The sequence below is a fragment of the Parasteatoda tepidariorum genome, chromosome 11 (assembly GCF_982258835.1).
Source record: "Parasteatoda tepidariorum strain Cologne lab strain chromosome 11, Ptep-v5.0, whole genome shotgun sequence".
Classification (NCBI taxonomy): domain Eukaryota; kingdom Metazoa; phylum Arthropoda; class Arachnida; order Araneae; family Theridiidae; genus Parasteatoda; species Parasteatoda tepidariorum.
The window spans coordinates 98,970,146-99,042,234 of NC_141765.1; the positions used below are offsets into that span (position 1 = coordinate 98,970,146).

The 72,089-nt window shown below is 29.4% G+C and overlaps 2 protein-coding genes across 11 annotated transcripts; one reads left to right on the plus strand and one right to left on the minus strand.

The window, feature by feature from the left end:
- Positions 1-14,979: 14,979 nt before the first annotated feature.
- Positions 14,980-34,016, minus strand: LOC147801992 (pre-mRNA 3' end processing protein WDR33-like). Of its 8 annotated transcripts, none has more exons than XR_015430121.1 (6): positions 30,532-31,604; positions 30,354-30,458; positions 28,345-28,433; positions 27,477-27,578; positions 25,131-25,213; positions 14,980-18,166 (listed from the first exon to the last, which is right to left on the minus strand). XR_015430121.1 is itself a non-coding variant. In XM_087154359.1 (6 exons), exons 3-5 carry the CDS (start codon positions 30,559-30,561, stop codon positions 28,371-28,373), a joined length of 198 nt encoding a protein of 65 aa, XP_087010485.1. In that variant the 5' UTR covers positions 30,562-30,600; positions 31,745-32,107; positions 33,837-34,016; the 3' UTR covers positions 27,477-27,578; positions 28,345-28,370. The 8 variants fall into 8 exon arrangements, 4 of the variants coding, with proteins under 4 accessions (XP_087010484.1, XP_087010487.1, XP_087010486.1 ...); XR_015430120.1 differs by lacking the exon at positions 27,477-27,578 and adding an exon at positions 21,063-21,121 and having other exon boundaries at positions 30,532-31,492; XM_087154359.1 differs by lacking the exons at positions 14,980-18,166; positions 25,131-25,213 and adding exons at positions 31,745-32,107; positions 33,837-34,016 and having other exon boundaries at positions 30,532-30,600.
- Positions 34,017-34,140: 124 nt separating this feature from the next.
- Positions 34,141-49,661, plus strand: LOC147801993 (uncharacterized). Of its 3 annotated transcripts, XM_087154355.1 has the most exons (6): positions 34,141-34,220; positions 36,389-36,538; positions 38,103-38,210; positions 39,915-39,999; positions 42,748-42,824; positions 48,898-49,661. In XM_087154355.1, the coding sequence occupies exons 4-6, from the start codon at positions 39,992-39,994 to the stop codon at positions 49,131-49,133; spliced, it is 321 nt and encodes a 106-aa protein (XP_087010481.1). In that variant the 5' UTR covers positions 34,141-34,220; positions 36,389-36,538; positions 38,103-38,210; positions 39,915-39,991; the 3' UTR covers positions 49,134-49,661. The 3 variants fall into 3 exon arrangements, 2 of the variants coding, with proteins under 2 accessions (XP_087010481.1, XP_087010482.1); XM_087154356.1 differs by lacking the exon at positions 34,141-34,220 and having other exon boundaries at positions 34,948-36,538; positions 38,103-38,192; XR_015430117.1 differs by lacking the exons at positions 34,141-34,220; positions 39,915-39,999; positions 42,748-42,824; positions 48,898-49,661 and adding an exon at positions 34,227-34,941 and having other exon boundaries at positions 38,103-39,879.
- The last annotated feature ends 22,428 nt before the right edge of the window (positions 49,662-72,089 follow it).

Genomic DNA, 72,089 nt, shown 5'->3' on the forward strand with positions numbered 1-72,089 from the left:
ATTATCCCCTTATAATAATAATTTTAAATAATTTGAATGCAATGGAGAGGAAAGCCCCCAGTCGAAGTAGACGATAGTATACTTTGAATGTATACTATACAGAAATTGTTTTTCTCCTCATATCGTATTTTAGACCATCATCGATCCTAGCGACACCTGTGCTAATTATTATAAATCGAGTGACGTGGATAGAATAAAATATTTTTAGAAAATGCTTTATACAGATTTCTTAGCATATGTATATATTTTTCGAAATTTTGACACCTCTCCTTTAATCTGGTATTAATATCAAAGTTGTCATTTGAACCTAAAAATTATAAAAAATTACTAAAGTGTCCACCAAATTATCCCCTTATAATAATAATTTTAAATAATTTGAATGCAATGGAGAGGAAAGCCCCCAGTCGAAGTAGACGATAGTATACTTTAAATGTATTCTATACAGAAATTGTTTTTCTCCTCATATCGTATTTTAGACCATCATCGATCCTAGCGACACCTGTGCTAATTATTGTAAATCGAGTGACGTGGATAGAATAAAATATTTTTAAAAAATGCTTTATAAAGATTTCGCAGCATATGTATATAGTTTTCGAAATTTTGACACCTCTCCTTTAATCTGGCATTAGTATCAAAGTTGCCATTTGAACCCAAAAATTACAAAAAATTACTAAAGTGTCCACCAAATTATCCCCTTTATAACAGGCTATTAACAATAATTTGAATGCAATGGAGAGGAAAGCCCCCAGTCGAAGTAGACGCTAGTATACTTTAAATGTATACTATACAGAAATTGTTTTTCTCCTCATATCGTATTTTAGACCATCATCGATCCTAGCGACACCTGTGCTAATTATTGTAAATCGAGTGAGATGGATAGAATAAAATATTTTTAAAAAATGCTTTATAAAGATTTCTCAGCATATGTATATATTTTTCGAAATTTTGACACCTCTCCTTCAATCTGGCATTAATATCAAAATTGCCATTTGAACCCAAAAATTATAAAAAATTACTAAAGTGTCCACCAAATTATCCCCTTATAACCGGCTATTAACAATAATTTGAATGCAATGGAGAGGAAAGCCCCCAGTCGAAGTAGACGATAGTATACTTTAAATGTATACTATACAGAAATTGTTTTTCTCCTCATATCGTATTTTAGACCATTATCAATCCTAGCGACACCTGTGCTAATTATTGTAAATCGAGTGACATGGATAGAATAAAATATTTTAAAAAAATGCTTTATAAAGATTTCTCAGCATATGTATATATTTTTCGAAATTTTGACACCTTTCCTTTAATCTGGTATTAATATCAAAGTTGTCATTTGAACCCAAAAATTATAAAAAATTACTAAAGTGTCCACCAAATTATCCCCTTATAATAGTAATTTTAAATAATTTGAATGCAATGGAGAGGAAAGCCCCCAGTCGAAGTAGACGATAGTATACTTTAAATGTATACTATACAGAAATTGTTTTTCTCCTCATATCGTATTTTAGACCATCATCGATCCTAGCGACACATGTGCTAATTATTGTAAATCGAGTGACGTGGATAGAATAAAATATTTTAAAAAAATGCTTTATAAAGATTTCTCAGCATATGTATATAGTTTTCGAAATTTTGACACCTCTCCTTTAATCTGGCATTAGTATCAAAGTTGCCATTTGAACCCAAAAATTATAAAAAATTACTAAAGTGTCCACCAAATTATCCCCTTATAACCGACTATTAACAATAATTTGAATGCAATGGAGAGAAATGCCTATAAGTGAAGTAGACGATAGTATACTTTAAATGTATTATATACAGAAATTGTTTTTCTAATCATATCGTAACTTACACCATCATCGATCTTAGCGACACCTGTGCTAACTATTATAAATTGAGTGACATGGACAGAATAAAATAATTTAAAAAAATGCTTTATGCAGATTTCTCAGCATATGTAAATATTTTTCGAAATTTTGACACCTCTTCTTTAATCTGGTATTAGTATCAAACTTGTCATTTGAACCCAAAAATTATAAAAAATTACTAAAGTGTCCACCAAATTATCCCCTTATATCCGGCTATTAACAATAATTTGAATGCAATGGAGAGGAAAGCCCCCAGTCAAAGTAGACGATAGTATACTTTAAATGTATACTTTACAGAAATTGTTTTTCTCCTCATATCGTATTTTAGACCATCATCGATCCTAGCGACACCTGTGCTAATTATTGTAAATCGAGTGACATGGATAGAATAAAATATTTTTAAAAAATGCTTTATAAAGATTATATTTTTCGAAATTTTGACACCTCTCCTTTAATCTGGTATTAGTATCAAAGTTGTCATTTGAACCCAAAAATTATAAAAAATTACTAAAGTGTCCACCAAATTATCCCCTTATAATAATAATTTTAAATAATTTGAATGCAATGGAGAGGAAAGCCCCCAGTCGAAGTAGACGATAGTATACTTTAAATGTATTCTATACAGAAATTGTTTTTCTCCTCATATCGTATTTTAGACCATCATCGATCCTAGCGACACCTGTGCTAATTATTATAAATCGAGTGACGTGGATAGAATAAAATATTTTTAGAAAATGCTTTATAAAGATTTCTTAGCATATGTATATAGTTTTCGAAATTTTGACACCTCTCCTTTAATCTGGCATTAGTATCAAAGTTGCCATTTGAACCCAAAAATTATAAAAAATTACTGAAGTGTCCACCAAATTATCCCCTTATAACCGGCTATTTACAATAATTTGAATGCAATGAAGAGGAAAGCCCCCAGTCCAAGTAGACGATAGTATACTTTTAATGTATACTATACAGAAATTGTTTTTCTCCTCATATCGTATTTTAGACCATCATCGATCCTAGTGACACCTGCGCTAATTATTATAAATCGAGTGACGTGGATAGAATAAAATATTTTTAGAAAATGCTTTATACATATTTCTCAGCATATGTATATATTTTTCGAAATTTTGACACCTTTCCCTTTAATCTGGTATTAATATCAAAGTTGTCATTTGAACCCAAAAATTATAAAATATTACTAAAGTGTCCACCAAATTATCCCCTTATAACCGGCTATTAGCAATAATTTGAATGCAATGGAGAGAAATGCCTATAAGTGAAGTAGACGATAGTATACTTTAAATGTATAATATACAGAAATTGTTTTTCTAATCATATCGTAACTTACACCATCATCGATCTTAGCGACACCTGTGCTAACTATTATAAATCGAGTGACATGGACAGAATAAAATAATTTAAAAAAATGCTTTATGCAGATTTCTCAGCATATGTATATATTTTTCGAAATTTTGACACCTCTTCTTTAATCTGGTATTAGTATCAAACTTGTCATTTGAACCCAAAAATTATAAAAAATTACTAAAGTGTCCACCAAATTATCCCCTTATAACCGGCTATTAATAATAACTTTAATGCAATGGAGAGGAATGCCCCAAGTCGAAGTAGACGATAGTATACTTTAAATGTATACTATACAGAAATTGTTTTTCTCCTCATATATCGTATTTTAGACCATCAGCGATCCTAGTGACACTTGTGCTAACTATTATAAATCGAGTGACGTGGACAGAATAAAATCTTTTTAAAAAATGTTTAATACGTATTTCTTTGCGTATGCATATGTTTTTCGGGTATGTATATGGGTGATTCTCACGAAATATGACTATTCACTGCCCCTTGCTCCAAGATCTAATACTATAATATTAAAAGAACTTTTAAAAAAAATTATAAATTGCATTGCTATTAGCATTTTAAAATGACTTAGCACTAGCATTGATTGTTTTGTATAGTTAAAAAATTTAATTGAACTTCAAAATGTCATTTTCCAGGCATGTCCCAAACAATGTTTCCAATAATAACTAGCTGCAAAACTTCCCATAACATTTTCAATATCTAATTTTTTTTACCTCATCCGATGTAAGCATTTCTAGAATATATTTGCAAAAACTTCGTTTAAAATAATTTTTTCTGTCAGTAATTTCTTTGTCCTAAGAAAATCTGTCTTTTTTCTGGCTACTCTTATTTAGTGGTTTACAACCAAAATAAATAGAGTCAGCAATCAATATCTTAAGTTAATAGATTTATTAGATACCCTCCTATATGAACATGTCTTGTTGCAGGAATAAAGAATCAATTTTCTGGTTCAAAATCTATTTCAAAATGTTTTTCAAGATGAGTAGGTTTTTATGTGGTCATTTTCCTGGCTTCTTGAAATCATTAATAACATAAACTACATAGATGTATCTAAGTTATTTCAAGAAATCCTGTTGTTTTCTGCAGAATGTAAACGCCTTAGGCCAAAATATAAAATTAAAGTAAAGTTATACGTTATAAAATGGCGAATTTGTCATTATCCTGGCTTATGAAATCCAGGGCATTGAAGTGTTACCAAATTTTTTTTAACTGCTAAAAAAAATTTTGCTACTGTAAGGCGGAAAAGCAAATATTAACTTAATACCAAGTTTATGTATGATTGTTATATGGTTGGTAATATGAAATCCAGAACATTGAAGTGTTACCAAATTTTTTTAAACTGCTAATACTGTAAGGCGGAAAAGCAAATATTAACCTAATACCAAGTTTATGTATGATTGTTATATGGTTGGTAATATGAAATCCAGGAAATTGAAGTGTTCCAAATTTTTCTTTAACTGCTAATACTGTAAGGCGGAAAAGCAAATATTAACCTAATACCAAGTTTATGTATGATTGTAATACGGTTGGATGTAATTAAAGTTATTTATTTATTTAATGATTGATTATTATACACAAATTTATTCTGTACATATTAGCAACAAAAAAAAATTGATTCTTTCTACAGCGGATAAAAATAATTAATTTAAGCAATTTTTGGTCCATCTAACATAAGGCTCAAGTTGAGTTACTTACTATTAACTTAAAATGACCATTTTTTAAACTTCTAAGCTAATATGTCATTTTCCTGGCATTCATGATTTGGCGAATTTCTATTTTTTTTTCTCGAGTAAATGTCAATAAACTACACTGCTGTCGGTAAGATATTAATAAATGTAACTAAAGAAGTATACAAAAAAATTTTTTAGATTATTTCGAAGACTTTAAATTTGAAGAAATTTTTTGGTTCGAATTGTCATGTTTAAAAAGAATCACCCATACATGTTTTTGGAAGGGGGCTACAATCCTGTTGCAGGTGCTTTTAGCCCAGTTTAACAGATTTTTGCGATACACATTATTAGAATTATTGTGTAAATCAATATGCTTAGTAATTGGATATTTCAGATGAATATTATCACTTTTGTTGATTCTATGTGAAATTTTTTTAAACCAAGTAAAATAGGAACCTATTAAATATATAGGATAAAATTTAAAAATTAATTTGAATTTTTAGGCCACTTATTTCGCATTCAAATTTGAATTAGTTTGTTTTGAACGGGATTCAGCGTCATCTTAAAGGGATACCAAAAACTTGAAAAATTACGCCAATTTCAGGAAAATTAGAGCCTGAGCAAGTTTTACTCTTATTTAATATTTAAAAAAATAATGCATAGATTTTGTTGTAAATTTACACATAACAAAGGTGATAGAATTCTGTTTATTTCCCCCTGGTTTCAATTAAACTTACACTTTTAATAAAAAAATAATAATAAAGTTTTTATTTATTAAAATATAGAACATTGCAATAATTATTATTGTTAGAATTTAACTGAACTGTATGTAAAAATGCTATGTTTATTTTATCATCGGCGTTGACCATAAATTCGTGGCAACCAATGTTCAACACTTTCTGATTTTGATTACAAGGAAGAAAAGAAAAGTTACTGTTTGTTTCCATTGGAAAACTTGCAATGGCAGCATAATAATGAAGAAAACCCTCTATGGTTCGACCGATCTCATAATCCATATACAACATTTGCAATGAATTTTGTAGCCGAACATTAGATATAATTCTACTCCTGGGTTAGGGAGAAACTATAAATCTACAATAATTTACTGCTGAAAATAAATATTAAATACAATAAAGAATGAAATGTGTGAATAAAATTTTATTTCTCTTAAAAAGAATATTCTGCTAAAGCAAAAAGTAAGGAAATAAAAATAAGGAATATTTTTGGGATTCATCAATTTTACCTTTTTTTTTTTAAAAAAAATAGAGCACTAAAAATGAAATTTTTAAAAGAATCACCGGATAAACTAAAAATCTGGAGTTAAAGACATTTTAAATCTAACATGAAATAAATTTAACTTGAAATAAAATAAATTGTCATTTAAAACGATATTCTAAAAATAAAAAAGTAGAATTGATTGTTTTTTGTAATACCAACGTTGAATAGAAAACTAAAAAGAAGATTTTCGATTTTAATGTAAAATAAGGAACCTTTCTGATGGTGCAATTTCTTATCAATGAGAAACTATTTCAGTAAAACCACCTTTTACCTTGTTACAAAGAGAAGAAAATCACGAAAACTTTCTCAGTTAGACCAACGATTTAGGAAATATATAACCTGACAGGTTGAAAATTGAATTTATGAAACTTAAGAGTAAAAAAAAAACACACACATTTTATACAAACTATTCAATTTATACTTACCGCTTACTTAATGCATTCATACGAGCTTCAGTTTAATTGTAAGCGTGAATGAATTTAAAATATATTTAAATGTTCTCAAATGAGCTTCTTTTTAAGTAATGAAACCTTTACACTGGTTTTAACAACTTTATAGGTGTGTGTTTTTTCGTAAAAATAGTAAGATTTTTAGAACTTGATGAGAGCGTGTTTCTTATTTGTGGAATCCAATGAATTATTTAATGTATTAAGTGTTTCATAAAGTTTTTTTGAGTTTGCAACTAGCACATTGTAAAAAAATTGCTGTAATTTTTTTCACAGTACCGGTGTCGTAACGGTAAATGATCCTGGTTGGCAGGATGCTGGACCCACGTTTATGAGAACGGGAGTTCGAATGTAGCCATCCGAAAACTCCCTTTGTAGTAAATGGTGACTGGTGCAAATTAAATCTATCGAGTCGCAAAGTCCTCCATGTTCCCATAAAAAATTATACCTCTGAGGGTACTGAATTGGAGATTGATCATTCTCTGGCTCAGGTGAAAATTACGATGTGTGGTAGAATGAATGAATTCACCCTGTAAACGGGTGGGACGTATGGGTGTGGACCAAGTAAAATTCTTGGCCATAGATGGTGCCACTGAAAAACAATAACAATTGCACCATTTGCCTACGACAACAGCATCAACGAAAAATGAAAATGCTTTTTGCTGCAAAATCGATTGTTTTCATCACATATGCCATATAATCAGTGCCGACTGAAATCATTTAACGCCATTTTCAGGTGACTGAAGAACATTCGATGTACACTTGTCTTTCTTTTCATACTATTAATTAAATTTTATGTTATTTTCTTAAAACGTTTCAGGACGAAATACGCAAAATTAACAATAAGGAGATCCCCTCACCAAACTTTGGGACTCTATTTTCCAGCAATCCCCTTTATTTTGGGAGTCAATAATCATAATCGGTAGAAAAATTGTTATTCAGAGAAAATAAGTTTTTGTATCTGATTTCGTAACTCATCTTCACTAACTAATTAACAGATTTAAGATCACCCCACCCCCTTGAACTATTAAGTACAAGAACTTAAAAATGCTGTCATTAGATTAAAAGTTATTCTAGGTGTTTTGCTTATTTTTTTTCCGCACTGTTTATTACTTTAGTTCTACACTAATCTATCACAAGATGTTCAAAAATAACAGTGAAAACGCGTAAAACCGAAAAATGCAGCAGCAACTTGTTTCTTCTGCATGAAAAAAGCTTCCTAGTCTTTTCCGCTAGAGCGTTTTGTTTAAAATACTTCTATAGAAAAGTTCGATCTGGGAGAGGTCGTCAACTTTATCTCAATGCAACTATTATAAAAATATTTATCTATTAGAATTGATAGATAAATATTTTATGTATTGTTGCTGTAGTCAGCCATATAGGCAGAGGGGGTAGGATCGTTCCTGTTCTCTAGTGGCGCCAATTATGGCCAAGAATTTGACTTCTGCCACACCCGTTTATAGGACGGACCCATTCATACAAACACAGATTATAATTTTGACCTGAACCGGAGAACCATCAATCTCCAATTGAGTACCCCCAGAGGTTTTGATTTTTTATGAGAACATGGAGTACTTTGTGATCCAATAGATTTAACGTGCAACAGTCACCATTTTACTATGTTCGGCCAGCTGGATTCGAACTCCCGTTTTCATAAAACTGAGTCCAGCACCTAACATACCAAGCTATCCCGGCCTTATATAATATGTATCTACTATTTCTATGAAAAGCTCCCCAATCGGTGCTCGGGGGTAATTTTAAAGTTGACAGTTTGGTCGGGCGGGATTGTCTCCGAACGTTTGAACAAATTTGAAGTGGATTGGTTCATAACAGCAAAAATTGGTGGAAATTATCGGAATTCTCCTAACACTGTTTTGAGCCGTGATGGCTCACGGGCTAAGGCAGTCATTGAGAAGAGCTAAGGTTCGATTCCCAGAGGCGGTTTGAAGCCCCCTCAGTTTCAGATCGATAGATATCAGAAGGTGTGTAAAGTAAAGGGGGCATGTGCGCAGTGTCTACCACAATCATGACGTTGGTCACGAAATTGTGCAGTCTTATGACCCATGACCCACTACGGGCTGTAGCGGGAATTCTTTACTTGACCACTGATTTATTTTTATACCGCATTGCGACCATCGATCTTAGGAATTTTAATTGAACGATGCACTTAAAATATAATATAAAACATTGCGTAAAATTAAAAAAAATAAGCACTGTAAAACTATTAATATTTGAACTATCGGTAGTTTTAAGCAATGCAGATGCGGAAATAATTACATTTTCCACACAAGGCAATGAAAAAAAAAAAATCCAATTCGAATGTGCTTAAAATTTCAAAAGTAATTGAAAAATAGTAAAATATTTTTCTGAAATTATTTAAAAAGGCTTTGAACAAAGAAAGAATCATCTTCCATTATAAAACGATACGTGAAAATTGTAATATATATATTTTATCTCACAAGACAAAAATGTTTAAATTAATGTTAAATTTAGTAAATAACTAAAGCTATTTTTTAATTCTTCGAAAATATATTCTGATTCGATGCAATGAAAAAGGGATGCAAAGAATAAAATTAACAATTCGCAGCTCAAGGTCTCAAATTAACAAACTTGTTGGACCGTATTTTTAAAATTGTGGTTATTCCTTATAATTTGAGTCAAAAATTCGTCGGAAAAAAGACGTGTTCCGTGGAAGGTCGAGAGTTAAGACAATTCGATTAAATTGAGTTGTGATTCGTCAGGGGATAGAGCCTTCCAATAAGAGAACCGGGTTCGAATCCCATCAATGGCCGGTCGATACGAATTCAACATTCTGCTTGCTGACGTAAAATAACCTCAATGGTAGACGGGTCATGGGTTAGACTCCCCTTGCAGTCAGGCTAACTGTGGGAGGTTTTCCTCTCCATGTAACGCAAATGTGGTTTAGTTCCATAGAAAAGTCCTCTATGAAGGCAAATTTCTCCCAATACTTGATCCAGGAGTTCACTTGTCTTCTGGATTGGGTTCAAAATGACAAGGCTACGGAACATTAGAAGTGAGGTACAAATAGGTCGGCTATTCAACGACGGTTATAAAATAAAATTCAATTAAAGTAGTAACAATTTTAGAAACCTAATATTATATTTACATCAAATCATTATTTATTTCATATTTTAATTATTTCCACTGAATTATTCAAGCAAAATGTCACTGAAAAAATCGCAGTTTTAAAAAATAACTCGAAATTAAAAAATAGCTTTCAGTTTTGTTTCCCACCTTTATTATTCCATTTTACGTTGAACCCGTAACGTTTCATAATTCAAATTGCCTTTGTTTCGTATCATTTACGTCTGGCAAGTCTTGAAAATGAGCGCCAATTTTGAGTGCGTGAAACATGCCTACTGTTATTTCAAATCAGTATAATTTTGTTGTTGTTGTTGCTAATTCCCATCTGGTCTGACGGGGTCAGACCAGATCAATAAATCCGTTGACATTAAGAAAATCCAAAACCAGAATGGGAGAGGAATGAATGTCGTTCCAGTCTAGCCCTAAACAGTTCAAGATGTGCTCAGATGATGCCTGGTTTTGTTGGCATTTAGGGCAAAGAAGAAAGATCTTATTATTAGCAGAAAATGTGAGACTTTTCAGGTGTCCACTGGCCAGTCGGGATAAGAGTATAATTTTAAAGCAATGAAGTGTTTTTAATCAAATAATAATCATACCACCTCAGTCTCTTGGAATCGTTTTTTTTCTTCTTTTTTTTATAATAAACACAATAATATTTTCCAATAAACCTTTAACACTAAAAAAATATTTGTTTATTTGTAAAGAAAAGTGTTTCTCTAATAGCCATTTTCAATGTTTGTATTATTTGTTTGTTTTTTCCTGAAATTCAGCTTATTTTATTCATTTTTAGTTTATGCATAATTTTAAAATTATTATTGTTTGAACGATAACAAAAATCAATTCTTCACTTCAAAACTATTTTTTTATTTTTTAAATCGGTGTTCCGCCACATCAATCACTTAAAAGTTCTGTAGCCGGAAAAAATTGGGAGACGCAGCTCTAGGGAAAATATGTTTTCTTAAGATTTTATATCCTTTACGGCATCTGTAGCGTTTAATAAAAATATATAGTAATTCAATCTTCAATATAATGCCAATCTTTTTATCAAAAAAGTTTTTGTTTATTCTATATGTATATATATTTTTAAATTTATCTTTGGAATTTTTATTGGGCTCCATATACCCTTTAAAAAACCGCGGTTTCCATGATGAAAAGCCGAAAACAAGTGCTTTCTTATAATATTAATAGACTCTTAGCAATTTTCTTAAGTTACGAATTTAGACAAGAAAACGTATTTTCTCAGAATAAACATTCCACTTTTTCGCATTCGAATTAATATCGTTTAAATATAGGGAGTAGCTTCAATCTAGGAATTATGGTCCGAATATATTGGTCAGGAGGGCAGTCTAAAGGTTGGAATCTTTTTGAACGAAATTCATCGAATAATTCTTCTAATTTTAAAAATACGAATTTTTCTAAAATTTGATATTTTGGAAAATATTTGACCCCTTTTGCTCAAATTTTTAAGTAATAAAAATAATTAACTTTTGATAAAAACTTCTTCCTGATAAAGGTATTTCCTGAACGAGAAATTTTAGCCAAATAGCGCCTACATTTTTAGTTTTATCGCCACCCTCCCTCTAAATGTTGACTGCCATCTTTCTTCCCTCTCTATTATATTTATTCTTAATTCTATATTATATTATTCCTAATTCTTCCTATTACCATATATTAATTTTTCTAAAAAGTAATAGATATATTTATTTTAATTGAATGCGTTCATAATTAACATTTGAAAACTCTATTATTTGTTTTAACAATGAATTCTTTATGCATTCAAGAAAATTCTTTGTTCTGAGAGAATCTGGCTGACATATCTTCTTTTAACCCAAAATATGCGAGTAAGTTCAGACATTTTAATTTATTTTATATAATTCATAATTCTTCATCTGAATGATTGGTTTCGCATAAATTTTCTATTTCTATTTTCGCTTACTTTTTATCCTTATTTTAATTTATTTCTTTTTTAATACTCATTGCCCTATTGAGGATAGAATTCGCCTCTAGTTTGTGAACCACTGCCTTAATGCATGCGCTGGGCATCATTATTATTCGGAGAATAAAGGCTTTATTGTTCGGTTTATACTTGTCTGCTATGACCAACACTTCATGAAGTGATAACCCGGGGGGTGGGGCAGAGGGAACAGTCTGAAAATTAAGTGAGGGAATGAAGAACATATTTCGCTCCTCCTGAAATTTGAACATTAGCTGCTAAAATAGTCTCCTAAAATTGGTAATTTTAAAAAATAAATTTTTTTTCTTCAATTTTGAAGTTATTTTCAAAAAAATAACTTAACTTTTGAAACTTAATTAAAGGGTCAATATTGAGTTTGGCCCCGTCTGAAATTAGAAATAGAGAAAAAAAATGCTTTTTTTTTCTAACTTTGGAACGAATTTTTTTTCTCCAATGCCCACCTGTGTTAACATCCGTCAATTCAGGCATATAGCGAGCATTATAAAAAATTATTAAAGTGTCCACCAAATTATCCCCTTATAACCGGCTATTAATAATAATTTGAATGCAATGAAGAGGAATGCCTATAACCAAAGTAGACAATACTATACATTAAATGTAAGCCATACAGAAATTTCTTTCCGTCCTCATATCGTATTTTACACCATCATCGATCTTAGCGACACCTGTGCTATCTATATATAGAGAGTAACAAGGACAGAATAAAATATTTTTTACGTATTTCTTATCATATGCATATGTTTTTCGAATATGTGTTTGGAAGGGGGCTACAATCCTGTTGCCGGTGCTTTTCGGCCTGTTTAACAGATTTTTGCGATACACATTGTTAGAATTATTATTCCAAAAGGTGTGTTTGGTATCTCCTGCGAGGATGACATTTGCTGAGAGTGAGAATAATTTAGAAAAATCTCTGGCCGGAAAAGGTATCATAGCCTTTTAAGTTCAGAACGCCTTATACTTTTGCGTTTCTAGATTGGAGTACTCTTTTTAGGAGAGTATAGAATTTTATAAACCTCCCTATGGTTTTTAATTTCTTCTAATTCGCGCTCGAATGGGTTTTTAATAGAATTACAATTAATGGAGTACGTATCCATACCTGCCTAGTTTCTTGTTTTTTAACGAAGATTCCTGCATTTTACGACCATCTCCTGTTTACGTATTTTTTCTCAAATTTCTCTGTATCTGTTGAAGTAATTTCAAAAAAATGGTGACAAAATATCCACTGATGGTAAAAGTATTTCTCTCATTCCTCAACAGATGGTGCTATTGTCAGTACTGCAGTATATTGAGTGTTAATTGTTTAAGTCGAGCCGTGATGGCTCAGGGCGTTCGCCTTCTAATGAGGTGAACACGGGTTTGAATCACGGCGATGACTACTGGTAATGAATTCCGCATCCGGCTTGCACCAACCACAGTGCTGGCGTGAAATATCCTCAATGGAAGACGGATCACAGGTTAGAGTCCCCTTATCGTCAGGCTAACCGTGGAAAGTTTTCCTCTCCATGCAGCTGAAATGCGGCTTAGTTCCATAAAAAAATCTTCTACGAAGCAAATTTCTCACACTACTTGATCCAAGAGTTCTCTTGTCTTCTAGATTGGACTCAAAATTACAAAGCTTCATGTTCCCCTAGCAAATCAATAACTCTAGTGGTACTGAATTGGAGATGGGTCTTTCTCTGGTTCAGGTAAAAATAACGATCTGTGGATGAATAAATGGATGGATGAATGGTTCCTCCCTATTAACAGGCTGTGAGGCGTGTGTGTGACTGATGTATTCTTGATTATAGATGCCGCTACGGGAAAACAAGAAACGCACCTTCTGCCTTAAGTTCGCTTGACTTCCAGCAGGTTTGGATACTGGCAAGTGGCATTAGAGTCAACAACAAGAAGACTTCTGTTGTTTCATTAAAATCCGAAGTATCTTTTTTAAAAAAAATTATATTTATTATTCAATTCATAATTTTATTTTTAAAAAGCATATGGTTGATAATTTCAATTTTGAAGATAAATGGAATCTATCAATTTAGGAGAGGAGGACATCACTCTCGGCGACCGAAATTCTCTCTGGATCCGCAGAGGGAACGGTTAAAGGCGCTTTTCCAAATAGTTCAAACCAATCTTCCTTGATGATGGAAATATGACTGCGTAACCTACATTTAAAGTATCCTGCTCTCAGTTTCGGTTTTAGGCATTGGTTTCTTAGGTTTACATTTGGCTGTTTTTCGTAGGGTCATATGAAATGATGCCTTTTTTGCGAATAATATACTATTTTCATAGCTGATGAGTTTTCAGCAGTTACTCGTCACTGTTAGGTCAAGTTTAGCCTATCTAAAGCAACCGCTGTCTTTGCTTATTTTCTGAAAATGCCGCAAAACGTTAATCCCAATCGATACGAATTCCGCATCCGGCTTGCACCAACCACAGTGCTGACATGAAATATCCTCAGTGGTCGACGGATCATGGGTTAGAGTCCCCTTGCCGTCAGGCTAATCGTGGGAGGTTCACGAGATCTTCCTTTCCGTGTGACGCAAATTCGTGTGAGCTCCATCAAAAAGTCCTCCACGAAGACAAAATCCCTCCCATGCTTAAAATTTGATTTCGTATGAACTACTCCGTAGATTTTATTCTAATTTTGCTATTTAAAATAATTTATTTTGTAATTTAAATTTTGCCATAAATAATAGAAAATAATAAATAATTATTAAGAAGTATTTTCTTCTCAAATTATCTTAAATTTAACGAGCTTCATTGATAAGTGTAAGAATTGTTTTTAAATTACTTAATTAAAATAAAGCATTTCATATTCAGCTAATTTTCAATCTTTAAAATGAAAACGAGGTTCTCAAAGGGGTTTGTGGTTTGCTTTCGATGATAAACAAAGTCTGATAGTTTAAAAAAAAAATATCGAGTGGAAAAAAAAAGTTTACGTTTACGAGTTCGTATTAAAAGTTCTTAAAATGAATCACAATATTTTTGAATTTACTATACTCAATTCCTCGTTTAATTTATATCACACGTCTTTGGAGGCAAATTATTATTTTTTTTTTCTTTTACTTTTTATCATGCTCTTTCCTTTACTGTTCTGCTCTTTTTAATACCTCGCACCTCAAAGAAAGAAACGATTACTTTGTTTATATAATAAAAGTGCAAATAACAAAACTTATAATAGTTTCTTTTCATGAATACTGTAATTTTGTCCTTCTTTGAAAAGTATTAACTTAATATTTTATTTTATATTATAACCGTCGTTGAACAGCCGACCCAATTTTTGGGTTTACAACTACTAATGTTCAGCTCCGTAGTCTTGTAATTTTGAACCCAATCCCGAAGACAAGGAAACCCCTGGATCAGTACCCCCAGAGATATGATTTGTTATGGGGACATGGAGGAGTTTGTGACTCGGCAGATTTAGTGTGCACCAGTCACCATTTACTAAATCAGTCACCATGAACCAGTCACCATTTACTACACGGGGAGTCTTCGGCCGGCAGGGATCGAACCCACGACCTCTTGGACATGGGCCCAGTGCCCTACCAAACAGGCTATCCCGGTCTCTTCACTTAATATTTTGGAATATTAATTGCTAATTCCATATAGTAGAGGGAGTAAAAAAAAGTTCTGATTTTTTTAGTCTTAATAAATAACCCAAAAATTGATATTTTTTTTCCGTCTTTAAAGGGGCTTCTGGATTTGCACGAGTATAGGCCAACCGGATTTCTGGTTAGTATAAGATACGATCAGAATAAATAATTATAAATAAAACGAATATCATTATCATTTACAATTATAATTAAATCAAATGATCAAAGGTTAGAATTCCTTTTCCTCTCCATATAAAATTCTATCAAAAAAATTTTCTAGTTTATCCCAATTCTCTATCTAGAACTTTCTTTGTCTTCTAGGCTGAGTTCGAAATTAAAAAAAAACTAGGAATAGAGCATAGATCGGCTTTTCAATACCAGACACAAATTAAAATCATATTCGTGACTTTAAGACACAATTATAATTATAATTACTTGCACTCGTTAAATTTTTAGTAGCGAAACAGGTTCTAACACTGCTCCTGAATGCAAAGTGCAATTAATATATGAACTTTCTTAATAGGTTGCAATCATAGTTTAAATTCTTTGAACTCAGTGGTCGGAATTAGAGCACTACAAGTTGTGAAACTACTGTAGTCACCACATTTATTCGTAGTTTTAAGTGTAGAGTGCTACTTTTTTTGTAAAAAAAAAGTAGTATAGTAGTTTGTTACCTATAGTGAGGAGAAAAATTTAAATACCTCCATAAAGTTCGGTTCTTCTTTACTGAAGTAATAAAGCAAAGGGGGTCCCAATTAGGCTAAGTCGGGGCTCTTGTGAATTTTTCAAACATGAAAAAAATTATAGACAACAATGAAATTGACTGATCAACATTTGTCATCAACCTCCAATTACTTCAAGATCAATTTGAAAAGCGAATTCAACAATTCAATATCCTAAGGAGCTTATAGGCACCTTTTTTTGTAAATCCAAATAAACGTAACCGAAATAGCAACAAGCAACATACATTTCAGAATTTCTTCAAGTAAGGAGATAGAAATTTTGGATCTCCAGAATCACATTAGCCTCAAAACTATTATATCTGAATCTGAAAAACGGGAAATTCTGGAATACAGAAATAAATTTCCACTCTTAAAAAGAGCAGCATATAAAAAAAAGTCGTTTTTTAGTTCCACATATACTTGTGCGAATCATTACTTTTGACAATGAATATCATAAAATCAAAATATGGATCATGACTTACAGATGAACACCTTGCCGATTGCTTGCAAGCAGGAATTTCGTCATATTCTCCCGATTCTGAAGTGCTGGTCAGTGAAATGCAATGCCAAAGATCACATTGACTGTATTTTATATATTTTATAAGTAATTTTTATATATTGCTTTGCAAGTTATTTAGTGATCATTTATTTTACACAATATTAATTATTTATAAATTAAATTAATTTTTAAAATTAAATCTTTTGCGCATTACATGTAGTGTGTATTATTACCTATATCTAACAACTACAAATTAATCTTAAAAAAATAAATGGTGCCCGCCATTCGATCGATATTTTGGTATTTGCTCTTAGGTACAAAAAGGTTGAGGACCCCTGGCTCAGAGTATTAAGCATTACCAATTTCATTTTTATTAATTTCAATTCAGTAATTTTATGGAAGTTTTGTATGCAACAAATAAAATAAGCTTAACTATTTTCAAAAAACAATTTTATTAAAAAAATATTTACATGTCCATTAATACAAAAAACGCAAGTATAATTAAAACAAAGTATTCAAAAATATATATGTTTTTAACATTAAATGTCAAAACTACAGATCAAATTAAAAAATTTACAGATAAAACAATGAACTCATATATTTACAGGATGGTGAACATACTTTTTTAACGGAGTTTAGCTTGCTAAAACTTCAATATAAAAAGTATTTTACGAATTCGGAACGTCTTGCAGCCTTCTTTCAAAAAAATTATAAAACTCTGCTCCATTTTTCAAGATATTCTCAAATTCAGACTTCATTTTCCATCCCCTGATATCGAACCGAAAATTCTCTTTATCAAAGAGTTCTTTTTCAAAAACTGGTTATTTTATCATGATCAAGTAAAGTCCATAAAAATTATTTTGCATTTTGTTAATGTATATAGTGCTTGAAAATATTTTTTGAGTACTTAAAAAGTTCTTAAAAGGTGCTTATTTTTTGTTTTAGGATTTGGGTACTAACCTTGTTCATGAACTCTTTACCTTTACAGTTTGAGTACAATTCTCAACCTGTGTTTTTACGGTAAAACAGTAAAGTTCACACCATTGAAGGAACCATTCCTCAATTTCACAAGACTGATATTGTAAGCTTAGGATGTAACACATCACTTGTAAGATAATGTACTGGGTGAGAACAATTATTAAAATAATTATTTTAATTGCTCTCAGTATACAACCCTAATTTTTGTATGTTGTAGAATTATATACATAACGAGTTATCATTTTATAAATATTTAATATTGTATAATTATGTCCCCTTGTCATCTGTCTAACCGTGGGAGGTTTTCGTGGTTTTCCTCCACATTAAATTAAATGCAGGTTGGTTCCACCAAGAAGCTCTCCTTGAAGCAAATTTCTCCCAATACTTGATCCAGGAGTTCCCTTGTCTTCTGGATTAGTTTCAAAATTACAAGGCGACAGAGCTGAACACGAGTAGTTGTAAACCCAAAATTGAGACAATATGTAAAATCACTGTTATTTTATTTCTCCAATGTTGGCAGGAATGCAATGAAAAACTACTTATCATTTTGAAAATATTTAACATGATGAACGTATTTTCCTTGTTTCATCAGTCATAAAATTAAGTGTTAAAGAAGAAAGTTTAATTTACTGGTTTGGAATGGCATCTAGTCTATTGGCATCTGCACAAGCTAAAAATGAATATAATAAGAATTATGGTAATTTTCCACTCAAACTTAGTAATAAAATCTCCTGACTTTTTCACAATTTTCATTAAAATTTAAATTAAATTCCGAATTACACTTTTGTTATAAAAGGCAATATTTTGTCAGAAATAAAATATATTTTTGTTCAATTGGCAATAAAACTTATTTCTTGATAGAAAATTTGCAAAATATCAAATTTTGTAAAAAATAAAATTCAAATAAGCTTAACATGTGGATTTTTAGTGTAGACAATTAGATGAATTTCAGACAGAAGCATTATTTTGGACAGAAATTGGAAAGAAATTTTTTTTTTATGAAGTAATATATTAAAATTATTTAGTTTGCCATCAAGCAGCCAATTTATGATTAGAAAATAACAAAAAGCTTAAAAAGCAAGCTTAATTTTTAAAAACTAAGTATTTTTTAACTAATTTGAAACAGGAAATTGTTTAACAAAAATATTTTTCACAAATTAATATTTTTAACAAAATTTAATAATAGCAAAATTTTTACACAGAATAATAAAAATATATGTTAGACATTGGAGCCTCATTGGTTACTAATTGTTATCATCAATTTTAAAATTGATTATTTCTCAGGTCTGTGTAAAGTTTTTTCAAGTTTTGGCCAACACCTGGAACGATTCTTGAAAATAATGATAATTAGCCAATGAGTTGAATAAGCTTCACAAAGTTAATAGGTTGTAAAAGCTTTACTGCAACATGGTTAAACTTTTTTGGATTAAAACTAAAATTATATCATTAATTTGTAAAAACTACTTTTTGTTCAAAAATTTGTTTTAAACTTTTTCTTCAATCTAACAATATTTTCAGTTCTAATACTATATTTTTAATCTTTCTGCATAAATTAAGTTTGGCTTTTAATCAGATGTAAGATTACTTTTTTCTTTAATAATAGATTTATTGATGAACTATGTTACTTTGTTACTATGCTACTTAATTTTTTTCAGATTTTGTGCTTAAAATATTGCTTCTATCTATAATTTATATACTTGTGTATTTTAAGATCTACATGGTAAACCATCTACTGAAATGTCATTTTTTACAAAAATAATATGTGATATATTTTTGATCAAAAAGTAATTTGTAATTTATTGTATAAAAAATTATATATTTGATGAGATCTTGCCTCATATTAAAAAAATATATTCTGGAAATTTGAAAAATTTTCCTGACAAAGTATGGGGATTTTATTTCTGAAATTTGAGTGGGAATCCTGCCACAATAATTATGAAAAAAAAAAAAAAAAAAAAAGCTTTTTGCATAGTAGCATAAAAAACTTCAAAGACACGATTTCCAAATCACAGATTAAAATTTTATAAAAAATGCAATTTAAAAGAAGCATATGGTAAATAAAATATTTTTTTCTTTTATTAATTTCAAAATTATATTAGTTATTTAACTCCCAAATGAAATAATTTCATAATATGAGCCCATTAAAAAAATTTAAAATTTAGTTTAAAATTGTAAATTAATTATTTTTTTTAATAAGATTTTAATATTTTTGATTGAAGTATTACTAATTTTAAATGCAACTAAATGTCATTTCCAAAAATATAAATTTGAATTCAATTCCTCAATTTTAAAAATTCTGTGGTTATTGAATTCAAGTTTTCTTCTTTATAATATTTAAAAGTCCTAAAAATTCTGAAATAAAAAAGTAGTTAGAATGTATAAGATACTTTAATCACTTGGTAGAATTATTTGTGGATAGTTCCACACTTCAACAAATCAAATTTTTACAATTTCAATTTGTCTATTAAATCTTAATAGATTAAACAAAAAAGTAAAATTTCTAGGATCTATAGAAAGGTGATATATTTTGTATTTATTAAAACTTTTTAAAAGTTTTGTTGAAAAAATTACAATGTTCAGGTACTTATGTTGATAGGCAATTCTGAAACTAAATTGGCATGAATTTTGTTACTTTTCAATCTATCATATTGAGATATATTCCTGAATAGAAATATTATGCACATTATTATATTTGAAAATATTAGTCCATTTTAAAGAAAATTTTATGTAAAAGTATGTATAATTAAACAAAAATTGTAACATATATATATATTTCTAAAAATATAAAATTTTACTTATCATTAAAATTTCTTTACATTTATTTAATTTTTCTTTTAAATATTACCTGTCAGTTTGGAAAAGATGATATATTGGAATATGATACTGAACGCAATAATCTCACTGAACTCAGCTCAGTAGACGCTCATACCGACTCACAAGTATTTCTTCAAACTGACAGTTGGATTGTAGTTAATTCTTAAAATGGGTTGTGGTTGAATGAATTGCGAAAACGTTGTACAGAACAATGTGAAAAGTAGGTATAAGAAAACCACGTTTTGCATAATACGAGGAAAAAACCGACAGGGTAAAGAAAAAAATCTCCTTTTCCAAAAGGAAAAATTAAGTACTTTTTAAAACACCCTATGGAAAAAGAACCTTAAAAGGCTTTTAAATAACGAAAATCGAAAATAGGCACCTTTAAACACTTTTTAAAAACGCTACACACCAAGATGAACAGGGTGAGGCTAGCAACACCTAAAATTAACATATATTAAAGCATCATGATAAGAAAACAAATAATATAGTATTATTGTTTCCCAGTAGATTTCCATAGACTTTAGAAAATATTGATTCTTAGGAAACATTACATCCAAATTTCCTTACACTAGAAGTGGGTTCCCTATTTCGAATGCCAAATCTCAAACTTTTTATTCATCTATTAATATGCACATTCATAACTATTCTCACTAATGATGGAAAAAACAAAGAAATTTAGAACTTGAATAATCAAGACACTGGCAACAAAGCAATGATATAATTTGATACTCAGATTTAATATAACTTACCTCCATAATGTATTCAGAAAAATATTTTATACATACTGTAGGACCTTGATATGATGACGCTGTCAAATTGGACAAAAACATCATAAATTAGAAGATATCATTATATCGGAGATATAAAAATTGCCATTATAATTGAAATTCCCATGAAAATGCAAACAAATTTAATTACATTTTGTTATTTTTGTTTGTTTACTCTCATCTTACTGGAAGGCTTGGACCCCTGCTCGCTTTGCTCACCAATCCCCCCAAACGATTCTCGTTCACCATTGTTTACTTCTTCTTAAATGTCAATCTTTTGCATAAACACGTGGAACATTTTGGTTTCTATATAAACAATCATTTTAGCTTCATGCAAGAACATTTGATAACATAACGAAACGGATGATCACTGGAATTTGTAAAATAAACCTTTTTTCTTTCTGTGCACTACAGCCTATGACAGGCCAAGGGAGTCCCAATAAGTTTTTGCCATCTTGATCTATTCTGTGCCATAGACTTTCAGTTAGTTATTCCTATTATCTTTAGGTCCTTCTCAACTGCGTCCAGCCACCCAGTTGGTGGACGACTTTTTTTCTTGTACCTTCCGGTTTAAAAATGGTTACTTTTTTGCAGAGTTTCGGTAAACAGATCTAAAAAGGTGTTCCAGTCATTAAATGATTAGCCTTAATAGCATGAACTAGGTCTGGGCACTTATACTTCTTTTTTGAGAGAGAGGGATACTTAGAAGAATTTTTGGTGCAGTCTATGAGAATAAAAAATGGCGCACCCTTTACAATCATGAGTTATATTACATGAAATAATCCTTTGGACTTTAAAAAAAAAGTTTAGCCACAAGAACACAGTATGTGTGACTCAATCAGAACAGATAAATAAAAAGTAATTTTACTCATTTACAAAATTTATATCAATTCAAATAGAGAAAGGTTATCAGGGGTCTGTCCAGACATATTGTAAAAGGTCCTGTTTTTGTAAAATTATGAAAAAAACTACACATAATTTGTGAATATAAAACTAGCGGTAAGTCATACTCTTTCAACCAGAGTCCTACTTTTGAGAATTTGTGCAAATAGGGTCTTGTTATTGAAAAAATTGCTTAAAGCCTTTTTTAAGAAGTTTTTAAATTGCAAATAGATACAAGATTCTGCTCAACAATGGCTGCTACTAAATTAGAGATGCTACATACAAATATTTGGTATTTAGCCTATACTGCTCAACATAGAATATTCATCTCAGATGAATAATGGAAACAAAATCACTCACATTTTTAATAATTTCATTTGACATACTTTAAATAACACAATTTAGTTATGTATCAATTTTAATGTGTTACACATTAAGTAAACTTAAACAATTCTTAAATTTATAATATTTTATTTCAAAAATTGCCAGAAATTAATTTTTATTACTTAATAATCTATTAATTAATGTTAAGAATAATTAATTGATTATGAATCATAAATTGATCAATTATTTATTTACAAAAAAAAATATTTAATATCATTAAGAATATGCACACGATGCTTGTAAAAGTAGAAATATTTTCTTAGAATTTAAACTTGGGTTAAATTTCAAATCTGTAGTTGCATTTCAGCAGTTATCTTTTTTTTACTACAAGTTTAACAGTTGCTGAAATTGTAGTAAATTCTCGAAATAACAATAGAATCATACTTTTTTTCCTTGTACACATTTCTACACGCTTTCTTGATTTCAAGTTTCTAAGTCTAATACTTTTTGAGCAGAAAAAGCAAAATGTAATGCAAAAGCAATGAAAATAAAAAAAAAGGTAGAAAAAATTCACACAAAAAGCTTTCAAAATTGAAAAATTCGTAAACAAATTGAAATTTTAAAAAAAAATCTCCTTGTTAAGATTATAAACAAACACATGGAAACCTTTTAACATGCCAAATTTTGACTCTGTAGTGGTATCCCTGCAGTCTGCGAACAATGGTATTTTTTCCAACAAGCTTAACAATTAATTTTTTAATGATAATTTTTTTTATTTCCTCACAATTCCTGAGCACTTTTAATCTTAGTAATTTCAAGTTTTCATGCAGCAAAACAAAACATAATGAACACTCAAAAGAGTTTTTATGATTTTTTAATAAAGAGAGAATACACAAAGAATTTTCCAACAATTCTAAAATACTTATTCTTTTTTGTTGAAAGATGACTTGGTAAGTTGTTGAAACATGGTATTTCAAGGCAATAATATTAGAGGACCTCTAAATACTGTGATTTTTTAACATTATTAATATAGAAGATTAAATAGAACCAAGCTGAAAAGAGGCTAAAATTGAGAAATCGTCATTGACGGGTATATATATATTTAAAACTGCATATACATTTAAAATCTGTTTGTAATTCTGTCGACATAAATCTACTAGCACGCTCATTTCCTTCATTTTTCTGCATTTGAGAATTACATGTCTAAGTAATGCATCATGATTACTTAATATTCACATCTCCTCTACAACCTTGGCCACAATTGACGCATTATAATGCGTAAGCAGATTACTCCTGTTATTTACGATGATGACTAGATTTTAAATTTCAAATGAAATCATAAAAAAAAAGTGATAAATAATTACACTGTTATTGTTCACAAATGCAAGTGCAAAATACACACCTAAAGCTTGTGTTTATAATTCAATTATCGGCACATTGTTCGGGAGAAGGCTACATTCATTTGCAATATAAATTTATACTAAATATCAATTGCAAAAATTTCATTTTAGTTTGTTTAAATTTCAAAATAAAACATCTAATGAAGTACCAAAAACTTTGAATGAGAACTAATTGGGTTCATTAATTTTCTGTTAATAAGAAATAAAATAACAGATTTTTCATAAAAAAGTAGGTCCAATTTAAATAGAATAGGATATTTAAAATGAAATCAAAGAATAATGAGGGTAATATGAAACATAATGCAAAAACTGCGCAATTTCCAGAATGATAAAAAAGATTTTGTGTTCATTGTTAAGAAATGATCCAATTATTTATACCTGTTACAAACATATTTATAATACATGGCAAGAAAAATAAATAAATAAACATTAAATAAGCTAATGTTTGAACAAGAAATGCAATGCTTAACTTGTATAATTCTGATAGGATTTAGTTTAAAAAAATACTCAAAACATTAAATACTTTTTATTCATAAGCAGATAAAATAAAAACGGAATTGTTCTTAATAAGAAAAAAAAAAGGATTTTTTCTGGCCCATACAAAACAAATCCAAAATGAAATTAAAAGTTAAGATTTTTTGCTCATATTACCCTGCATTAAATGTATTCTTAAAACCTTAAAAAATGCAGTAAGGAAAAAAGAAGTAAATTCAATCTAGCCTGCCTTTAAAATCATATTTAAAAATATTTTTCATTACAATTGTTTTGATCGCAAAAATTGAAGTTTTTGATAATTACAATACTATTATAATTTAACTTTTAAAATATTATAAAATATTTTTTTTAAATGTAGTAAATAATTTTTACAGAATAAATATCACTTCATAGATTAGTGGGTATTTTCCTAACGTCTACTCTTTTTTATTATTAATAAAACCTTCGGAAGGTTAAGATAAAATAAAAGAAAAAATATATTTAGCAACCGAAACAAAGAATCAAGCATATATTTAGGACTGGCTTCTAAATTTTTTGGGTGCCAAAAATCAGTTACAAATTACTTCAGATTAGCCTCATTTATTTAAGCTAATATGAAACATGATAATATAAATTCTGTAAAAATATGTTTTTACATAAGTAAAACAAAAGCATGAACACCAACATTTTCATTTTGAACATATTAAACAGTTAAAAATATTAACCCCAAATAACCTATATTAAAAAATTTATGTGCATATATATTTAATAAATTCCTTATGGATTTTTCGACATTCCATTACAAAATTTACATGGGATCCAAAAATTAATTGGATGAAACAATATATTCTGCACTTTGTAACATAACACCTAGTTAATTTTAGCACTGGTTTAATGAATTTACTATTAAAGTATCATTAATTTAATCAGTTCAAATAAAATAACAAATAAAAAGAATTAACATTCATACCTAATAAAGTATCCTCAGGTTCTGAACCATGTGTAATCAAAGTTTTTGTAAACAACAAAAAAGTGACAGAACATCCAAATTATCTAAAATAATAATATAAAACATTTAAAATGCACATAGAATAAAATATATAAATTTTTAGTGTACTATAATGCAACAATTTCATATATGAGCAAATGTAATATTTTTACTTTTTAACTGCTTAAGCAAATTTTTTTTTTTTTTTTTATTTTTTATTTTTTTTTAAAGTTATATAGTTGCAAGCATTATAGAAGCAATTATAAGAAGATTATGTGTATTTTTGTTTACAACATAGAAAGGAAATTTTATAGTAGCTAGGGATTTCCTCATCTTGTTGCAAATCAAGCCAGAAAAATAGGAAATTGGAGCATACTGAAATTTTATAAACATATGCATATGCAAATACAATTTTATTTCAAGCTAGAAGAAACACATTTTTATTTGTTCAAGTAAAATATTTTAAATCTGTCGCTTCAAAAATGTATTATCAGACTATTGAATAAAAATTAATTAAAATTGAAACACATAACAATCCATTTTTAATTAGAGAATTTTTAAATAAAAAAAATGTTACGACGATGGGGCACATTTTATAACTCATATTGCTTCCTTCAGTGGAAACTAAAAAAAGTTGGTTTTAAAGATGTCATACAAACAAATTATGCTACTCACAAGACATAAGTTTCATCAAATATTTCAACAAAAAGCAAACACCTTTTAAATGCTTTTTAAGAAATCAAAAATTTTTCTTAAGCACTACATACATTAACAAAATGCAAATAATTTTCAAAGACTTTACATGATCATGATAAAATAACTAGTTTCTGATAAAGAACTCTTTTCTTGATTATATGAGCCATTATAAAATGATCGATAGATTTTTCAGCTTGATTTCAGAGGGTAAAAAAGAAGCCTGAAATGGAGAATATCTTGCAAAATGCTCCCACACATTTAATCTACTGTTTTACCTTAACTATATGGAAATGAAATATTTTATGACTGTGGTGTAAATGGCAAATATAAAGTACAAATATTTATAACTCTATAAATAACTAAGGTTTTCAGAATAAAACATTTAAATTCTCACATTTGTGAGTCCAGCCAGCGAGTGTAGTAAATGATGACTGGTGCATGTTAAACCTGTCAGGTCACAAAGTTCTCCATAACAAATCAATACCCCTGGGGTACTGAATTAGAGATTCTGTGGTTCAGGTCAAAATTCTGTAAACAAATGAATGGGTTTGCCCTATAAGCAGATGTGGCAGAATTATTGGCCAAAGATGGAAAACAAGAACAATTGCACCAGCTCTGTCTCAATGGCCGACAACAACAAGAATCAACTATATTTGGACAACAGGAGAAATTTAAGAACATTGATTTATAACGGGGGTAATATAAAATGGTATAATAATATCAATTTTATTAAAACATTAAACAGTATATTGTATTAAATTCATAATATTGAGTTCCATAATAATATCAACTATAGCAGTAATCTTAATTACACAAATTTAAGTTGTTTGGACTGTTAAATTATTTGAAACACTTTAAAAATTGAATAATATATTGCGGTTTAATTTCGAAGAAAAGCACAGTACTGCTTAAATTTAAATTATAAGTTTAAGCAGTGAGAAGTTATCAACTGAAATAAAATTAGTTCGAAACAATTCAAAAATGAAAACAAATCTTCAGTATAGTTGACATATTAACACATTAGAAACATTTATTATTTTCTCTCACAAAATCATTCATCAATGAATATGGATATTAGATTATCTGAATCATGCCCACCTGATATAAGACCATTAAAAGTTATAAAGAAAAATAAATAAAAGGTATAATTTTTAAAAAAATAAAATTATTTTAAACAGCCACGGAGGCTCAGGAGATAGAACGCTCGAATCTTCATGAGGTGGATCGGGTTCGAATCCCAGGGGTAGCTGATGATTACGAATTACACACCAGGCTCGCACAGCCCACAGTGCAGATGTAAAATATTCTCAGTAGTAGACAAATCATCGCTAGAGCTTCGGTGACAAAGATAATTGCAAAAATCGAAAGTGACATTCTAAAACTGGTCATAAGTGTGGAAGATCTCGAAGAATTACTCAGATTGAGGGCTTAATCAAAATCGATGCCACTGAAGAGAATTTAAATGTATAGAAGAGTACAAAGAAAAAAATAACTAGAACAAAATTTAGAACATCATTAAGAATTTAAACAAAGAACTTGATTCAAATAATTCCTTTCAGGAAGCTAATATTTCTCTAAATAGTCCCAATCAGAGTGACATTCAAACCGTTGAACAGGAACGCATAAAGTTACCTAAATTAACTGTTCCTAAGTACTGAATGATTAAATGTTTGGAATTGTTTCAATTCTTCAATTAATGAGAACCTCAATTAATATAAGTGGTCATCAAAGGCACTGTAAAAAATTTACATATTTTAGAATTTATAAAAAAATTAATTAATATTACAAATGATCACAATATAAACTAATTGTGAAGTAGGAATTAAAAGTTTAAAAATAATATACAGTTTATCTTCTCTTTTACGCACTTATAAATTGCGTGTTTCCCTGAGCAATCCACAAACAATTTCCCCTTAAAAGTTTTGTATCACTGGTTTATACAAATACAGCTCATAAAGATACTGTAAAAATTAAAAAAACTATGGAGCATTGTAAAATTGTCTTAAATTGTTTTTAATTTATAATTTTATTCTTTTTATTTAATTTTTAATTTAAAAAATTATTCACTTTATAAAAAAAAAAGGTATGCAAGTACTCCATGAAAAAATTTTGCTTTTTAGTCCTGCATTTAGATAAAAATTATTAAATATTTTATAAAATGCATAAATGTTATTCTTTAACAGAGAGCTTTAACTTGGGTTCCCTTGACTTAACAGTTTATCTTTAAGTAATATACGAGGTGATTGTGTAGTAGTATGACAAAGAATGGTAGTGAAGTGTGACAAAGAATGGTAGTGAAGTGTGACAATTTCTGACAAAGAGAAAGAGGGAGTTGAAAATATTAATAAAAAAGTGAAATATCAATAATGAACATTGATTTCATGTAGGAATAAAAAGCAACATACATGAATATAAATTTTATGATAAACTAAATTTTAATTCATAAGAAATGGATAAGAGAGATATATCACAAAAAATTAGAAAACAACTATTATTTTACCTGTAAAATAGCTTCAAAATTAAAAGTTAATCCATTTCATAAAGTAAATTCACCACTAGATGCACCAGTCTTCTACCTTCAGGTGTCCACTAAAATTTAGGATATTCTTTATTACAAGCGCGTAATTAATTATAAAGTAAGTGATTTCACAATATACCTACACACACAATGTACATTTACCTATGCCGTGCAAGGTATCTCTATGTATTTACATATTGTATACTTAGAATAGCCTCCCTCCATTAACAAATTTATTTTTTTCTATCAACTGTTTTAGATATAAAATCAAAAATTGCAGTTTTTAAATATTTTATAATATTGATTAAAAAAAACTTTAGATAAATTTTAATATATTTTGTATTTGTAACATCAGTCACAAGGGCTTTTCTTTTTATTTGCCATTTTCTATAGGTCATTTCATTATTTTTTTTAAATGCTTCCTGTTAGTTTAAAGCTTTCTCTAGATTAAATCATAAAAAACCATCCCATTAATGCATATGGATGGAGGAGCATTTTAAAATAAGACACATTACTCAATGTCCTTCCAATGTAATTTATCAATGAAAAAATTTCAAAAATAAGAAAACATATCAAAATGTAACACCAGTCACCATAGAATTGCCCATTTATGTACATACAATAACATGCATAGGTATTAGTGTGTACAATGTATTTACATAACTATGTTTGCACATATATCCTTAAAAGTATCCATTTAATATACCTAACAATAGCATTCATTTTAATATGCAATATATGCATTGTGCAGAAAAGTAATCAATTACCAACAATCCTGATTAAAATGTAATTAAATTTACGTGAAATTAGGATTGCATTACTGAAATTATTGTATTTTATAATTACTTGTATTAAAGATAATTGGTTATAATAAGTTTATAATTACTGAGAGTTATGATTTCTCCTAAACTCAAATTATGATAACAGGAAGTGCTGATTACTTGCAATTATAGATTTTGATTACTTGTAATTGTGATTATCTGTAACCACTTTTTGTTATGATTATAAGCAATGATTACTGCCTGTAATGAGAAATTGTGATAATATTTTATTACTTGATTACAAATAGTTGATAAACATTTAATTATAATCTGTTATTAGTTACATTCATTTCTAATCAATTACTATAATCATCATGCAAGTTTCCATGAAAATGACAAAATATTTGCAATTTGCTTCTCTCATTCAAACATTTAGTCAGAAAAATTAGTTAAGACTGATAAATGTATTATCATGATGAGTGTATTAAGACTGATGAATGTATGAAATCATTAGTTCAAAATATGCATAATGAAAGATGAATAACAACTAAATTTACATATAAATTATCATTCAAAATAAATTTAGTCTGACTAATTTTTCTTTGAGTGATATCAGTGGCGTAGTTTTGGGGGTCAAAACCCCCGCCAAAGTTATATATACATTACTTGATTAATGAAAAATTGAACGGGAATTAGGGGGTAAATATGAAAAAGTTTTCATTATTCATTTTTTATAATTTAAACGTTTAGAATATATGTTAGAAGGAGATAACCCTCCTCGAACATACATTAAAACTACGTACATTGAGTGATCTCTGTAATAAATGCAGAAGAAAGTTATACGAAAATCACAAAAAGAAACTTTTTAAAAGAATCAAATAAAGAAATGTTTTAAAAGATTTAAATAAAGAAATTTTTTAAAACAAAATCAACTGAAGAAACTTGTCACAAAAATCAAATAAAACTAAAAAAAATCAAATAAATCAGAAATATAAACTTTAATTTCACATAGTGAGAAAATGTTTTTAGACAATATGTAATTTAAAAAGTAGAAAACACACAGACTTTTCTGTAACCTGATATTTTGTACTCAATTTTGATTTCTGAAATTTCATACTCTAAATTAAAATCTGTGAGAACAGAAATGTAGAGTAGCATTCCTGATAAAATTACATATTTCCTCCTTAAAACTATGCTTACAATATCAAAAGTTTATTGCAAATAACTTACTGCCACACAAAATATAGGACATCTCATTTTGTTAGTTGATGTACGCACAAATTTTGTGGTGACTGCATTTATGGGGTTGTCAGGCATACTCAGTGGTGGTGTCATCTGAGAAGTAGAAATAATTCAGCAACAAAAAATATAAAAAAAGTTATAAACGATAGTTTGAAGGAATAAATACCTCTGTACAATATGCCGCATCAGGTTGCATTACTCTTCGATCTCTGTAGTCTATCTGCCATACTCGAGCCTTAAAAAGATATACATAATAAAGTATTCATCTAAAAAAAAAAAAAAATAGATGTAAACATTTTTTAAAAAAATTGAAGGTTTCCTTTTGTTTTTGTTTAAATAACAATGTTATTTATTTTAATAAAGAAATTTTTCCTTTCCAAATATCTTTTAAAAGAAAAATTTATAAACATTGCAAAATGAGAATTTTATTCCATATCAACAGCTCTGTGTATACCTAAATTGCGTGTTTTATAAACATTATTTAGAAGGTCATCAAAAATTAGGTACAACATTATTTAGAAGGAAGAAACATTATTTAGAAGGAAGAAAAATTTCACACAAATTAAATAAAGATTTCAAGAGATTAAATGAGATAAATTTGAAAATTGTAGAATCAATGCAAATTAAGTTTATTTTAAAATGAAATCTTTGACAGTAATCTATCAAAAATTAAGTAAATTTCCCTGAAATATTTAACAAAGATATAAGTTGTAAAAACTCAGTTACAGGGTTGTAATAAAAAATAATTTTTTTAGAAACACAAAGTTAACAACTCTGGATAACTAACTAGCAGACAGACATTTGTGTCTTTTTTAATTTTCAGGATCTAATTCAAGATTCTTTATATCTTTTCCTGATTTATTGCTCATGGCAAATCTTATGTGTGTGATCTGGTAATAATAAGTATTAAGAAAAAGAAAATCCTAGCAAATAAATTCTGCAAAATTTAGAAAATATTTTATCTAAAAAAAAAAGAAAAGAAAACTGTAGGTCAGATTGTGCAAAACCAACAACCATCTGAATATAGAAGTAACAAGAAAATGGAACAGGCCTATATATATTAGGCCATATTAAACTATAACTATATATAAACTATATATTATATATATATATATAAACTATATATTAAACTATATATTAACAGAACTATATATTAGGCCATATTAAATTATAACAGACTTCTAATTTAATATAACTTATACTGACATAAATTTGAGATTAAATATCTTAAAAATTACAAATTTTCTTCAAAAAATATTTTTACTTTAAGAACCAGTGCATATATGCCAGTAAATATAAGTCATCATTATCTTATTCCAATTTTAAGGTTATATATACACTATATAAATATTGGATCACCGAGTCACATAATTAGGTACCTGTCTATATTTCCCATTAATTAGTTCATAATAACTTTCATCAAAAATATTTTTATCTCATCCATAACTTTAAATATTTCATTCTGAGTTTTTGTTCTTTCTGGCATATAAACAAATTTAATGTTTCTACCAGCAACCCTTGACATTCATTCCCCCCCCCAAAAAAAAAACAAGTTTCCCTTTTGTTTTAACAGAGCCTTGCAAGTCAAGGACACAAATTGTAAAGAAGGCACTCTTAATGGTGGCTCCATGATTATGTGGACTGCTTTTTCATGTCATGAACTGGGTCCTGTAATTCGATTGCACCACCCATAAATGACTAGAAAAGGTAATCAATTGCAGCCATTCGTGGACATCATGTACCTAAGCAACAATGAAGAAAAAAATAACATTAGTTTAAAAAATCCTTAATTGAATATTAAAAGATTTATAGCAACAGATTTGCAAATGGTAAAAATGTAAATTTTAAATAACAAAAAAAAAAAATTGTGTAAATAAACTTATTAATAATTATAACACACAATTACTCAATGATTTTTTATCGAACTTAATTTCATTATTAGAATATCAATTGTTTTTAATCAAATTTTTGAAGGAGTTCGTCCATTTGTTTTTTGGATAAATAAACAATGCTAAAAATCCCTTTAATTCCATCTATTTGATTGAAAATGATATTTAAATAAATTTTTTTAGACACATTAGAATTCCATGTAATTAGTTTATTTATATTAAATTTAAAATCATTCCTTTTATCATAGAAGTCAACAGGGGTTATGTAGGGTTATGAAAATAATTTTCAAAGACTTTACATGATCGTGATAAAATTACAGATATTCTTCTTTTTTAATACTTTATCTAAAAAACTAAAATTAATACAGGGTTCCCACTCTTCAAACAAAGCAAAATTTAAGCACTTTTGAGGACTTTCTCTTTGAAAAAATTAAGGACTTTAAAAATAGTATGATTGTTTATCATTGAATATACCTTCCCAAAAAAAATAAAAAAATATTAAAAAACAATTTTATGTCAAAAACATTATTATGTATAATGTAAGCATTGATATAATTGTTATAATTAACAGGGCTTGCCAAAGAATTACCGGGAAATTTTTGCAAAACCGGGTGTTTTTTTTTTGTTTTTTTTAAATTTCTAGATTGTTAAAAAATGTCATTCAGATTGTAAAAGTTAACATATGAAACTAATCTGCATTCCATTTTAAATGATTTCATTGAAATTGAATTGTAAAATTAAGTGCAGAAATTAAGATTTGCAATTTTTCTTATGTATATCAAAAGAAAAAAAAAGATTAAATAAAGAAATTTGTCTAAACCATTGAAAAAATTAATTCAACAAGTTTTTATCATTCAACAAGTTTCAATTTAAGTACAAGTATCACTACTACAAGGCGCATAGCCAAATTTTTCAACAAAAAAATTTCACCTTTTAAGTACTTTTAAAGCACTCAAAAAATATTTTTAAGCATGATATACATTGACAAAATGTAAAATAATTTTCAAAGACTTTACATGATCGTGATAAAATAACTAGTTTCTGACAAAGAACTCTTTTTTTGATTATATTAGTCATTATAAAATGATCAAGAGATTTATTGGTTCTATAACAGAGGGTGGAAAATGAAGCCTTGTAATATATCATAAAGTAAGATTAATTCCTCAGAGTAAATATTCCTTAACGGAATTGTATAATTTCGAAAATTAAATGTATTAAATCAAAAATAATTCTAAAAACATATTTAATATTAAAAGTGCAAAAATAAGTTAGCTAGAAGTGACAAAAAAATTCGATGTATTCTATCAATTCGAACAAACTAAATGTTTTACATTGTCAAGATAATTATTAATTAGAATTTCCTAAAATTCAAAATTGCAATTATGTATATTTTTATAATTATAATAAGAATTTAAAAGAACATCTTTCAGTTTAGAAAGAGGAATGCTATAATAACAACATTATATACTAAATAAAAACTATATTTTTATACATTAAATAGAGTTACTACTGTAACTGCCAATACAATTTCTTACAGTTCAACTCGAATGTATTATATTATTAAAAAAAAATTTGCACTTGCATATTAGAAATCTTTTCAAATCAAGCGTGAGCTCATAACGATAGGAGCAATTTTTCTGCGGAATCTGTCCCGAGAAGCTGGTCTAAATACTACTTTCTAGGGGACTAAAACCATTAAAAAAACTTCGTAGTAGCTTATAAAAAAGAAGGAACTGTAAAATTAGCTTTTCGTACACAAGTATTTGTTTACTCCCATACAAGGCACTTTTTCTCGTGTTTTTATCTGACTCTCTATAATATTTGAATTTCAAAAGAATAAAACAGCCTTCGCATATAAGTAAGCTACAAGCTGAAAATATTTCTTCCCCCACAAGTGTTCTAAATAAAACCAAACTTCAGCTCAATATAAGGGAGCTTAATTATATATATATGTATTTATATACAGGTGATTATCAAAATAATGGAAACACTTGTGAATAAAAGGGTCATTTAAGAATTCGCTTCAAAAGCATTAAAATATAATCTTAGCTTTCAGTTTATTTTAAATATAAAATGTACATATATTAGGTGGTATAAGAGTGCTTTAGCAGAGTTGTCTACGTTTTGATTTTTTGTCAGAAGCGTAAAATGTCAGACCTCACAGATTTTCAGGGAGGCCAAACTGTAGGAGCCCGACTAGTTGGAGCAACAGTGACCGAAACATCCCAGCTTTTAGGCCTTTCTAGAGGTACGGTGTCTAAAGTCCTGACAGCATACACATAGCGTGGAAAAACAAGCTCAGCACAGCAAAATAGTGGACGGAAAGAGAAACTGAGTGAAAGAGACTGACGGGTATTGAAGCGGATTGTAATGTCTAAAAAGAAAACAATTGCAGCCAAAGTGACCGCAGAGATCAATCAGCATCTGGATTTTCCAGTGTCAACAATTACAGTTAGGAGATACCTTCATAAAGAGAACATTTACGGCAGAACAGAATTCTCAAGCCTTCAAAACCTAGGGTGTTTCCATTATTTTGATAACCACCTGTATATATATATATGCTTATTGATATATTTTATTATAAATGAAGTAGTGACGGGGCCATTTCCAAAGGCCCTGCATGCATGTCTTACTACTATTTATGAAAATACAATTGAAATATTACATGGATTTACGTTACAATTGTCGTAAAGTGATTTGAAATGATTCAAAATTTTAAGTATAAATGCTTGTAGAAAAGGAAACTTTTTACTTTTCAAAAGGAAGGTTCTGTAACATTCTGCTACCAGTTCGACACGTCGCTGCAATTTTGCCACTGGGAAAATGTTTATTGGTCGTTTTTAGGGGTTACCTCTATTGACTTTAAAATGTTAAAATATACATGATTTTTGCCCAGCGTTTTTAATTTTAGCTATTTTCATTTTCTTGGTGCGGAAAAGCCACTGGTTTTGGTATCGTGAAATCAGAATCAATGAATAACATTTAGTGTTTATAAGAATAATCCCTACTGATATAATTATGAGTAAAAATAAATTTACCAATTATGATGATGGAACTATTTAAATGAAAGAAAAATTATGATATTGTTTAAGTTTGGCTTTATTTTTATCAGATACAAATTAGTTAGCTTTAAAAGATGGGAAGAAGTTTGTTTGTTTGAGGTGCTTAGTTTTTTCTAAAAAGACATTACTATGTAATATCTTTAAAGTTTCATAATTTGTTATAAAATTATTTTAAGTGTCAAGCATTACTTTACTGTAAGTTTGAGTAATATTTGACACTTTTAGTCAATAAATACTAATTCAAATACTCCACTTTACTATTAGAGTTAATTTTAACAGTCGCAAATATAAAGTGTGGAACCTATGCCAATATCTTCAATAAGTTGAAAAAGTTTTTTATTATGTTCTTTAGAAAATCAGTTATGTTACTTTTCTAGTTGTAACTTTTATATTCAATTTAAGTATAGGAGAAATACAAAATAATCTCAATCTGAACTGTAACTTAAAAAGAAAATTGCAAGACTTATTCTGTTTTTTTTATTTTTTATAACACTTTATGTAATTTATGAATGAAATACCAAGAAGAAAGTTCACCTAATTTCATCATATGTTTTGTTTTTTAATATTTTAGTAACAATGAATTATCTTAATTGAAAAGTATATTTTTTCTTAACTATTCACATCATTCATTACCAAGAGTGATATCTTCATAATGATAAAATTTTTGTCTCATGGTTTTAAATTTTTGAGATTAACTAAAAAGAAATAAATTACTATTATATTTTTACTGTTCATTGGTTTTATCTCTTTGTAGCTTGGTGAAATTCTTTTGTTTTAAGGGCATCACCAAGGATCTTTTCTAGTAAATGCTTCTATGGTTTTATATATATTAGTGCCAAAAACATTTCTTTAGATATATTTATTATTTTTTTAAAACTTTTTTCTATATTTAAGAAAATAACAAACTATCTTCTAGGAAAAATTAGTTTAGTTTATGATAGTATTAAATATTTTTACGATTTGATTTTTTATAAATATTGATATATTTATCTTATTATCCAAAGATTTTGCAAAGCTTGTATTTAATTTTATTTTAAATTATTTGGTGATTCATATTGTAAATTTTTTCTAGTACATTAATGGTGGAAGCTTGGAACAACTTTTTCAGAACAAGCATATTGAGTTGTCATGGGAGACAAGAATTAAACTGCCATTAGATATAGCTCATGGCATATGTTACTTACATTCACGTGGTGTTTTTCGCAGAGATCTTACTTCAAAGGTATGAAACATCTGTTATGATTTGACCTCATCTTTCTTTTCATTCTGTGTTTATTGTTGTGTTGCTGGCATCAGATTTGTTTGATTAGTATTTTATTTACTTGTATTTTAGTGTGTGCACTGGTAAGAAATTACCAGCTATTAAAACTATTTTTACATCTCATAATTATGGAGAACTGTATGTGTATTGTAAGGATAATAACTGAAAAATTTTTTTAGAGTTTATCTTTTTTTCTATAATTTTACCTACTGGTTATGAGAATATGTTGGCTGTAAAATTATTAAATTATAATCAGTTATTTTTTTAAGTGTTATAAATTAAACAAAATAAAAATTTTAAATTTACCTAAAATAGTTTTTTAGTTTAAATTTGTGCCATGCTTAACATAGTGCCCCAGCACGATGTTTTTCTTCCCCCCTCCCCCCTTTTTTTCCCTTAAGGTTTTTTTAAAAAATTAATTAGACCTAAAGTGCTTAAACAATATTTTTTTAGTAGATTTGAATTTTTAATACTTGTAAATCCTAATTGAACTACTATGACATTTAACTCTTTGACACACAATTTTTATTAAACATATTTTTTATTATTTAATATTAATTTAGGTCGAAATGAGTGAAAAATATTATATTTAGCACTTTAATAATTTATGGTTATGATATACAGCTATGTCTTTTCTTGTGTTAAAGATTAAATCTTCCAAACACTGCTCACTTCCAAACAATAATTTTTCAAATTTGCACTTAATTGCAGTTATATATATTTAAAAGGTTTAGGTTATTATATTGTCATTAAAGGTATTAAAAAGTTATATTATTATTTATCATTGAAATTTCTTTAATTTACAAAATCAATAATTGATCAATTTTAATGTGATTAAAAAGAAATAACTACTTTCTTTGGATTTTATATTTTAGTGTAAATATAATTGTGATAATCTTCTAACAATTTGTTTTCGTAACTATTACTGATTTTCATAATTTAAAAATACCAAAATATATGTGTTTGTAATTAGAGGGTTTGTAATTAGAATATATATATGAAAGGGACACTGGCGTCCCACTTGCATCAAAGTGTCTAAGATGAATTGAGATTAAACTGTTCCCAGCGCAAGTTCAGTTTAGCTAAAAGGTTTCAGGCTAAGGCAAAACTTTTCTTTCACTAAAGTTCTCTTTTTCTGAAAGTTAAGGAATTATACCAAATTATACATATATTATAAAGAATTATACATTATATATATATATTATAAAGAATTATACATTATATATATATATATATATTATAAAGAATTATACATTATTTCTTTCATTGCAAATTATGGCTTTAATTTGACATATCGTTGTGCATGCAACTTTAACACAAATTTTTTTACTTCAAACATTTGAAATCTTTTATCTTCATAAGTTACTATAATGTTCTAATTTGCTGCGCATTTGCAATACATGAGACATAAAAATGTGTTATTATTTTTATTTTAATATACATTTCATTTATAAAGAAAATTTGAAAGTTTTAACTTTTATTATTATTGTATATGATTTGTAAGTAGTGATACTTTGTTCTACAGAATGTCCTCATCAAACTGAATGAAGATGAGATGACCGCAGTTGTTGGGGATTTTGGCTTAGCAGAGAAAATACCAGATTCAAGTTAAACTGTAACTGCCCACGAGCCTGTATATATTTGAATGTTTATAGAACATTATTTTAATATATTTTCTGTATTAATCTGTTAACTGGGTGAGAAACAAAATAGCCAAACTTCATTAAGACTTCAGCAATAGATTATTCTTTTGAAAAAATTGAATTCTTGTGTCCACCTTTTATTTGGTTAGTCCATCTTAATTTAAACAGCTTCCTTAAACTTTCAAAAAACTTAACTTTTTAAAGTTTACTTTTAATTAGTTTAAGATAAATCAGATTAGTTGTAACTGTCCTTCTTAATGCTGAAAAACTTGTAACCATTTTGATGAAGGTACCCAGCTAATGGATAAATATCTCAATCAATTCAAAACTCCCGTTTGAATTTCTGGTTTCTTATATATGATGTTAGCACTTTTTAATTGGTAGATAACACTGATGAAAGTATCAACAGATGCCGATAATTTTGGTTTTTTTTTAATTAAAGCATATTTTATCTGTAACTTAATTACAGTACCAGTTTATTCTTAATATATGCTATGTTAAAATAATTTGTTTATATGACTGAAAAACATCAAACATTGGTTTATATGTTTTTTTTTTTCTGTACTTTGACTTTTTCTTCTTTTTTTTTCATGTAATCTCTAAATATTTGCCTTGGATTTCAGAAACTCTTAAGGCTTCCTAAACTCTAAAATACAATTTTTCCCCCTTCAATTTGTTTTCTTCTTAATTGTCTATGTGTGTGGAAAGAATTGTATATATTTGTGTACTCAAATTATTAAGTAATGGTATGATTATTTTAAACTTATTTCTATATTTTTTCTACATCGATAACATTAAATGTCACCTTAACAATGGCTATTGCATTGTCAAAATTAGTGTTCTTATGAAATATTAAATTTAAGTTATTTGATTTTCCGAAGTAAATATATCAATTTACTTCGGTACCTTGAAAAAAAATGTTTTATTGTAATATTAAAATTTAAAAATATGAAGGAAGGATAGTCATTTTAGAAGGCCTCTTTTATCCTGTAGTGTGCTTGGTGATCATGAATGCTATATTTATCCTAGTGGTAGTAAACTAAAGCAGAAATTTTAAAACAAATAAATTTTTTGTTCAATGTTAATTCAAACTTATGAGCTTTTGTGTATCAGACTTTTCATACATTAATTTAAATCATTTGCATGCAGTGGTGAACAAATTTATTTTAAATTTAGTTAATTAAAATATTAATACTTTGCATTTGCTATCATTAAAAATATTTTCTGTAACTAAGAAAATTCTGTAGTTGTTAAAGGGTTTGTGACACAAACTTCTATGTTGTGCAATAACTGTTGCAGCATAACCATAAAGTGTCTATAAAGGAAAAAAGATCTGATTTTTCTCTTTTTTTAAAATTTGGAATTTTTTTGTAGAATTTATTTAATTACATTCAAAATTAGCATGTCTCAAAAATATATAGCATTTTTAAAAGCACTTGAATAATTCAATATAAGCTTAATATGTATATATTTTTTTAATAAAAGTGTAAATATCTTTTTAACAAAGTCTAAATTATACATGCTAGTATTTAAACTTCTTTTGTCCTTATTTTGAGACTTTTTCTGTTGAATTATAAATTTAACTGCTTTTTATAACTAAGCTTAATTGTTTTTTCTAAAATATTATGATGTTATTTGTTCACTTAAATAATAAGAGGTTATTAAGGTATTAAGACATTATTTGTTTATTTTAGGGATCATAGTCAACTTTTACTAATTGTTGGTTCATCTTATTGGATGACACCTGAGTGTTAAAAGGAAAAATGGTATAATGAAAAGGTAAATATTTTTTAAGGTTCAATGCATCATGGGCAGTGGCACTTGACCTTAAAAAAATATTGATGTAGGACATACCGAGCAGTGATACTCAACATGACCAAGTATATATTTTAGCCGTTTATTGCAGTAACATATATACATTCTGTTGCTGGGTATAAACTAACAAGATTAAACTGCAATTATAAAGTTTAAAAAAAATATTTATTTTAAAATTTTGAAGCAATCACAAAAGAAGTACTTAACAAAATACCTGATATTATAAATTGAACATCGCCCACTGGTAATTTGACCGAAGGAACAAAATAATGTATTACAAGTATTAATTCTGTAATGAATTACATTTGTTGTATCTTCTAACAGCCAATTGACAAGCAATACAATTAAACAAGGAGCTTCATAAAAAAATCCCTATTGAAATAGCATTTTTACACAGATATTTAATTTGAATAGATATTGAATAGACACATAATAAAGCGAGTCTCATTTATACAAATCAGTTTAAGACTTTTTTTTTTGCTTTAAAATGTTCAGTTTTTTTTATTTATGCTGAAATCCCTTTTTGAAATTAATTAAAAAGTCTTTTAACTATCTTTGATGCCTGTTACTATTAAAAATTATGAATAAACAGAATAAATGTTCATTTAATATAAAATCATAACTGTAAAGTATTACAGTTTTTTTCTATTTTGATGACCATAAAAATTCCTAAAATTAACTATGTGTATTAACATTATGCAACAATTATCATGAAATTTGTATTATTTTGTAAAATCTACTGGATTTTTTTCTATCCATGTTGGGAGCTATGTTTTTATGTTGACTTTTAAATTTGTGTCCCATTCATTTTGTCCAGAAACAGCCTTTCACTGAAAGAAAGTGGGAAAAACTTTTATGAAAAGAAAAAAACTGAGAAACTGGAGGAAATGAATAAATAAAATAACTATTTTCAATTTATTTATTTTAGTTTTGTACAGAATTTTAAAATACAGTGAAACCTCCGTTAAGCGGACATTCATGGGACCAAAAAATTTGTCCGTTTATGAGAGTTGTCCCTTTACGGGAAGGGTACCCTAATAACGAAATTCAACACCGTAAATTGTTTTTAGAATATTCTCAAAGATGTAGAAATAATTAAATAATATCTACAAGGATACTGTAAATATCTACAAGAATATTTATTTAAACAATAAGAAAGATGAAAAAGAATATATAAAGAAGTTTGATATAAATACATAATTCTGGATGTAGCTACAGATAAATAAATATAATTTTCCTATTAGCATAGATACTCAAGTTAGACATATGATACCAAATAGGAGCGTACTGTCCTCAGTCCGTTTCTATTATTAGGTTCACATCTCCTTACACCTACTTATCATTTGATAGGGAACATGGTTAATACCTTCTTGGAAAATAAACTTCCCATGATTCACAGAAAAAAAAGTAATGCATACCAGTAAGTCATGAGGACCTATGGAGATGCTTACTCACAATTGATCAGCTATCAAGCGTCTGAATAAATGCTTCATTTATATAAACACCTCAAAGATTATACTTCTGTTCTCTTTTTTTTACTCCAGTTGTGTTAAATACAGTCTTCAAATTGATAAGAAAATTAAAGAAATTTTCAATGGGGAAGAAGCATTGAGAGAAGTCATTTCAACTTGAGGGGTCTCATAACCTGTGTGGTCCAGATGAAAGGATCAAAAGATGCCGATGTCAGAATTATTTCAGGAGTGCAGCACCATTTTCTCTCCTTTCTTTACAAAGATAAGGCAAGGTGACAGGAGAAAGATTGATTTTTCGGTGGTGAAATAGCTTAACAATATTTTTAGTTATGGATAAGGCAAAAAGTTTTATTAACATGCTTTAAAAATGGTGAAAAGTTGAATTTTTTTAGCTTGCAATTTATTTTAAAAAAGTAGTGTCCGGTTTGTAGAGATAAAAAATAACGTTTCAGAACCAAAATGACTGTCCGCGTCCGGTTACGGGAGTGTCCGCTTTGCGGAGAATGTACGTAATGGTTTATTCATAGAAGATTCCCGGGGAATTAAAAATATGTCCGTATTGAGAGGCGTCCGTTTTGCAGGAGTGTCCATAACAGGAGGTTTCACTGTACATGAATCATTTAGATTTAGTCGCATACTAAACAACTCTCAATGAACAAAAATAAGTATGTTATTTGTAATTGTGAATAAATTTTGTTATTTGCAGTAGTATGCAATCTTTAGTATGTGATTTGTTAATTGAAAAGCATTAAAAAACTGATTATGATATTTTAACAGTTTATGGCATAAACTGTTTAAATATGATAATAACTGCCTTTTTAAAAAATATAAAAATTTATATTTCATTTCTAACATGTAAGTAAAATATTAAAGCTCTACAAAAATTTTATTTTCTTTAGAAATGCATTAAATTTATTTTTATTCCTAAGTGTTGCTTTTTTATTATAATGATGTATTAAACAGCTTGGAAATTAATACTATTATTTGAACTTCATTGCAATTAAAAACTGTTTTTTCCACTTCGGTTGAAAGAAGCATAATTTATTTCTTACTGAATCTAGAAACTTGAAACAACAATATTTCTTCTATATATATGTATGTTAATTTTAAATTATTTTAAACTCTATTAAGTTATACTTATTTAAAACTAGTATAAAATTTAAATTAATTTATGATTCATTAAATTTTTTTTTAAAAATTACATAAAAAAATAAATGTTTAAATTTTATTTTTCTTTTAGGTTTGGTAAAATTCCAAACAAAATTTTTGAACAATACAAGATGTCTTGCCATGAAGAACAACAAAATCTTATTGCAGGTAACATTTAAATTGTTTTCTAGTTGCACATTTTATGTGTATATGTTTTTATTTCTTGGTTGTTTTATCATAGTAGTTGTTTATGAATGTATTTATTTCTTAATGCCTCATACTATAAACATGTGAAAGTTATATTAAAAATTTATGGAGCAGCTAACTTTTGATTTTGCAATGAGTGATAACAAAACTCAATCTCAGAAACAAACTTTTCAAATTAAGTTTTATGTTAGAATTAAATCTCTAATGATTTTTTTTATTGAGGCTATTCAATTATTGTGCTATGAGAGTTGAATTATAGTCTATCATAAACAAATGCTTCATAGTGGCTATATTCTGTTTTGTAAAATTTTTGTCTAAAGCACTAATACCACAAAACATAATTGTTTATATTTAATTTCATAATAATACTTGAGTGCAATTTTCTAATTTTCCATTGCATGAAATTTTTGAATGATTCTTCGATACTTTTGTTTTGCTGTATTTCAAGCAATGCGAATACTCTTCATCTTTTTATGGTGGTTTATATAATCAAGAAAGAAAAAGAGTTTTTTTTTAAATCAGAAACTTAGTTATTTTATAATGATCATGTAAAGTCTCTGAAAGCTATTTTGCATTTTATTAATGTATATAGTGCTTAAAAATATTCTTTTAGTGCTTAAAAAGTACTTAAAAGGTGCTTATTTTTTGTTGAAAGATTTGACTATGCACCCTGTTATATATTTCATGCAACGAAAAAGAAATTTCTTATTTTATGTTGCATAAAATATTTGAACAATTCTTTCATACTTTTATATTGCTATATCAGGGTGGCTACCCTCCTGGAAAGCCTGGAATTATCAGGGAATTTTTTTGTACTAGAGAAAATCAGGGAAATTTGGATAAAAGCCTAGAAAGATCAGGGAATTTTGAAGAAAAGCAGGAATTTTTTTTCTTAATTCAAATTATTTTACCATCCGTTTAACCCCCTTTTTTTAGATGGACACTTATTGCCAAACAGTTGAAATATCATCAACTTAGCAATACCTTACTTGCATCAAAATTTGCTTCATTATAACCCTGTTAAACTAGAATACCACATTAAACTCCCATAGTAGCTAAATGAGTGAATAAACCTTTGACCTCTTTGGAGAAGATGGGACTGTATAGTTCAGAATGGGCAAAGATTGTGGGGGAAGAGGTTAGGATATTTGCTTCTGATAATAAAAGTGGATTTTTTCCCCTTTTAGTCTGTGGGCTGAATCCATTTATTGTTCTAGTTTGTTTCAATGCTATTGGGATAGTTTTTTTTTCTTCTTTTTTTTGACAAAATTTTTTACTTTTAGCGTAATAAAATTCTCCAAAAATTACTTGGTTATACAACAAAGGTTGGTTATTATAACAAAAGATTTTATATAGCACTAGCTTTTGTGCACTCAGCCAATGAAATCAGTGGATTATTTCTCGGCAAAGCCGATCAATCACACATTTTCTTGCAATCACTAACAGCAATGTTTGACAATGAATCGTTTCAATTGTTGCATTTCTTCTAATTTTCTCAATTTCATTTTAGCCTCCTATTTCATATTTTAATTATAGAAAGGTTCTTTTAAGTACCAACTACAGTAGATAACCATTTATCCGATATCCAGAAAACCTGGGAAATGAGAAAATTGGGAAGAATTTTGCTTAGTTTTCGCGCTATTTTGAAGTAATATGGTAAATATTCTATTTTTGCTTCAAAATACGAAATGTGTAGTAATTAAAATGTTAAACGTTTGTAAGTGTTGTTTGCAATCTAGAGATATTTTTGAAACTGTTTCTCCTTTTACCTTAAAAGCTGGCAAAGACTGAAAAATGTATAAGAAATATGTTAAATGATGTATTAAAGTAAGATCTCAAAAGTTTTTATTCATGTGCAGGCCCCACACTAAACACTCCAAATTACTAGCCAATAAATTATCCAAACATTTATTAAAGGTTCAAATATAAAAAGTGTTAATCAAAGGAATGAGTTCTATTGCATGATATCGCGTAATGCAGCAACAGTCATGTGATCTGAATTTTTTTCCCTTTGCTTTTTTGTTGCTTAAATTATCTGGACTTAATATAATTCTAATTGTTATATGACATATCCATAAAAAATTACTGTAATCGAATAAAATAAACAAGATTTATTAAAAAAAAATCATATTGATGTAATTTTCATGATCAATGGGAATATATATTTTTCTTAACTATGGAAAAATTGTTCGCGAAAACTCTATTTCTTTCGCTGAATTTACAATTTTATCGCATTCGGCGAATATTCTGCATGGGCTCTATGTGTGTCTTTCTTGGAAAGAAAGAAAACAAAACTTTGTTTTTTTTTCTGTACTGTACAAGGGCAGGTTTCTAGTTGTAAAAACAAATGACTAATTTAAACTAAAGAACTATGTGGTTAGATTGGAATTCTTTAAATATTTTTATTTCAACTAAGAAGGCAAAATGAATAAGATTTAAAGAATTTTATCGAGTTTTCTTATAGAGTGCGCAAGAAGAAATTTGACAATTCTGCATTTACTACATTCATTTTTGTATTCTGACTATCTCTTAGAATAATGCTAATTCCTAACAAACTACATTATTTATTCATTGGTACTTTAGGTATTGGTTTACTTTACTTTAGGTATACTTTAGATATTGGTTTAAATAAAATAGGATCAATGAATTTTATAAAGAGCTCTGTTTAAATAATATAAAGTACAAAATAGCTTTATATTGAAATATAAATATAGTGTCTCTTAAAAAAGTTCATACACTAATGACTTTCAATGAAATAGGACTTTGTACATTAATTAAAATGAATATTTCAGAATGGATATATCAATAAAAAATATACTCTATTCTTGGCAAAACTGCATAGAATATTTTAAAAACAAAGCAAAAGTTTATTTTTAAGAAAGTCAATATTGAAATATAAATATCGAAATTGAAAGTCAATATTGAAATATAATAAACATATTGAAATATAAATATAGTGTCTCTTAAAAAAGTTCATACACTAATGACTTTCAATGAAATAGGACTTAGTATATTAATTAAAATGAATATTTCAGAATGGATATATCAATAAAAAATATACTCTATTCTTGGCAAAACTGCATAGAATATTTTAAAAACAAAACAAAAGTTTATTTTTAAGAAAGTCAATATTGAAATATAAATATCGAAATTGAAAGTCAATATTGAAATATAATAAACATATTGAAATATAAATATAGTGTCTCTTAAAAAAGTTCATACACTAATGACTTTCAATGAAATAGGACTTTGTATATTAATTAAAATGAATATTTCAGAATGGATATATCAATAAAAAATATACTCTATTCTTGGCAAAACTGCATAGAATATTTTAAAAACAAAACAAAAGTTTATTTTTAAGAAAGTCGTCGTACACTTTAAAAAAAACTCTGCTTATTGGTAAATATTCTAATTTTTAGTATAATTAGAATATTTACCAATTAAATTTACCAGTAGCAATTTTAATATAAAACAAAGTTTCCAATAACCAAATTTTTGGCTGATAATTGTAAATTGTATTTTAAAATATTTAAATAAACAGGTTAATTCATTATGCCATCAATTAATGACTAATTACCTTATCCCTGTGATATGCACCAACATACAAAGACACCACCATGCTTAACTGTTCCAACTATTTTGGATAAAGTTCCTCATTTTTTCTGCTTCATAATGCACATCAAAACCCAATGTATTAAGTTTGTTTCCATTAACCGATTAAACATTATTACTACTTTAGGGATCTATTTATCATTGATTTTGCAAAGTAAAGCCTCATCGAAAATGAAATTTAAGCAGAATACTTTTATTAAATTTTGCAGAAATTTTTACAACTTTCAAATTGGAATTTATGAATTTTTTCGCAAATTTTATAATTTTAATCTCAGATCACGCTGATATGAAGCATTTTACCTCATGTTGCATAATGGAATGGGACAAAATAGACAAATTTAGCAATATTCATTACTGAATTACCTCTTATGATGACAAATAATCATCTTTCAAATGTTGTCTGTTGTATAATTATGACTACGAGCCACTTATAAATGATAGAAGATAATATTATGGAGTTAGCCAGCAAAAATCTGTATATATATTTCTCTTACACGGCACCAAAAAAAAGTCTCATTACAACTCCTCGAATGGCAACGTTAGAAAATCGACCAATGATTGCTGCTAAAAATGTCACATGGCAACTGTCACATGAGGTGGCTCAACATATAGCGCTTTTAAAAACGGAAACAATAACCAGAGTGAGCATTATCAGGTTGTTCAATTCAGATTCATGCCCTAAAACATGATAATATTTAATTTAAACTCAATAAGGCCAGCCTTCTCCATGACTATAAATAAGTCACAAGGTCAGAGTTTTGATAAAATCAGTATAGTATTGACTGAACAAGTTTTTAGTCATGGACAACTTTATGTTGGCCTGTCAAGAGTTAAGTCATTTGACAGCCTTTCAGTAATTGTTCCAAGATGCCAAATCTATAATTGTGTTTTCAAAGAAATTCTAAATGTTTAGTGTTAATTTCTTAGAGCTTTGCAGAAAAAAAATGTTTTTTGGAAAAAATTTAATTGAAACTTCTATTGGCAGTAGGCAAGGGGAACTGCCAAAATCAAAACTCCCCGATTAGAAATGCAGCATGGCGACCTCCACGTGGTACTTCTCGGGTAATGCTAACAGCTATGCATTTTAATTTATTGTATGTAAAACATCCTTATTTTGTTCTAAAATGTTATGTACTTTATCACAAATGTTAATTAATATAGAAATTGATTTCAATAATGCTGATCACCAAAAAATATTTCATTTGGCGATAAAACAAATTTTTGTGTTCTTGAAAATGAAAGACTTTTTGAGGGTTATTATCTCACAAGGAAAAGTTAGGGTTTAAAGTTTATATTTTTAAATAATAAATTTTTTTCTAAAACTTTCAGAATTTCTAGCATTAACTAATATATTATACACATTTAGTTGAATTTAGGTGAGTAACTGCAATATTTGATAATTTATTTTGCTAATATGTTTCTCATTTAGCTAATATTTTGATTTTATCACCATATACAATCTAAATAGCTAATATACTTTTTTAAAAGCCAATAAGAACATTGATAGAATTGTTCTACATAAGTACAATACTATGTCTTTGGTGATAAAATACTATGTCTTTGATGATAATATACTGTGTCTTTGTGCTAGAACATTGTGTTCATTGGTGAGCGAGTGCAGCGAGCCATGGTTCACGGCGTGAACCACGTAGGATTGCGTAGCAATTCTCGAGGGTTGGCGAGTGTTAGCGAGCAGGGGGCAGAGCCTCCTAATTAAAATATAATTTTGCTAACAAACGTTTGATACTAAATTGCAAATAAATAAATAAATAAAAATTAAGTGAAAATAATTAAATAAAAAAAATTAAAGTAATTGACACTAATTTTAATTCTGAAATCCGAAAGCATTTAAGTGTACAATGATTGTAAAGTAAAATTTTTGTTATTTTTTTATTGATTTCTTAAAAATAAACTTTTGCTTTGTTTTTAAAATATTCTATGAAGTTTTGCCAAGAATATATTATACATCTTATTATTAAATACCCATTCTGAAATATTCATTTTAATTAATGAAAAGAGCCCTATTTCAATAAAAGTCATAAGTGTGCGAACACTTTTGGAAGCCACTGTAAAAATAAAATATTTTGGGATATAATTGCTTAGAATTCTTTTCTTTTGCTTAATGAAAATATATGAAACAATACTTATTCAAGGTTTTTTTTTTTTTTTTTGGTCACTCTTTATTTCACATTTGGTACACTTTGTGAAAAAACTACTTAATGTATCATATTAAAACATTTTTTATTCTCTAAAAACAATGTATTCTACTAGTTAAAGATATTTCCTCCACATCTGTCTTAATTTTTTAAAAATTTATCCAAACATTAAAAATAAAAGAACAATATCTTACTAAGTTACAAATTATAAGAAACAATATCTTACTTAAATAAAATAGTAACCGGACATGATTGTCTTGCAGATCACCTTCACCGTATTCGGATCTTCTCAAGCCCTTACTGCCCCCTCTGTAACTCTAATATCCCTATCCACACCACATCCGCCACTGTGCAGTCGTTAGGGGCGACTCCGAGACTGGACTTTATTGGAAGGCCATTAACTTCGGTCAATTTATTGTTGTGTCATCTTTACTTTTGTTCCTGTTCATTTATTTTTATTTTTGTCTTGCCATTGGAAATATTAAAAAAAAATGAATGAAAAAAAAATATTTCATAATATAGAGACTTTTCTTGTACCTATCCTACACTTTATGAGAATAAAACTTGACGACCTGGAAATTTTAATATGTTTACATGGAAAAACCTGAAAAAAATTAGGGAAATTTGAAACTGGATTTAAGTGACCACCCTGCTCAGTGTTGGTTGATGTAAATATAATTGTATTTAATGTAAATTTTTGTCATGTAGAGGTTTGTTTGATTTTAATTGAATCCATTCTATGATATTTTCCTGATTTTAAACTGGGTCTTATTGTTATTATTATTGTTTATTTAACCTTATTTTTCATCTTCTCTAATTATAATTTTCTATTTACAATACCAGTTTGCTTTTTACATTTATATAACTATTCTGCTTTAGATATTTTAATAATATTTATAGCATTTCCCTGAAAATGCTCATACGTCATGAATTTTGCAGAAAATTTCCTAAATTGTAAAGGCATTTTTTACAATAAAAAAATTTTGAATGATAAAAATATTTTATTTAAGATTTATTGCAGTGTTATATTATTATTAGTTTTAAAAATTTTAATAAAATTTACTGGGGTTTATTAGTTTTTTATTTACTTTTTCAAGTATTTTTCTGAAAAATCTACTCTGAGCTCTTAAGCTTTTCAACTTATTGTAAAAATTTTGGGAATGTATTATTTAATATTTGGCCTTGGTTTTACAAACTACTGTAGTGTTGCTACAGCTTACTTGTTATGCAACCTGTTCTCTCTTTTTTATAATATCTGATTTCTTCTTTTTATAGTCTCTAATTTTAGATTGATTTTTTTTTCGATTTTTCTATTTCATGTTTTTGAATGTTTGCATTTTTTTAAGTCCAGGGGGGAATTTATAATTTTAAGTGAAAAAATTGAAAGTTGTATAGATTGCGAATGGTATTCATTGGTAAAAGACTATTATCAAGGAAAAATAAACAGAATAATAAACAAAAAAAAATCAAGAAAAATAAACAAATGACTTTGAACAGACAGAGAGTAAATAAAAACTATTAAAATCTTTTTTGAAAGAATTCATTTAATTGAAAAGTAGGCTTACAAAGATTTATCTGCAGCTAATTGTGTATTAAATTTTTTGTCATTTTTTACAAAAGTGTGTTTTTTATAAATCTTATTTTTATATACTGAGTGTATATTAAGATTATAAATTGTATTCATTTCATGTTAGTTGTGCTTCTAACATAGGGAACGTATTGTAAATAGAGAATAATTTTTTATAAATTTTTAGATGGTAATACAAATTTTTCGGGAAAGTGGACTGCAACATAAAAAGTTTTAATCTTTTTATGTTATTTTATTATCTAAATCTTCTTCTTAATTTATTATTCAAAACTAAACGTTTTCTCACACTTAATTATTCACTCATAACAGGGGTCTGTCCAGGCCGAATTTACTACCGTTTAGCGGTACCTTCACAAATTCAATTTTAGGTGAAACGGTAGTTTCACAAATTCAACTTTAGGAAAAATGGTAGTTTCACAAAATACTTTTTCTTAAAATTTTATTTTTGTATCCCTTAAGAAACGATAAATCTATATTTCTACCATGTTTTTGTATTGACTTTGTAATATAATTTTAATTTTTCACAAATTATGTCTAAATTTTCACAAAATAGGTACCTTTCAGAAAAATCTAGACAGACCCCTGCATAATTTTATTCACACATATAAATTTTATTCTTTTCATGTTCATTGTGCTTCTAACATAGGGAAAATATTGTAAATATAGAATAATTTTTTATAAATTTGCCTGGAACTTTAATACATATATATATATATATATATATATTATTGCCATTCATAAATTTCATGTTTGAAATACTTATTGATTTTAATTTTATAGCTTGTGGTCTTTGAAGGTGAAAAATAAATTTCTATGTGGTTCTTTGATTATTTTTCTGGCATTTGCCCGGAATTTTTATATTTAATATTTTTGCTTTTCTTAAATTTTTGCTTCAATTATTTATTGATTTTAATTTACAGCTGGTATTTTCTACAGATGAAGAAATTGTAGTATGATCTATTGACCGGAAGTTCTCTTTGCCTTTATAATTTCTTTCTAGCATTTGCCTGGAACTTTTATATTTCATACTTTTCTGCCTATTATAAATTCCATGGTTAAGGTATTAGTTGATTTCAATTTATAGCTTGTGGTCTTGAGATAAAGATGAAATTTCAATATAGTCTTTGGATATACAGTTTTCCTAGTTTCTTGTAAAAAAAAATTCTGGCATCTGCCTGAATTTATTACTTTTTTTTTCTTCCTTAAATTATATTTCCTTGTGCTTGAATTTGCAAATTGCACTTGTATTTTTCTGACTTTCATTAATGGTGACATTTCCATAATTCAGTTATTCCTTAATCTTAATTTAATTAAAATGATCTTAATTCAAAGAATCATAATATGATTAACCAGCTGTTTTCCTTGCTACTGAAAGTTTTCTTTTGAACCTGTAGTTGTTGAGTTGCTATTTTGAAACTAATGTATTTCAGTTTGTAATGCAGGATTGTCACAATGCATTTGGATTTGCAGCTATCTTAATTTACTGGTACATGTGTGGTTCACTCTAAGTATCTATTCTTTGTTTTTATTTGTGCTATAATCCATGAGATATTTTACTAAGAACTTAATCTAGCGTTCTTGATCTCTTCTTTCAAATTTAACCTACAGACTTGGTTTTAATATTTTCTTGGTTTTATTCTTAGTTTTCTTTTCCTGGAGTATTTTCTCTAATTCTTGCGTAGAAACATTTCTTCATTTAGTACTTTTACTATACTATACCTAAAAGTACTAAGTAGTACTTTTTTTTTGTTATTTCATTTTATTTATTATTGGTTGCTCACACAGCTATTACCTTTTCAGTTTATAAAAATATATGCCTTTTAAGTTCATAAATATATATATACTAATACGTATGTATATATTTTTCCATCTTTCAGCTTTCTCTTGGGTTTAGTTAATGCGCATAATCACATTTTTATTTCAGATTAGTTTAAATGTTTCATGTGGTATCATTCCTTGGGATAAGTGTATGAAGTATCATTTAGCCATATATGTATATGGCTAAATAACTAACTCCGTTGAAGTTGATAATAGTAAATTGTGCAACTCCTTGGAGTTGGTGATATTTAGTCATTAGTTAATGAAAAGAAGGCCAGAATGTTCTGATATTGAAAACTTTGAAGGGTATACCTTTTATTTTCTGTTGATTTGAAGAAGAAAAACATTGTGAAAACTTACAAATATTAGGTTTCTGACTTTAATATTTTCTTGCTGTAGGATTATTATTATGAACTATTTTCTTTTGGATAAAGTTATAATTTTACAGCTTTGCTTTTCTTATTAATCGTTCGTTTAAGTAACTATATTTAAATTTCCGTTCACAATTTTTTTTTTCTAATACAGTTTATCTTCAAATTCAATTTCATAATATGTGAGTTGTTAAACATAAAGTTTTTTTCCAGATTATTTTTAATGCTCTAAGCATGAAAGTACTCTTTTCCACAGAATTATCATTCCTAAATGATTTATTATATGCTAAATATTCGTTTCCATTAGAAAAGGTAACATCAAAAACTTTACATAAACCAATTTCGTGCTTAGAATTTGGTTTAGTTTCTTGTTATATAAGGTTTCTTTACAATATGAATCCAATTATTAAATTATTCTCTCCTTGCAAACTTGTAATTTTGCATCAACTTGCACTTTTTTTCTTGCTCTTTAAATATTTCTTCTTACAATTGTATTTCTACAATTGTAAGTAATTGTATTGTAATTCTTACAATTGTATTTCAGCTTGCTCTTTGACTTAGTTAAAACACACAAGCTTATTTCAAATTACTTTAAATGTTTTGGGTCTTAGAGCACTTTTTCCTTATAATTAGTGTGTGAAGTATCATCCTTTGAGTCATCAAAAAAGATATGGCTAAATAACTGACTCCATTGAAGTTGATGTTAGTAAAACTATGCAACTCTTTGGAGTCAGTGATATTTGGCAAAGAGTTAATGACGCAGAAACAAGAGAGTTCTTATGATGAAAATTGATTTAATTGACTTTGCCCAGGTATGACTTTTTTTTCCTGTTAATATGAAGCAATCCAACATATTTGGTCAATATTAAAGATATTGAGATTTCTTACTGTAAGATTTCTTTTTAATGTTCTTAACACTGTTCCTAAATAAAGTTTCAATAATGTTTTTCTAAACTTTTTATACTTGCCTTTTTTTATACAAAAAATTATTTTTTTTGGACAATACAGTTTATTAAAAGTAAAGATAATAGATTGCAGATTGGAAATCATAATGAACAGATTCTTTTCTAAAATTAATTATTTGACAGAAGCAGAGTTTTCTAGAATATTGCCTTAAAGGACTACAAAAGCATAATTTTTATTTGAAAACTATGAAAAGTTTTAATAGAAAAACAGTTTTAATACAGTTCTTTTAAAGTTTAACATTCAATTAATTGAAATCAAAAGCTCTCCAAATGAATCTATAATAAACTTTTATTTTACGTTTGATTAATTTTTGAACTACTAAAATAGTATGTAACTTTGCGAATTTGTTTTGAAAAAATTTAATAAAGGGAAAAATACAAAAATAACTTCTCGTTTACTAAAAAACTAAAATAATAAATGTTTGTTTTTGCATGATATATGTTTAGTACGTTTAGCCCCGGTAAATTCTATAACATCACTCTAAAACAAAATAGAGATCAAGCAATTTTTTAAAAATGCCCTCATTTTATGGGTTTGTTTCAAAAAATTAAATTAATTAATCATCAAGCAATTTTTCTCTCAAAAAATATATTTGCCTGCTCTATCTTCTGGAAATTCTTTAAAATCACGGAAAAATCAATACACTCAATTACGTTTAAAAAAAAACTCAGCACATTCTTTAATTTTTTAAACGATATGCTAAAAACTGACTATTTTGCTTTTTTTAAAATGTTTTTACAGTATTTAAAATTATTTTATCTAAATCCTCTTTGATAAATCGCAAAACTGTTTAATTAATCTGTTACTTTACTCCCCAGAAGCAGAAAGTGCCTAAAACTGTGACGTACGTCGCAGAACAAACGAAATCCTGCAAAACAATTTGTATCTTGAATAGAATTCTCTTTAGCTTTGACCACTTGCTGTTTTCCTGGAGTGATGTTGTTTTAAAAGAGGAACATTTGACACCCTGCACAAATTTCAGCACATTTATCAGTATTCTCCCTCTCCCGTATCTTTGCCATTCTGAGGAGGAAATTAAAGAATAAGCTTTTGGCTATAACATTTTTATAAAATGGGTGTATCAGTGTTTAGCAGACAGCAGGAGAAATCGATCACCTATTTTATCAAGAAAGCTTCTAAATCAAGCCGTTAAAGAATTAAATTCCGAGATTTCCAATTTCATAAAGTTTATGACTTTTATATTTTCCATTCCCATTTCAAAAGCAATTTGAGAATCGTGGGGATCCACGATTGACAGAATTGTTTCTGAAAGACCAAATGCTTTCGATGGAGATGAAGAAGTTGTTGGAACAACAGCCAGCGAATGTTTGTGTTTGCAAATGGTGCACCATTTGGGCACTTGTCCCTTCGAAAGATTTTTAAGGCAGCCCTTATTTTAATGTTCGGATCTTCATATCATAGGTATTTTATTTATAATTTATCATCATCGTCGTCATTAACAAAAGTTGTACTTCAAAAGTGATTGAAAAAGTAACAAATCAAGAATGTTTGCCTTGGTTTAAAAAATAATGCAATGTATCTGTGTATAATCCTGTATTTTAATAAGTGAAAATATAGTATTTTAACGTAAAGTTGACTTTTTTTCGCAGTGAAATGCTTGCAGAACATTTGTATAAATTAATAAGTCCTGTTGCAGAACATTTGAAAATATTCTGCTTATGGGCTTTACTCTATCTAGTTATAAATTAAAATTTTTATCACGCCTAAATAAAAAATGAAACTGCCGTTTTTTATTTTTACATAGATTAACTGATGATGATTTTTGAGATCACGACGGGAAATAAGAAATTATTATTTTCTTTACTTAAGTTGATTTTCTAACAATTTGTAATATTTAATCTGCCATAATTACTAAGAATGATTTGGACCGGATAAGCATTTCATGAACACTTAACTGATACTAAAGTCGTTGCTTAACCGCTTCCCTGATTATCCCGAGTTAACTCGGATATATTGCAAATTATTTATCAACCCGAGAAAACTCGGGCTTAGCAGAATTTGTCAGTTCGTTTTGTTTTATCACGTTTTTACTCGGTCGGAAGCGAAAAACTTAACCTGCTGTTTGCCAAGTTTTATTTGTATGTTGGACTGCACACGTGTTTTGTGCGATTGTATAAACGATGGCTGCTGAATTTACATAGCCAATAAGAGTAAATGATGTATTCCTTCACTGACGTTTGAAAAGTATCACTTTGTGTTGTGTAAGAACTATCATACAAAGACTAATATTTAACTTTTTTCATTTGCTCGGAATAGTAAACTGATTTTAAATGAAATGTTTCTTACACATGAAAAAAATCAAACAACAATTTAAAACTTGTGCTATATCTTTTGTTTTAGTTCCTCGTATTTACTCGTATTAATAAAATTAAAAAAAAATATGTTCATTTTTTGCATTTTTTTTCAAAATAATTGGTATGGGAAGTAGTTAAAAGATGGGGGCTATATCTATTTTAGTTGTTCCCAATTAACGCAATCAATGGATTTTTAATCTACTCATATCACATTTGCCGATGACCGATGTTTTCGCTAACTGTTTGGCAAACTCATCCAAGATTTGCAGTCAGCGCTTTCTTTGTCATCCTCAGATGAGGAGAGAAATGGAGAAGTTCTGCAACTAGGAGTAATGTTTGTTTGGGAGGTTTAAAAAGATCTGATTCCGCTTTCTATGCGTGAGCTGGTAATCCTACCTCTTCAAAAACAATGATTAGAATAAAGATCTTCATGATTAAAAAAATATAAATCTCAAAACTACGAAGAAAAAAATTAGAATTTAACACCTCCTCATATTTAAACTTTATTGATTTCAGTAAAGCCTTTGATTCAGTTAAGAGAGAGAAATTATGGGAAATTTTATCACTTTATAATATGCCATCGAAATATATTAACATAATCAAAGATATGTATTGAAGTAAATGGAGAATTAACTGAATTCTTTTTGGTAAAAACTGGCGTGAGACAGGAATGTATTTTATCAGGATTTTTATTTATGCTGGTGATAGACTGGATTATGCAAACAGCTTGAAAGATGAAAAAAGAGGAATAAGGTGGAATTTCACAACTACTTTAGAAGACCTTGATTTTGCTGATGACATCGTACTTTTTTCATCCAAGTATACAGACCTTCTGCTTAAAACAGACAAATTCAACAAATATTCAAATAGTGTAGGTTTATTCATAAACAAGAAGAAAACTAAAGTAATGAGAATAAATCAAAAGAAAAATGACAAAATTAAAATCGAAAATCACGAAATAGATGACATAGAGTCGTTTAGCTATTTAGGTTCCATTGTAGATTTAAAAAAAAAGGTGGAAGTAGCGAAGATATTAGACAGAGAATGATCAAAGCAAGAACATGTTTTAAGGGATTACATAAATTTTGGAGAGAGTCAAATATTGAAATAAAGACAAAATAGTTGTTTACAAAGCTATTGTTAGTGCAGTACTATTATATGGCGCAGAAACCTGGAAACAGACTAAGATCGAAATACAAAAATTAGAAACCTTTCAAAACAAATGTTTAAGATTCATTTTTAAAATTTTCTGGCCTTAAAAAGTATCAAGTCAAAATCTATTAAAGAAAGCTAAAATAAAAACAATAGAAGATGAAATTAAAAAACAAAGAGGGAGCTGGCTCGGACATATCCTTGGAATGCCCAAAGAAAAAATTACATCTGTTGTGCTTACATGGGCCCCTGATGGTAAAAGAACAAGAGGAAGACCCAGACTTACCATCCAGCGCATGTTTTTGGGCGAATTAAAAGAATGTAGAATATCTGGCTGAGAGGAAGCAAGATCTAATTCTAGAGACAGGAGGCGTTGGAGGGATATGCTAGAGCCCTTAAGTGCCCAAAGGCACGTAGAGGATAAGTAAGTAAGTATAAAAAAAAAGAGAAGAAAATAGTAGAAAGTGAAAGTTAAATGAAAATTATTGCAATCTCAAGTGAAATGTGTTCTTGTTCCTGTTTAATTTATCTGGTTTCAAATCGACATTGCCATTTTGAAATGGAAAATAAAATTATTTAATTGACAAATTATAATTCTGATGGTCAGATAAATTCTTTTCCTCCCTCAGCAGTATTCAAAGTTTAAGCATTAAAAATTTCACAAATGCATACCTTAAACATTTTTAAAAATAATGCATAAAGAAGTTTCCAAAAAGTTAATTACCACAATTACTTTGATTATCCTATATGATTTTGATTAAAAACAACTAGATAAATTTTGCTCAACACTATTCCCTTCTCAAAATGTTATGGAAACAAATTATCCCAATTTTAAAAATATGTTGTTTTTTTTTAACTAAAGTAGTTTTTATTACTGATAATAAAATTTTATAGAATTTTTTTATGAATTTTTTGAATTAAAAATATTTTTTCGTTATTTTAATAAGCTTTATTTTGAGATTAACTCTTTCTATTGGAGTTGAATAAATGATATTTTAAATGTTTCAGTTCCGCTCTACATAATATCGTTATCCTATAAGAAAAGAATAAAACAATGAATTTAAATGAAGATTAATTATTCAACCCTATCGTGTTATTTCCCTGATTTTTGAAATAACAGTTTTCTTTTTTTAAGTATACCTGTAATATATACCATTTCTTTGTCAATGAAAGCAAAGGACGTGAAAGAAAAGAAAACATTGAAGTTAAAAATGAAATAAAGGTGAGTAAGGAAAGAACAAATAAGGCTTAAATTTCACATTAGAAAAAAATATTTTTAAAAAAATGAGGAAACGTTAGATCTTAAATAATAGCACACAGAAGAGAGTTTTGTACTGCCTGATACTTTGAAAGGCTACCCTACCTCTACCGAGGTGGGACAAAATCGTACAGCGCCACAATGAACTTTCTTTCGCCCCACCCTGACAAAAGCATTGCAGGCAACAAAGTGGATATTAGTCAGAAGAAGAAAAAACATTGAAATTAAAAAAAAAAAAAAAAGGTGAGTAAGGAAGGAACAAATAAGGCTTAGGTTTCACATTAGAAAAAAATATTTTTAAAAAAATGAGGAAAAGTTAGATCTTAAATAATAGCACACAGAAGAGAGTTTTGTACTGCCTGATACTTTGAAAGGCTACCCTACCTCTACCGAGGTGGGACAAAATCGTACAGCGCCACAATAAACTTTCTTTCGCCCCACCCTGACAAAAGCATTGCAGGCAACAAAGTGGATATTAGTCAGAAGAAAAAAAATTTAAATTAAAAAAAAAAAAAAGGTGAGTAAGGAAGGAACAAATAAGGCTTAGGTTTCACATTAGAAAAGGATATTTTTAAAAAAATGAGGAAAAGTTAGATCTTAAATAATAGCACACAGAAGAGAGTTTTGTACTGCCTGATACTTTGAAAGGCTACCCTACCTCTACCGAGGTGGGACAAAATCGTACAGCGCCACAATGAACTTTCTTTCGCCCCACCCTGACAAAAGCATTACAGGCAACAAAGTGGATATTAGTCAGAAGAAGAAAAAACATTGAAATTTTAAAAAAAAAGGTGAGAAAGGAAGGAACAAATAAGGCTTAAATTTCACATTAGAAAAATATATTTTTAAAAAAATGAGGAAAAGTTAGATCTTAAATAATAACACACAGAAGAGAGTCTTGTACTGCCTGATACTTTGAAAGGCTACCCTACCTCTACCGAGGTGGGACACCATCGTACAGCGCCACAATGAACTTTCTTTCGCCCCACCCTGACAAAAGCATTGCAGGCAACAAAGTGGATATTAGTCAGAAGAATAAAAAACATTGAAATTTAAAAAAAAAAGGTGAGAAAGGAAGGAACAAATAAGGCTTAAATTTCACATTAGAAAAAGATATTTTTAAAAAAATGAGGAAAAGTTAGATCTTAAATAATAGCACACAGAAGAGAGTTTTGTACTGCCTGATACTTTGAAAGGCTACCCTACCTCTACCGAGGTGGGACAAAATCGTACAGCGCCACAATGAGCTTTCTTTCGCCCCACCCTGACAAAAGCATTGCAGGCAACAAAGTGGATATTAGTCAGAAGAAGAAAAAACATTGAAATTTAAAAAAAAAAGGTGAGAAAGGAAGGAACAAATAAGGCTTAAATTTCACATTAGAAAAAGATATTTTTAAAAAAATGAGGAAAAGTTAGATCTTAAATAATAACACACAGAAGAGAGTTTTGTACTGCCTGATACTTTGAAAGGCTACCCTACCTTTTCCGAGGTGGGACACCATCGTACACCGCCACAATGAACTTTCTTTCGCCCCACCCAGACAAAAGCATTGCAGGCAACAAAGTGAATATTAGTCAGAAGAAGAAAAAACATTGAAATTAAAAAAAAAAAAAGGTGAGAAAGGAAGGAACAAATAAGGCTTAAATTTCACATTAGAAAAAGATATTTTTAAAAAAATGAGGAAAAGTTAGATCTTAAATAATAGCACACAGAAGAGAGTTTTGTACTGCCTGATACTTTGAAAGGCTACCCTACCTCTACCAAGGTGGGACACCATCATACACCGCTACAATGAACTTTCTTTCGCCCCACCCAGACAAAAGCATTGCAGGCAACAAAGTGAATATTAGTCAGAAGAAAAAAAGAACATTGAAATTAAAAATAAAAAAAAATGGTGTGTAAGGAAGGAACAAATAAGGCTTAGGTTTCACATTAGAAAAAGATATTTTTAAAAAAATGTGGAAAAGTTAGATCTTAAATAATAGCACACAGAAGAGAGTTTTATACTGCCTGATACTTTGAAAGGCTACCCTTTTTATCATTATTCCATTATGCGTTTTTTAACAAAGAAAGATACACAATTTTACTCATAGAACACCTTACGGATTAGAAAATGTTGAATATATTCTAAAAATAATTTAAAACTATAGAAATAAGACAATTTTCCTGGATTTTTCCAGTTTTTACGCATTATTCGCCATTTTCTCAAATTAAAAAAATTATTTCCTATATGTAGGACCCTCTTAAATATGGAAAAACACATTGAAAAAATAATTTTTCAAAATTATCGGAAGAAAAAAGAAAGAAATTTTTTGAAAAAATGATAACGCTGGGATTCGAACCTGCGCCCCCTCGCCCCTGCCGACAGTTACTTGTTCCGTGTCCTGACCACAATACCACTAGAACACGAGAAGCCGGACACAATTTCTCTTCAAAAGTCCTCTTTCTGTCAGCTATCCAATAGAACTTTGAGGGGCCCCCTGCTCCCCCTAATTCATGTATAAAAAATTCCTGCAGCAGATATGTTTGGACCATAGACCCCTAATCATGATCCGAGTTTGAAAATTATAACTTAGTATTAAAGGGAGTTAGACGGCTTCGAAATTCGAACCCCACCCAGCCATTTTTTTTATTTATTATATTTTTATTATTATTCCATTATGCGTTCTTTAACAAAGAAAGATGCACAATTTTACTCATAGAACACCTTACGCATTAGAAATTGACGAATATATTGTAAAAATTATTTAAAACAATGGAAATAAGCCAATTCTCCTGGATTTTTCCAGTTTTTACCCACTATTTGCCATTTTCTCAATTTAAAAAATTATTTCCTATATGTAGGACCCTCTGAGATTTGGAAAAACACCTTGAAAACATAATATAATGCAGAATAATCGAAAGAAGAAAAAAAAGAAATTTTTTTGAAAAGTTGATAAAGCTGGGATTCGAACCTGCGCCCCCTCGCCCCTGCCGTCAGTTACTTGTTCCATGTCCTGACCACAATACCACTAGAACACGAGATGCCGGACACAATTTCACTTCGAAAGTCCTCTTTCTGTCAGCTATCCAATAGAACTTTGAGGGGCCCCCTGCTCCCCCTAATTCATCTATAAAAATTTCCTGCAGCAGATATGTTTGGACAATAGACCCCTACTAAGGATCCGAGTTTGAAAATTATAAATTAGTATTAAAGGGAGTTAGACGGCTTCGAAATTCGAACCCCACCCCGCCATTTTTTTTAAATTTATTATATGTTTATTAATATTCCATTATGCGTTCTTTAACAAAGAAAGATGCACAATTTTACTCTTAGTACACCTTACGCATTAGAAACTGTCGAATATATTGTAAAAATAATTTAAAACAATGGAAATAAACCAATTTTCCTTGATTTTTCCAGTTTTTACCCATTATTCGCCATTTTCTCAAATTGAAAAAATTATTTCCTATTTGTAGGACCCTCTTAAATATGGAAAAACTCATTGAAAAAATAATACAATACAAAATAATCGGAAGAAGAAAAAAGAAGTTTTTTGAAAACATGTTAACTCTGGGATTCGAACCTGCGCCCCCTCGCCCCTGCCGTCAGTTACTAGTCCCGTGTCCAGACCACAATACCACTAGAACACGAGAAGAAGAACACAATTTCTCTTCAAAAGTCCTCTTTCTGTCAGCTGTCCAATAGAACTTTGAGGGGCCCCTTTGCTCCCCCTAATTCATCTATAAAAATTTCCTGCAGCTGATATGTTTGGACCATAGACCCCTACTCAGGATCCGAGTTTGAAAATTATAACTTAGTATTAAAAGGAGTTAGACGGCTTCGAAATTCGAACCCCACCCCGCCATTTTTTTTATTTATTATATGTTTATTAATATTCCATTATACGTTCTTTAACAATGAAAGATACACAATTTTACTCTTAGTACTCCTTACGCATTAGAAACTGTCGAATATATTGTAAAAATAATTTAAAACAATGGAAATAAACCAATTTTCCTGGATTTTTCCAGTTTTTACCCATTATTCGAGATTTGGACAAGTTAAAAAAGTTATTTCCTATATGTAGGACCCTCATAAATACGGAAAAACACATTGAAAAAATAATATAATACAAAATTAACGGAAAAAAAAAAAAGAAATTTTTTGAAAAAATGATAACGCTGGGATTCGAACCTGCGCCCCCTCGCCCCAGCCGTCAGTTACTTGTCCCGTGTCCTGACCACAATACCACCAGAACACGAGAAGCCGGACACAATTTCTCTTCAAAAGTCCTCTTTCTGTCAGCTATCCAATAGAACTTTGAGGGGCCCCCTGTTCCCCCTAATTCAGCTATAAAAATATCCTGCTCCAGATATGTTTGGACCATAGACCCCTACTTAAGGTTCGAGTTTGAAAATTATAACTTAATATTCAAGGGAGTTAGACGACTTCGAAATTCGAACCCCTCCCCGCCATTTTTTTTTATTTATTATATGTTTATTAATATTCCATTATGCGTTCTTTAACAAAGAAAGATGCACAATTTTACTCTCAGTACACCTTACGCATTAGAAACTGACGAATATATTGTAAAAATAATTTAAAACAATGGAAATAAACCAATTTTCCTGGATTTTTCCAGTTTTTACCCATTATTCGCCATTTTCTCAAATTGAAAAAATTATTTCCTATATGTAGGACCCTCTTAAATATGGAAAAACAGATTGAAAAAATAATACAATACAAAATTATCGGTAGAAAAAAAAAGAAATTTTTTGAAAAAATGATAACGCTGGGATTCGAACCTGCGCCCCCTCTCCCCTTCCGTCTGTTACTTGTCCCGTGTCCTGACCACAATACCACTAGAACACGAGAAGCCGGACACAATTTCTCTTCAAAAGTCCTCTTTCTGTCAGCTATCCAATAGAACTTTGAGGGGCCTCCTGCTCCCCCTAATTCATCTATAAAAATTTCCTGCTGCAGATATGTTTGGACCATAGACCCCTACTTAAGGTTCGAGTTTGAAAATTATAACTTAATATTCAAGGGAGTTAGACGGCTTCGAAATACGAACCCCACCCCGCCATTTTTTTTTATCTATTATATGTTTATTAATATTCCATTATGCGTTCTTTAACAAAGAAAGATGCACAATTTTACTCTTAGTACACCTTACGCATTAGAAACTGTCGAATATATTGTAAAAATAATTTAAAACAATGGAAATAAACCAATTTTCCTGGATTTTTCCAGTTTTTACCCATTATTCGCCATTTTCTCAAATTAAAAAAATTATTTCCTATATGTAGGACCCTCCTAAATATGGAAAAACACATTGAAAAAATAATATAATACAAAATTATCGGAAGAAAAAAAAAGAAATTTTTTGAAATAATGATAACGCTGGGATTCGAACCTGCGCCCCCTCTCCCCTGCCGTCAGTTACTTGTCCCGTGTCCTGACCACAATACCACTAGAACACGAGAAGCCGGACACAATTTCTCTTCAAATGCCTCTTTCTGTCAGCTATCCAATAGAACTTTTAGGGGCCCCCTGCTCCCCCTAATTCATCTATAAAAATTTCCTGCAGCAGATATGTTTGGACCATAGACCCCTACTTAAGGTTCGAGTTTGAAAATTATAACTTACTATTCAAGGGAGTTAGACGGCTTCGAAATTCGAACCCCACCCCGCCATTTTTTTTATATTTATTATATGTTTATTAATATTCCATTATGCGTTCTTTAACAAAGAAAGATGCCCAATTTTACTCTTAGAACACCTTACGCATTAGAAACTGTCGAATATATTGTAAAAATAATTTAAAACAATGGAAATAAACCAATTTTACTGGATTTTTCCAGTTTTTACCCATTATTCGCCATTTTCTCAAATTAAAAAATTTTTTTCCTATATGTAGGACCCTCTTAAATATGGAAAAACAGATTGAAAAAATAATATAATACAAAATTATCGGAAGAAAAAAAAAGAAATTTTTTGAAAAAATGATAACGCTGGGATTTGAACCTGCGCCCCCTCTCCCCTGCCGTCAGTTACTTGTCCCGTGTCCTGACCACAATACCACTAGAACACGAGAAGCCGGACACAATTTCTCTTCAAAAGTCCTCTTTCTGTCAGCTATCCAATAGAACTTTGAGGGGCCCCCTGCTCCCCCTAATTCATCTATAAAAATTTCCTGCAGCAGATATGTTTGGACCATAGACCCCTACTAAAGGTTCGAGTTTGAAAATTATAACTTAAAATTCAAGGGAGTTAGACGGCTTCGAAATTCGAACCCCACCCCGCCATTTTTTTTAATCTATTATATGTTTATTAATATTCCATTATGCGTTCTTTAACAAAGAAAGATGCACAATTTTACTCTTAGTACATCTTACGCATTAGAAACTGTCGAATATATTGTAAAAATAATTTAAAACAATGGAAATAAACCTATTTTCCTGGATTTTTCCAGTTTTTACCCATTATTCGCCATTTTCTCAAATTAAAAAAATTATTTCCTACATGTAGGACCCTCTTAAATATGGAAAAACACATTGAAAAAATAATATAATACATAATTATCGGAAGAAAAAAAAAGAAATTTTTTGAAAAAATGATAACGCTGGGATTCGAACCTGCGCCCCCTCGAACCTGCCGTCAGTTACTTGTCCCGTGTCCTGACCACAATACCACTAGAACACGAGAAGCCGGACACAATTTCTCTTCAAAAGTCCTCTTTCTGTCAGCTGTCCAATAGAACTTTGAGGGGCCCCCTGCTCCCTCTAATTCATCTATAAAAATTTCCTGCAGCAGATATGTTTGGACCATAGACCCCTACTTAAGGTTCGAGTTTGAAAATTAAAACGTAATATTCAAGAGAGTTAGACGGCTTCGAAATTCGAACCCCACCCCGCCATTTTTTTTATATTTATTATATGTTTATTAATATTCCATTATGCGTTCTTTAACAAAGAAAGATGCCCAATTTTACTCTTAGAACACCTTACGCATTAGAAACTGTCGAATATATTGTAAAAATAATTTAAAACAATGGAAATAAACCAATTTTTCTGGATTTTTTCAGTTTTTACCCATTATTCGCCATTTTCCCAAATTAAAAAATTTTTTTCCTATAAGTAGGACCCTCTTAAATATGGAAAAACAGATTGAAAAATAATATAATACAAAATTATCGGAAGAAAAAAAAAGAAATTTTTTGAAAAAATGATAACGCTGGGATTCGAACCTGCGCCCCCTCTCCCCTGCGGTCAGTTACTTGTCCCGTGTCCTGCCCACAATACCACTAGAACACGAGAAGCCGGACACAATTTCTCTTCAAAAGTCCTCTTTGTGTCAGCTATCCAATAGAACTTTGAGGGGCCCCCTGCTCCCCCTAATTCATCTATAAAAATTTCCTGCAGCAGATATATTTGGACCATAGACCCCTACTTAAGGTTCGAGTTTGAAAATTATAACTTAATATTCAAGGGAGTTAGACGGCTTCGAAATTCGAACCCCACCCCGCCATTTTTTTTATCTATTATATGTTTATTAATATTCCATTATGCGTTCTTTAACAAAGAAAGATGCACAAATTTACTCTTAGTACACCTTACGCAATAGAAACTGTCGAATACATTGTAAAAATAATTTAAAACAATGGAAATAAACCAATTTTCCTGGATTTTTCCAGTTTTTACAAATTATTCGCCATTTTCTCAAATTAAAAAAATTATTTTCTATATGTAGGACCCTCTTAAATATGGAAAAACAGATTGAAAAAATAATATAATACAAAATTATCGGAAGAAAAAAAAAGAAATTTTTTGAAATAATGATATCGTTGGGATTCGAACCTGCGCCCCCTCTCCCCTGCCGTCAGTTACTTGTCCCATGTCCTGACCACAATACCACTAGAACACGAGAAGCCGGACACAATTTCTCTTCAAAAGTCCTCTTTCTGTCAGCTGTCCAATAGAACTTTGAGGGGCCCCCTGCTCCCTCTAATTCATCTATAAAAATTTCCTGCAGCAGATATGTTTGGACCATAGACCCCTACTTAAGGTTCGAGTTTGAAAATTATAACGTAATATTCAAGGGAGTTAGACGGCTTCGAAATTCGAACCCCAACCCGCCATTTTTTTTATATTTATTATATGTTTATTATTATTCCATTATGCGTTCTTTAACAAAGAAAGATGCCCAATTTTACTCTTAGAACACCTTACGCATTAGAAACTGTCGAATATATTGTAAAAATAATTTAAAACAATGGAAATAAACCAATTTTCCTTGATTTTTCCAGTTTTTACCCATTATTCGCCATTTTCTCAAATTAAAAAAATTATTTCCTATATGTAGGACCCTCTTAAATATGGAAAAACACATTGAAAAAATAATATAATACAAAATTATCGGAAGAAAAAAAAAGAAATTTTTTGAAAAAATGATAACGCTGGGATTCGAACCTGCGCCCCCTCGAACCTGCCGTCAGTTACTTGTCCCGTGTCCTGACCACAATACCACTAGAACACGAGAAGCCGGACACAATTTCTCTTCAAAAGTCCTCTTTCTGTCAGCTGTCCAATAGAACTTTGAGGGGCCCCCTGCTCCCTCTAATTCATCTATAAAAATTTCCTGCAGCAGATATGTTTGGACCATAGACCCCTACTTAAGGTTCGAGTTTGAAAGTTAAAACGTAATATTCAAGGGAGTTAGACGGCTTCGAAATTCGAACCCCACCCCGCCATTTTTTTAATATTTATTATATGTTTATTAATATTCCATTATGCGTTCTTTAACAAAGAAAGATGCCCAATTTTACTCTTAGAACACCTTACGCATTAGAAACTGTCGAATATATTGTAAAAATAATTTAAAACAATGGAAATAAACCAATTTTACTGGATTTTTCCAGTTTTTACCCATTATTCGCCATTTTCTCAAATTAAAAAAATTTTTTCCTATATGTAGGACCCTCTTAAATATGGAAAAACAGATTGAAAAAATAATATAATACGAAATTATCGGAAGAAAAAAAAAGAAATTTTTTGAAAAAATGATAACGCTGGGATTCGACCCTGCACCCCCTCTCCCCTGCCGTCAGTTACTTGTCCCGTGTCCTGACCACAATACCACTAGAACACGAGAAGCCGGACACAATTTCTCTTCAAAAGTCCTCTTTCTGTCAGCTATCCAATAGAACTTTGAGGGGCCCCCTGCTCCCCCTAATTCATCTATAAAAATTTCCTGCAGCAGATATATTTGGACCATAGACCCCTACTTAAGGTTCGAGTTTGAAAATTATAACTTAATATTCAAGGGAGTTAGACGGCTTCGAAATTCGAACCCCACCCCGCCATTTTTTTTTATTTATTATATGTTTATTAATATTCCATTATGCGTTCTTTAACAAAGAAAGATGCACAATTTTACTCTTAGTACACCTTACGCATTAGAAACTGTCGAATATAATGTAAAAATAATTTAAAACAATGGAAATAAACCAATTTTCCTGGATTTTTCCAGTTTTTACCCATTATTCGAGATTTGGTCAAGTTAAAAAAATTATTTCCTATATGTAGGACCCTCATAAATATGGAAAAACACATTGAAAAAATAATATAATACAAAATTAACGGAAGAAAAAAAAAGTAATTTTTTGAAAAAATGATAACGCTGGGATTCGAACCTGCGCCCCCTTGCCCCAGCCGTCAGTTACTTGTCCCGTGTCCTGACCACAATACCACCAGAACACGAGAAGCCGGACACAATTTCTCTTCAAAAGTCCTCTTTCTGTCAGCTATCCAATAGAACTTTGAGGGGCCCCCTGTTCCCCCTAATTCATCTATTAAAATATCCTGCACCAGATATGTTTGGACCATAGACCCCTACTTAAGGTTCGAGTTTGAAAATTATAACTTAATATTCAAGGGAGTTAGACGACTTCGAAATTCGAACCCCTCCCCGCCATTTTTTTTTATTTATTATATGTTTATTAATATTCCATTATGCGTTCTTTAACAAAGAAAGATGCACAATTTTACTCTTAGTACATCTTACGCATTTGAAACTGTCGAATATATTGTAAAAATAATTTAAAACAATGGAAATAAACCAATTTTACTGGATTTCTCCAGTTTTTACCCATTATTCGCCATTTTCTCAAATTAAAAAAATTTTTTCCTATATGTAGGACCCTCTTAAATATGGAAAAACAGATTGAAAAAATAATATAATACAAAATTATCGGAAGAAAAAAAAAGAAATTTTTTGAAAAAATGACAACGCTGGGATTCGACCCTGCGCCCCCTCTCCCCTGCCGTCAGTTACTTGTCCCGTGTCCTGACCACAATACCACTAGAACACGAGAAGCCGGACACAATTTCTCTTCAAAAGTCCTCTTTCTGTCAGCTATCCAATAGAACTTTGGGGGACCCCCTGCTCCCCCTAATTCATCTATAAAAATTTCCTGCAGCAGATATATTTGGACCATAGACCCCTACTTAAGGTTCGAGTTTGAAAATTATAACTTAATATTCAAGGGAGTTAGACGGCTTCGAAATTCGAACCCCACCCCGCCATTTTTTTTAATCTATTATATGTTTATTAATATTCCATTATGCGTTCTTTAACAAAGAAAGATGCCCAATTTTACTCTTAGAACACCTTACACATTAGAAACTGTCGAATATATTGTAAAAATAATTTAAAACAATGGAAATAAACCAATTTTCCTGGGTTTTTCCAGTTTTTACCCATTATTCGAAATTTTCTCAAATAAAAAGAATTATTTCCTATATGTAGGACCCTCTTAAATATGGAAAAACACATTGAAAAAATAATATAATACAAAATTATCGGAAGAAAAAAAAAGAAATTTTTTGAAATAATGATAACGCTGGGATTCGAACCTGCGCCCCCTCTCCCCTGCCGTCAGTTACTTGTCCCGTGTCCTGACCACAATACCACTAGAACACGAGAAGCCGGACACAATTTCTCTTCAAAAGTCCTCCTTCTGTCAGCTATCCAATAGAACTTTGAGGGGCCCCCTGCTCCCCCTAATTCATTTATAAAAATTTCCTGCAGCAGATATGTTTGTACCATAGACCCCTACTTAAGGTTCGAGTTTGATTATTATAACTTAATATTCAAGGGAGTTAGACGGCTTCGAAATTCGAACCCCACCCCGCCATTTTTTTAATCTATTATATGTTTATTAATATTCCATTATGCGTTCTTTAACAAAGAAAGATGTCCAATTTTACTCTTAGTACACCTTACGCATTAGAAACTGTCGAATATATTGTAAAAATAATTTAAATCAATGGAAATAAACCAATTTTCCTGGATTTTTCCAGTTTTTACAAATTATTCGAAATTTTCTCAAATAAAAATAATTATTTCCTATATGTAGGACCCTCTTAAATATGGAAAAACACATTGAAAAAATAATATAATACAAAATTATCGGAAGAAAAAAAAAGAAATTTTTTGAAATAATGATAACGCTGGGATTCGAACCTGCGCCCCCTCTCCCCTGCCGTCAGTTACTTGTCCCGTGTCCTGACCACAATACCACTAGAACACGAGAAGCCGGACACAATTTCTCTTCAAAAGTCCTCCTTCTGTCAGCTATCCAATAGAACTTTGAGGGGCCCCCTGCTCCCCCTAATTCATTTATAAAAATTTCCTGCAGCAGATATGTTTGTACCATAGACCCCTACTTAAGGTTCGAGTTTGAAAATTATAACTTAATATTCTAGGGAGTTAGACGGCTTCGAAATTCGAACCCCACCCCGCAATTTTTTTAATCTATTATATGTTTATTAATATTCTATTATGCGTTCTTTAACAAAGAAAGATGCACAATTTTACTCTTAGTACACCTTACGCATTAGAAACTGTCGAATATATTGTAAAAATAATTTAAAACAATGGAAATAAACCAATTTTCCTGGATTTTTCCAGTTTTTACCCATTATTCGCCATTTTCTCAAATTAAAAAAATTATTTCCTATATGTAGGACCCTCTTAAATATGGAAAAACACATTGAAAAAATAATATAATACAAAATTATCGGAAGAAAAAAAAAGAAATTTTTGAAAAAATGATAACGCTGGGATTCGAACCTGCGCCCCCTCGAACCTGCCGTCAGTTACTTGTCCCGTGTCCTGACCACAATACCACTAAAACACGAGAAGCCGGACACAATTTCTCTTCAAAAGTCCTCTTTCTGTCAGCTGTCCAATAGAACTTTGAGGGGCCCCCTGCTCCCTCTAATTCATCTGTAAAAATTTCCTGCAGCAGATATGTTTGGGCCATAGACCCCTACTTATGGTTCGAGTTTGAAAATTATAACGTAATATTCAAGGGAGTTAGACGGCTTCGAAATTCGAACCCCACCCCGCCATTTTTTTTATATTTATTATATGTTTATTAATATTCCATTATGCGTTCTTTAACAAAGAAAGATGCCCAATTTTACTCTTAGTACACCTTACGCATTAGAAACTGTCGAATATATTGTAAAAATAATTTAAAACAATGGAAATAAACCAATTTTCCTGGATTTTTCCAGTTTTTAACTTTTATTCGCCATTTTCTCAAATTAAAAAAATTATTTCCTATATGTAGGACCCTCTTAAATATGGAAAAACACATTGAAAAAATAATATAATACAAAATTATCGGAAGAAAAAAAAAGAAATTTTTCGAAATAATGATAACGCTGGGATTCGAACCAGCGCCCCTTCACCCCCTGCCGTCAGTTACTTGTCCCGTGTCCTGACCACAATACCACTAGAACACGAGAAGCCGGACACAATTTCTCTTCAAAAGTCCTCTTTCTGTCAGCTATCCAATAGAACTTTGAGGGGCCCCCTGCTCCCCCTAATTCATCTATAAAAATTTCCTGCAGCAGATATGTTTGGACCATAGACCCCTACTTAAGGTTCGAGTTTGAAAATTATAACTTAATATTCAAGGGAGTTAGACGGCTTCGAAATTCGAATCCCACCCCGCCATTTTTTTTTATCTATTATATGTTTATTAATATTCCATTATGCGTTCTTTAACAAAGAAAGATGCACAATTTTACTCTTAGTACACCTTACGCTGTAGAAACTGTCGAATATATTGTAAAAATAATTTAAAACAATGGAAATAAACCAATTTTCCTGGATTTTTCCAGTTTTTACCCATTATTCGCCATTTTTTCAAAGTAAAAAAATTATTTCCTATATGTAGGACCCTCTTAAATATGGAAAAACACATTGAAAAAATAATATAATACAAAATTATCGGAAGAAAAAAAAAAGAAATTTTTTGAAATAATGATAACGCTGGGATTCGAACCTGCGCCCCCTCTCCCCTGCCGTCAGTTACTTGTCCCGTGTCCTGTCCACAATACCACTAGAACACGAGAAGCCGGACACAATTTCTCTTCAAAAGTCCTCTTTCTGTCAGCTATCCAATAGAACTTTGAGGGGCCCCCTGCTCCCCCTAATTCATCTATAAAAATTTCCTGCAGCAGATATGTTTGGACCATAGACCCCTACTTAAGGTTCGAGTTTGAAAATTATAACTTAATATTCAAGGGAGTTAGACGGCTTCGAAATTCGAACCCCACCACGCCATTTTTTTTAAAATCTATTATATGTTTATTAATATTCCATTATGCGTTCTTTAACAAAGAAAGATGCACAATTTTACTCTTAGTACACCATACGCATTAGAAACTGTCGAATATATTGCAAAAATAATTTAAAACAATGGAAATAAACCAGTTTTCCTGGATTTTTCCAGTTTTTACCCATTATTCGCCATTTTCTCAAATTAAAAAAATTATTTCCTATATGTAGGACCCTCTTAAATATGGAAAAACACATTGAAAAAATAATATAATACAAAATTATCGGAAGAAAAAAAAAGAAATTTTTTGAAATAATGATAACGCTGGGATTCGAACCTGCGCCCCCTCTCCCCTGCCGTCAGTTAC

What these genes read in the sequence shown, in the direction of transcription:
- LOC147801992 (XM_087154358.1), bottom strand. Translation starts at nt 30,561, where the DNA reads ATGCAACCTGATGCGGCATATTGTACAGAG. An exon ending in ATGCGGCATATTGTACAGAG is followed by an intron (nt 30,459 to 30,531) that starts GTATTTATTCCT and finishes TCTACTTCTCAG; the next exon opens with ATGACACCACCACTGAGTAT. An exon ending in GTCCTATATTTTGTGTGGCA is followed by an intron (nt 25,214 to 30,353) that starts GTAAGTTATTTG and finishes TTATTATTTTAG; the next exon opens with ATAATTTGGATGTTCTGTCA.
- LOC147801993 (XM_087154355.1), top strand. An exon ending in ACAACAAAATCTTATTGCAG is followed by an intron (nt 42,825 to 48,897) that starts GTAACATTTAAA and finishes ATTGTCTTGCAG; the next exon opens with ATCACCTTCACCGTATTCGG.